The sequence below is a fragment of the Podarcis vaucheri genome, assembly GCF_965113315.1.
Source record: "Podarcis vaucheri genome assembly, chromosome: 13".
In the NCBI taxonomy this organism is placed as follows: domain Eukaryota; kingdom Metazoa; phylum Chordata; class Lepidosauria; order Squamata; family Lacertidae; genus Podarcis; species Podarcis vaucheri.
Window position 1 is genome coordinate 12107681 of NC_138751.1, and position 62104 is coordinate 12169784.

At 41.4% G+C, this 62104-nt stretch overlaps 1 protein-coding gene and 1 pseudogene across 2 annotated transcripts in view; both read left to right on the forward strand.

Annotated features, from left to right (window-relative positions):
- LOC309517426 (vomeronasal type-2 receptor 26-like) overlaps positions 1-2632 on the forward strand; it is a 10935-nt pseudogene extending 8303 nt beyond the window's left edge. The window contains exon 4 of the transcript in view: positions 1736-2632. The product of the transcript in view is annotated as a vomeronasal type-2 receptor 26-like (transcript). The remainder of the gene's footprint in view (positions 1-1735) is intronic.
- Positions 2633-49774: 47142 nt separating this feature from the next.
- Positions 49775-56224, forward strand: LOC309516914 (metabotropic glutamate receptor 4-like). Its single transcript, XM_082195873.1, has 4 exons — positions 49775-49868; positions 50448-50579; positions 51782-52009; positions 55991-56224. The coding sequence occupies exons 1-4, from the start codon at positions 49833-49835 to the stop codon at positions 56105-56107; spliced, it is 513 nt and encodes a 170-aa protein (XP_082051999.1). The 5' UTR covers positions 49775-49832; the 3' UTR covers positions 56108-56224.
- The last annotated feature ends 5880 nt before the right edge of the window (positions 56225-62104 follow it).

Here is a 62104-nt window from a genome sequence, read left to right on the forward strand (position 1 = left end):
CTGGGTTCATGGACCCTAATGACCAACCATAGCAGCTTCATGTGGATAGTAAAATAGCGCTGGAGACAAAATGGTGCCCTGTTCTATTTTGTGCAAGAGTGAAGAGGTCAAAAGATGATCTCCAAATGCTATTCTATGCCCAAATGGCAATTAGTCTACTGGAAGGAAGTGCTACCAACTCCTAGTTCACAGAGAGGATCTAGGAAGGCACTAAGGTCAATGGTACTGAAGGGCACTGAGAGGTCCAGGAGAATCAATAGGGTCACACTCCCCCTGTTTTCCTCACTGTAGATGCCATCCATAGGGATAGCTAAGGTTCATTCATTTACAAAAGCAGGCCTGAATCTGGTGCACATAATATTGTAAGGTTGCCTCCAGTTACATCCAGCAGCATAACTCTCCCCAAAAATTCTACTTTACTCCCCACAGAGCTGCAATTCCTAGCATCCTTAAGAAACTATAGTCTCCAGGATCCTATAGAGTGAGTGTGATTTATATATGTTTAAAATGTATGGTGTACACAGCAACAATGTCATCAACATTACTGTGTGCTGAAGGATCATCTGATGTAAGAGGAATTCTCTGAACATTTTTAATGCTAAACTTTCTTTCTTTCTTTCTTTCTTTCTTTCTTTCTTTCTTTCTTTCTTTCTTTCTTTCTTTCTTAGGTACCACCTCTTTCAGTATGCAATGATGAATGCCGACCTGGTAATGGCAAGAAAAAAAAGGAGGGGGAGAAATTTTGCTGCTATGATTGTGCTCCGTGTCCAGATGGGATGTTCTCAAATGAGAAGGGTAGGAGATGTCATGCTAGGAGATGTCATGCTAAGGAGATATACCAAACTATACCACTGACTGCAGTAAACTCTGACCAGTTCTTCTGCAAGCTTCTTTTAATTAGCTTTGTACATTTTATGAAATGATAGCAATAATATTTGTTCCTCCTGCTTATATAGATATGAACACTTATTTCCTGTTAAAATAAAGTAAGGTGAAGCTTGCTAGAATAACAAATGACACAAGTTAACATAACCAAGTTCCCATGTAACTTTGATGCCATAAGACATAGAATGTCCTTCCATTGTCCTTGCATCACAGATAACTGAGAAAATATGTTAAGGTAGGAATTTGTACTCATGCCCCAAAATGAAGTTGCAACACTCGGAAAACTGTGTGATTTTGAATCAGCAATAACTTTGGAAACTTTTCTGGGGAAATCCAATGGCTTAAAATGAAAGTAACAGAAACTGTTTCCAATTGTGTAGGTGACCTGTAAAATTGAAGAAGGGGAGTTTTTGCTTCAGCCCTCTCTAGGAAATCTCCCCTTGTTTAGAAAATGTGACACCTACACACACCCCATGCCACATTTGTTCTGCTCAGGGTAAAATCTTAAGAATACATTTTATGTATCTAACATTTTCTTCAATGCTTAAAGCAGCACCTTAGATCCTAGAAACAGATGTCATGGTGTAGACGAATGAAGGCAGGCCTTCCTCTCTGTATTCAGAAAACAGAATATTTAGGGCTCATGAAAGAGTATCATTTTCTAAAGTTAGGCAATTTAACGTAGGTAAATTGAAACGTAGGTAAATTGAAAATATGATGGATGGCATTTTTTCAAGCATCTTGGTCAGAAAATGTTTACCTTTCCCCTTGTGAAATATACTTAGTTTTGGTAGATGCCTGGTGAGGCAGTTCTTAACACTTAGTGTTTTTTATTCATTTCTTTTCTTAGACAAAGAAACTTGTCTCGGATGTCCAGAAGATCAATATCCAAACAAAGCCAAGGATCAATGCATTCTCAAGATTCCAAATTTCCTAGCATATGATGACATTTTGACAATCATTTCAACTTCCTTTGCACTTCTCTTGTCTCTGATGACACTTCTAGTGCTTAGCATCTTCATCAAGCACCAGGACACTGCCATAGTCAAAGCCAATAATAGAAGCCTCACCTACATTCTCCTCATCTGTCTCCTCTTATCTTTCCTCTGCTCCCTACTGTTCATTGGAATGCCTAATGAGGCAACATGTCTTCTCCGACAAACTTCTTTTGGCATCATCTTCTCTGTGGCCCTCTCTAGCATCTTGGCCAAAACCATATCTGTGGTCTTGGCATTCATGGCCACCAAACCAGGATCCAGGATGAGGAAATGGTTGGGACAAAAATTGGCTTATTCCATAGTTCTCGTCTCCTCCACCATTCAGCATCTGCACTCTCTGGCTGACAACCTCTCCACCATCCCCAGATTTGGACATGCACTCAATGGCAGAAGAAATAGTGTTTTTGTGTAACAAAGGGTCAGCTACTATGTTCTATTGTGTCTTGGGCTATATGGGCTTCCTGGCCATTGTCAGTTTTACTGTGGCCTTCCTAGCCAGAAAGTTGCCAGACACTTTTAATGAAGCCAAATTCATCACGTTCAGCATGCTGGTCTTTTGCAGTGTTTGGTTGACTTTTGTTCCAACTTACCTGAGCACAAGAGGAAAATACATGGTGGCCGTGGAGATCTTCTCTATCTTAGCTTCAAGTGCTGGGTTACTTTGTTGCATCTTTTCCCCCAAATGCTACATCATTCTTCTGAGACCTGACCTGAACAACAGAGAGCAATTGATACGAAAAAAGTTATAACTGATAGAATAGTTTGTAACTTTCTTTATGTTCTTTTCCTAGATATGCAGATGAACTTGTTCTAGATGAATCAAATTGCTTTTTTTAATTTTATTGGATTGTAGAATCATTGCCTGTTTGTTTTAGATGCTGTTCTGGCACCTCCACTCTGAAACACTACAGGGATGCCAGTAACCAGTGCAGAAAATGTAGCATTATATGCTATCAGATTCGAGAAGTTCAAGCTTTGAGAAGTGCAGCAAAGTTAGAGGTTCTTGCACAAATTTTCATCACAAAGAATTTGTTCATGGGATCTGTGGGGACTTTGTGGTTATGGAATTCCCATAATGGTGTTGGACTATTAATAAATATTCTGAAAGTATAAAATTATTATTATTTATCACATTTATATATCACCCTTTATCCAAAGATCACAGGGCAGTTTGCAATATACAACACAACACTTAAGATAATAACAAACAAAATAATAACCCCCATGCCCAGGGGCAACCTTGAAGTTCCCTTCCAACTCTTTGATGTAACAAATTTTCAGCAGGCAAGAACATTGCAGACGTTATTATTTCCCCTGCAATTATCTAAACCAGTATAATCAATTCAATTGACCAAAGCTCCAGTGGCTTCACAGAAGGGGAAAACATTCAGTTGGAAAGTCTGAAATGATTATAAGTTCCCCAGTGTTCCATAGGCAGCTAAGATTAGGGAATAGAGAGAGTTAGGGCTGTGTCATTTTGACCAGATTCTCACTTTCAGTGTAGAGCTCATCTTTCAAATTTATGTAGTTTAATTGGCATTCAAGGTATGGTTTTGTGATATTGTTGAGGTTAAGGTTAAGGTGGATAGGAGTCCCTTTGAGTAGTGTGTTGGCAGAGTCAGCTGCTAATAAACTCATCTTGTTCAAATGAGGTCAATAGTTCTAATGCTATGGTAAACTGAGGGAGGTGGGAGATTTCATGTGTGGACAGAACGTTACTATTAGGATGGTGATTTTTCTCCTTCTGCTTCCAAACATGGTGTGCAAAGTGCATAGAATTAGCTGCAGCAGAAAGAAACCTGTACGTGTTCCACATGACTGGTATGAGCCAGGTGATCTTCTCATTGGTGGGATGACAACTCTTATGCATTACGTTTTCTCTAAAGTTTTATTCACGGAGCAACCTTCCCAAGAACTGATTCAGGACCCTTTGTAAGGAATTGTTTCCTTCTATAAAACTGTGGTGTGTGCATGTGTTATTGGTTTTTTATGTTTGTACAGTTGACTGCATGTTTCTTTGAATTCAGGTTTCCTTGATTTCTTTGAAAAAGGTCCCATTGTCTGCCTACTCTCTAAGTGGAGATTCACTGATTTGAATGTAAATAATTATGTCCAAACTTCTCTATACACTTTGCAGATTCAGCTGTCCGAACAGCCATCACTTGCCCCCTTCCTTCCTTCCTTCCTTCCTTCCTTCCTTCCTTCCTTCCTTCCTTCCTCACTTGTTTGCTCTTTGCTGGTCGACAGCAGCCATTTTGAGGCAGAAACCATGCAGAGAGGGAGAGAGATCAGCCGAATGAGAGAGCAGGAGAGATCTGACAAATCATAAATCTGGAGAAATCAGACACATCAGTTATTTCTTTGTCTCTTTTTTGTTGGTTTACTGCAGTCATTTCAGGAAGAAATGTGTGCATATTTGGGGGGAGGGGGTTCAGACAAATCCCAGATTAGAAATGTTCCCATAGAAATAAAGTTCATGCTTTCATTCCTAAATTGATTACTAGCTAGAAACACCAAATATGTCAAGTTAAATGCACAAGGTGGAGGTCAGTGCACATACCATTCAGAACATATGACCTGTCTGTGTCTGCCTATAGGGAACAGCAGTGAGGAAGTATTCCAGGACATGCTTTTCATGTAAAGGGTTGTAGTTTAAATTATTGGCATCCACTGGCAGGGCTGACAAAGACTCCCAATCTGCAACATGAAAGTAATCAGTGTAGAAAATGCTGAGCTAGAGGGACTTAGTAGAAGGCAGTTCCCTGCATTAAGTTCTATGTCCACTCAAAATTGGGTTTCAATTTTTTTAAAAGGAAGGTTCTGAAGGTACACAAACATGTGTGAAACTGGTGCATTTTTAGTAGCAGTGATTCCAAACTCATTATCACACTTTTGTGGCACAGTTAATGTTCGTTGCTGAAACTGTACAGCGTTAAAGGGGGGAAAATGGATGAAATATTACAAACAAATGCAATGAAATACAAGGAAATATTCCATCCCATCTATATAGATAATTCCACAATTGGTGTACTCTGAGATACTAAAACTCTGATCTGGTTGAAGGAAGCTCCAAATACAAAATTATATAATTCTAACAATCATAGCACAGTTGTTTTCTTGCCAACGGAATTTTAGCTAACGACTAACTTTGTTGCCTGTGTCCTCTCTTTACACTTGGGCAATTTCAGCTCTCATATCTAGATGAAAACAGGTTAAAATGATTTTGTTTAATTTTCCAATGAAAGTCCCTTCGTTTGCAGCATGACGACAAGGTTCTACCAGCACATCCTAGCACTGATGTTTGCTGTGGCAGAGATCAATGAGAATCCCAAGGTATTGCCTAACGTCACTCTGGGGTTCCACATCTATGACAGCTATACTGATTCAAGGATGACCTACCACAACACCCAAAACCTGCTGTCTAACTCACATAACTTTGTACCCAACTACAAATGTGGTATCCAGGAAAATGTAATAGGAGTCATTGGGGGACTAAGCTCTGAGACCTCCTCAGCAATGGCAGACATCTTAGGTCTTTACAGGATTCCACAGGTAGGGTTTGAATATCAAAACAAAGGGAATTTATCCCTTTCGTTTAGGAATTTTGTGACACAAAAAAGTGAAGTCTTTATTTTCCTATTATTATCTTGTCACCTAACATAATGAAGTAGGTAGTTGATTGCTAAGTTGGCTCAGTTGGTGGAGCATGAGGCTGTTAATTTGACTGTCATTGGTTCTAGCCGCATGTTGGGCAAAATATTCCTGCATTGCAAGGGTTTAGATTAGATGATTTGCTATTGTGCATCTTTGTCCGGTTAGATCAGGGCTTGTCAGCCTGGTCCCTACCGCCCACTAGTGAGCGTTTCAGGATTCTAGGTGGGCGATAGGGGCTTCTACGGCACAAGCTGAATCCTCCTTCCCTTGAGCACTGGTGGGCAGTAAGGAAATTTTACCATCAAGAAAGATGCATTAGTGGGCAGTAGGTATAAAAAGGTTGACTACCCTTGGGTTAGATAATTAATGAGTCAAATTTGATGCCTTTCTGTTTCATGCTCCTGTTCTTACAGGGGGATTTCATTTTGGAAAGATGGTTACCAGATCCAAATAAGGTCTTCTTGGTGAGTGATGTTAGATTTTTAGGTGGGCAAATTTACATCTGGCTCCAGTCAACCAAACTCAGCAGCATCTCTGGGTATGCATGTGTGGATGGATGGATGGATGGTTGGCTTAGATGAAGGTTATGCCTGGTCAGTTTCCCATTAGTAAGGTAGAGACACTGAGCTTCTCCCCCACACTGAAATGGCACACTTTTATTTGTTTGTTTGTTTTAGATATCATACGGTTCATTTCAAGAAGAAGTGCATGATCAAATCAAGTTCCCTTCCTTTTATCGTATGGTTCCCAATGAAGCCCTTCAGTATCAAGGAACTGTTGAGTTACTTCTGTACTTTGGATGGAAATGGGTAGGGCTGATGGCTATAGATGATGAAGGCGGAGGACATTTTTTGCAGACCATAGAGCCAATGCTTTTGCAGAATAAAATCTGTTCGGCATTCATAAGACGAATTCGTGAAAATTTGTATAACTTCCTGGATGAACGAAAGTTTGGTGCTGATACAAGGAGTCTTTTGCCAGCTTTTGCACTGAGCAAAGCTAATGCAGTTATTATATATGGAGAAACGTCTTCTATTTTATGGTTGCCATTTTCTATAGAAGCAACTAGAATAATTCAAGAAATGCATCCTGAATATCAGGAGACGGTATCTACAGCAAAAGTGTGGATTACAACAGCCCAAATTGACTTCACATTATCTAGCATTCAAAAGATAGCTGGCATTGATTTACAAGAGCTTCATGGTGCTATATCCTTTGCAATTCACTACAGTGACCCAGAAGGTTTCCAAGAGTTTCTTCGGAATGTACGTCCTTCTTGGACAAATAAAGATGGTTTCATCAAGGATTTCTGGGAGCAAGCATTCAGCTGTAAATTTCCAAACGCCATGGAGCCAACAGACATCACAAACCCATGTACAGGAGAGGAGATGCTGGACAGCCTTCCTGCTCCTTATTTTGCAATGAGTATGACGGGGCACAGTTATGCTATCTATAATGCTGTCTATGCTCTGGCACATGCCTTACACTTCAGGTACTCATCTAGAGGCAACTACAGAATAACTGATGCCAGGGGGTGGCCATGTCCTTGGAATGGGGAACCATGGAAGGTAATATTCTCTTTCATAAAGTGGTCAGTTTACATGCAGTTACTGCTCCAGTGTCTCCCCTTCTGGGATGCCATTGGGAGCCAATAACCACATCTACACGAAAGCAGCAGATAGGATTAGGGCTGCCATACAATTTTAAGGTGCTGTGGTTTTTATTTTTTGAAATATGGCAACTGTAAGATAGGTGGTGGAAGGATACTCAGTGACAGGTAGGGAAATGAAGCACCCCACCCTACCCCACCCCAGTTAAGGTTAAGACAATGGTAGAAGAAAGGGAAGCTTCCAGGTGAGAGGTACTATATTGTAAGCCACTTTAACATTTTGCAAAAACCAAGAACAGGATCATATCATTATGCTTGGTGACACTCTCAAACCAGTATGTAATTTACATGATTTCTCTGAATCCCTTTTTTATAGTTAGTGTTATGTTGGCCTCTCCCCAGTCCTCAAGCATGGAGAAGTTACGTATTTTGATTATCAGATTAATGTCATGGACTGGCTATGTGCAGAGGAGTGGTGGAAGGGGTCAGCTGGGGAATCCCCAAGGGAACAGCCAATGGAAAAAGGCTCAGAGCCAGGGGTGGGTGGTGGGTGGTGGGATGGGTGGCCAGAGGGAGAAAAGGGATCAGACTGGGAAGATGAGGTATTGGAAGCTGTAGAGGTAACAGGGTTTAGTGAGCAGGGAGAGGCTGGGGGCAGGAAAAAGTCCATAAACAGAAACAGAAGCAGAGGCTGGAGAGGATGCAAATAATTCACTTTCTCTGCTTTCTTCTTTTAGCACACATTTGACTCTCTTGTCATCCAAGAGTCCAAGCACCTCCTTAGCCAAAGTCTTGCTACTCAACTATTTAAATAATGTTTTACTGTTGCTCTTTATGTTTTTAGGAATGGACAAAATGAAATCCTTTTTAGCTTATCTTATTGTCTGCTTGCATTTATTTAGCCCAAGCTTGTGTACTTTCCCCACTCCTTATTTCAACAAGAATTCAGTTTTCTAGGGGAAGCCTTCTTGCCTCCAGCAACTGTAATAGTCTTAGCTATCCTCCCTAAATATATTGGGAAGCACCTTCAAATCCTGAATTTCCACTGATTTGATTATTTGTCACTCTCTTCCTGTATCTGCTACCAAAAGCTGACTGCACTTCGTTGTGATTTTGCCAGCACAAAATAAATGTAATTATAATATTACAACCCTTTATAGATTTTACAACTCATTCTTTCTCTCTCTAGCTCCACTCATACCTTCAGAGGATGTCATTCAACAACAGTGCTGGAGATGAAATTGCATTTAACAAACATGGGGAATTAGTAGGTGGATTTGATATTAGAAACTTGGTGACTTTCCCAAATGAATCCTACATCAGGGTCAAAGTGGGAAGGCTGGATCCTCAGGCACTTCCTGGGAAACAACTCACCATTGATGAGGACAGAATCAAATGGCATTGGAACTTGTCTCAGGTGGGGAAATAGCCACACTACCTCTCAAATAGCAACATTCATGATCAAGCAATAAAATGGCTGGTCAATAATACTATGAAGAACATCAAATATGCTTTACCAAAACCCAGTAAACTTGTAACACTCCCACTATAAATGTATAAAGTTTCCCCCTCTTGTTACAGCTTCACCAGCCATGAAATGAGGTTGTAAAAGTGATGTGAGAATTCTTGACTGTAGTACCAGTGAAACACTGCCTCTTGGTCTCTTGTAAAAGTGGCATTTATAGGAAGTTTCATCCTGATTCAAACCCAGGCATCTTCATCTATTGTTACACCTAGGTTGTATTCCCATTCCTGGCACATTCTATCTGCATTTAACATCTTACACTCAATCAGACAGTAGATAAAATGAAGTGGGACTCTTCACGTATCAAGCAGACTGGATACAATGATGTTTAATATTTTCTATTACATTCATTTTCAACATAACTATACTATACAGCCGATAGATGTTAGAAGCTCTTCTTACTGGCTTTAAGGCTTTCTTTTACAGCATCTTCAAATCTGGAAGAATTAGCTTGAAAAGGTTTTGTCCGTATGTTTAATCAATAAATACCAATATACTTTCTAGGTGAGCTATCTATGAACATCAAAAGGATTTGTTATATTTTTCCTTTAGTTATTCCACACCTGTATTGATTTTGTATCTGTATAAATGAGTCATCATAACTATGGAAACCTTTGGCTCTTCAGTTGGAAAACTTTGGCTGATAGGAATGCTAATTCAACAAAATATGGAGAGTCATAGGGTCTCCAGCCTACTTAATGGTATTAGATCAGATGTATAAATAGGTCAATTATTTGGTGGACTCATTATAGAAATTCTAATCTTTAGTTGTAAGATGCTTGACATAATCAGTATTTCATTCACTGAATCTTGCACCTGTGCTCATATGGCTATGTTATTCCACATCATTTACACTCCAGTTTACTGGTGATTCTTACTTATTTAAGATCCATTTCCCAGGCATTTTCTTAATAATAACCTTTCCCTTTGGATAGGTGCCACCCATTTCAGTATGTAATGACAACTGCCATCCTGGTTACCAGAAGTTTAAAAAGGAGGGGGAGAAATTTTGCTGTTATGATTGTGTTCCATGTCCAGATGGGATGTTTTCAAATGAGATTGGTAGGATTTACTGTTTTGCAAGTTAGCTGTTATGATTCTAATTAATAATTTTATTTGTACTCTGCCCATCAGAACAGGTTGGATTATTAACTTTGGGTCCCTCCCCCACATTCAAATCATGGTATAATATATGGTTCTTATTGTTTATATAGTTAAGTTTTATGGAAAGACCTTGATAATATTATTAAAACTTATAATATGATTAGAAAGACAGGTAAAATATTTCAGCGTAACAAAATTCCGAAGTAACTCTGATATAATAATGGCATAATTCATTGTCTGAATATGCAGAACATCCCATTAAAACTATTTTTGGTTAGTGTGAAAAAAATGCTTTTAAAACAGAAGAAGAAGAAGAAGAAGAAGAAGAAGAGTTTGGATTTGATATCCCACCTTTCACTCCCTTTAAGGAGTCTCAAAGCGGCTAACATTCTCCTTTCCCTTCCTCCCCCACAACAAACACTCTGTGAGGTGAGTGGGGCTGAGAGACTTCAGAGAAGTGTGACTGGCCCAAGGTCACCCAGCAGCTGCATGTGGAGGAGCGGAGACGCGAACCCGGTTCCCCAGATTACGAGACTACCGCTCTTAACCACTACACCACACTGGCCCCCAGAAGACCTGTTATGAAGCATCTCAAGAATGTCTTGAGAGCCCTCAAGAATTCTCCCCTCTCATTAACCTGGTGGATTTGGGTTTCCTTAGAGGTCCTTCTCATAGTGCTCCAAAACCACCATACTTTCAAACAATATAGTTTCTGGCACACCATGGCACAGACCTCCAGAAAAGCAACTCCTAAATCAGTACCAATTCCTTCTCCTGCCCTCCCCTTTCTCCAGAGGTTTGTTAGCAGTTCTACATCTTTCACTGTTCCACACATTGGTTATGAATCTTACCAGAAATGATTCACCCAATAGCTTTTCCCTTTTTGTTATTCTCTTTTGGTCCAACCACATCATCTCTCCTTATCCCTGCTTTTGCCATCCCATTCCAGCATGAATGAATGAAACTTGATTTGTGTCAGCCATCGGCCATAGCAACAAAAGAACATTGGTACACAGAACAAAATAAAAAGTCAGTTATATAAAACACAGGTTAGGGTCCTGAGTCAGCAATCAAATAGTGGACATTATTCTGATATTTTATAAGTTCTTGAATGGCATCATATTTCTGGTATAAATGCACCACTGCTTGTCCATATATCACAATATACCCAAGAATCAAGGCAGTGTGCAATAAAATAGCTTGAAACAAAGGGAAACAAATCAATCAGGATAAAGCAAACATGGTCTGTTCTTTAAGAACAAACTATATGGGCAGGGGATAAAAAGTTTCAACATATCATTATTTTGGCTTCTCATATATTGTATATCTTTTGCAATAATTCTTTCTTTTCACTGCACAACAGTTGTGCATTAGCAGAAATTAATTAACCTGGATTAAATGTAAGTTGCGGTCTGTTTTTTAAGAACAAAGCTATTTCGGCAGCAGAAAGTCTAACCAAATTATCATTATTTTGCCTTCCAAGATATTGAATAACTTCTGCAATGATTCTCTCTTTTCACTGCATAGCAGTTGTTATTATAATAGGGGGGAAAGGGGGTCAAGACTCTGGGTTTGACCTTTGGCATTTCTTTTTGGAAGCACATTGTTACAAAGGCTTTGTAATGCTTCCATGGTGAATATTTGTTAGGGGGACTCTTGAAAAAACAGCTCTTAATCTTGAGAATAATGTTCATTGAATTAAATTTCATTTCCCTCCCAGACATGGAAACTTGTGTCACTTGTCCAAATCATCAATATCCAAACAAAGGTCGGGATCAATGCATTCCTAAGATTCCAAACTTCCTGGCTTTAGACGACACTTTGGGCATTGTTTTAATTTCCTTTGCGGTTTTGTTGTCTCTGACCACAATTTTGGTGCTTGTCATCTTCATTAAATGCTGGGACACTGCCATAGTCAAAGCCAACAACAGAGGCCTCACCAACGTTCTCCTCATCTCCCTCCTCTTGTGCTTCCTCTGTTCCTTACTGTTCATTGGAAGGCCTAATGAGGTAACATGTCTTATCCGACAAACTGCTTTTGGTACCATTTTCTCTATCGCCCTCTCTAGCATCCTGGCAAAAACCATCTCTGTGGTTTTAGCATTCATGGCTACTAAACCGGGATCCAGGATGAGGAAATTGATTGGTAAACGCTTGGCTTATTCCGTAGTCATCTCCTCCTCCAGTACTCAAGTAGGGATTTGTATTCTGTGGTTGGGAACCTTTCCACCATTCCCAGATGTGGACACACCCTCAGGGACTGAAGAAATTGTATTGCTATGTAATGAAGGCTCAAGCATCATGTTTTATTGTGTCTTGGGCTACATGGGCTTCCTAGCCATTGTCAGCTTCACTGTAGCTTTCCTAGCCAGGAAGTTACCTGACAGTTTTAATGAAGCCAAGTTCATCACTTTCAGCATGTTGGTCTTTTGCAGTGTTTGGCTCTCTTTTGTTCCAACTTACCTGAGCACAAGAGGAAAATACATGGTGGCTGTGGAGATTTTCTCCATCTTGGCTTCCAGTGCAGGGTTATTAGGGTTTATCTTTTTCCCTAAATGCTACATCATTGTTTTGAGGCCTGAGCTGAACAACAAAGAACAGCTAACGCAGAGAAATAAATGAATAATAAATTTGTTTTTTATTTCCTTGCACAGCAAAACATAAAATCGCTACAGGAAAACTGGTACTATGTGAAATAATGAAAGTATTACAGCATTTATTATTATTGTGTGGTGATTTTGAGATCAATTTTTTTTAATTTTAATGTAAGTTCTATTTCTTTGCGGAAGCCAGCCTGAAGCTCTTTCCTTTTTAAGTAAAATTAGAGGCTAGTCTGGCATATTCACGTTTATCTTAATATAGCTATTTGGTTTTTAAATGGAATCTTTGTATAATTTAATACTTCATTGCTTGAGTATAAAGAGAGGGCTCAATGCAACAATGCTTTTGTTGTATTGTATCCATAGACTTGTATATATGAAATGAGATCAAGTCAGTTTTCAGTTTTGGGTACAAATCTTTTTTTATAATGTGTCAGAAAATGTACATTCTGTTTATACTTATGAAGAATGGGTAGATCCCAACTCAGCCCTGAGTTTCACTCTTTTTTCATGCTTTTATGAAGGGAAGTACAGCCATACCCCATGTTACGGCCGCTTCAGGTTACGTGTTTTCAGGTTGTGGACTGCACGAAACCTGGAAGTACCAAAACAAGTTATTTCTGGATTTCGCTGCTCACGCATGTGCAGAAGTGCCAAATCACACTGGCACCTGTGCAGAAGCGGTGCTTCAGGATGCGAACACTGCAGGTGGTGGACGTGCCTTCGTCATGGATTATGTCTGCAAGCTGAGGTTCCACTGTAATGGGCCATTAAGAAAGTCAAAGGGAGGGGACTCTGTGCCAGACGGCAAATGGGAGGGACCCCTTTCTCAACTCAAAATTAGTTTGGAAGACAAAGGAGTGTTTTAAAGTGGAGCTTTAGAGCTGAGTTGAGAATGGAAGTTTGTGCATGATGAGACCTAGGGGGAAAGTTGCTTCTTGGTGAAGGCAGCAGTCTTTAAAACAAATGAAGCTGGAGAGAGGATCAGAGGCATGGATTAGGTCAGTTTGAATCTAAGGTTGCAGCTATGTGAGAAGCAAGACCTTCATGGGATGATTATGCTGTGATCCCCTCCATCATAGGCTCAGGTTGAACATACAGTGGTACCTTGGGTTAAGTACTTAATTCGTTCCGGAGGTCCGTTCTTAACCTGAAACTGTTCTTAACCTGAAGCACCATTTTAGCTAATGGGGCTTCCTGCTGCTGCCGCACCACCAGAGCCCAATTTCTGTTCTCATCCTGAAGCAAAGTTCTTAACCTGAGGTAATATTTCTGGGTTAGCGGAGTCTGTAACCTGAAGCGTATGTAACCCGAGGTACCACTGTATATGTGTGTAAATAAACCATATACAGTGGACCCTCGGGTTACATTACCTTCGTGTAATGTAACTTTTGGGTTGTGAATGCTCTATTGTGCCGTGCACGTGTGCAGAAGTCATGCCTCTTCTTATGAAATTTTTGGGGTGCGCATGGACCCCCGGAATGAATTAAATCCGTATCTGGAGGGTCCACTTTATCAGAAAGATACCACCATCTCCACTGTGCCTCATTTTCCAACCCCCCCCCAAAAAATACCCACGAGTCTTCAAAAAGCATGCCTGGAACTCCCTAGAATCTAGCACCACTCAGAGATTGGGGTGGCTTGCCTAGTGCCTAGTGCATGGTTTTTAGTGCATGACATATTTAGAAATCTGCTTCTTCCTAAAATCAAGCCCTCTTCCATCTTACACACAGGCCCTTTCCAAGTTCCACTACTATTTGAATATATATAGCAGTTAGGTAATAAGTTGATATTGCGTAGAGAACTCTCATGTTCAATGCTAAAAATCAAGGGCACCTGAACTATTATTTATATGCCACCCATCTGCATGGGTTGTCCCAGCTACTCTGGGTGGCTAACATTTCTTTGTAACTATTTCAAGACAATTTGCAGTAAAGTTTTAAATTATTCCTTATGATTGAGAGCATTAATTTCTTCTCTGCATATGGCTCAATTAAGGGATTTCATTGCAGCAACTCTAAGAGGTTATGGTCTCTAATAGGTTATGGATCTAACATTTAGCACATCAAGATGAGGTGAAATATATAAAGTTGCCTGCTTGAAACCCTACCATTTTTATTTTGGGGGTTGAATACAGACACTGCTATGGTGTTTTGTTTTGTTTTTCCTTGTGTGCCAAACACAATGAATAGAAGGTCCTTCCATGTCTTCTATATTACAAATCCAGCCAATATTACATCAAAACTATCTGAGATCTTAATTATGCTGAAACTTGTTGTTCTAGAAATAGATTTCCTAAAAATATTAGCAACAACAAAATCAAAACATTGTGATCAATATAAAGAGTGAGAACAATACATAATGCAACATTATTTTAAAAAATAATCAAGAGGACAAAGCTCTAAAGACATCAAAATTTCAAAATAGCACATTACATTGATATATTTTAATATAACATGTTCTTCATATTTGGATTAAGAAAAATGCTATATGCTACCGTTATTAATGTACTTTATTCTCTTTTTTTAAAATAAATTTTTATTGGGTTTTCACATTTTACATTGACATCACAAACACACAAAGACAAAGACAAACATGCATAATTTCAAATCCTTACTTCCTTAACCACATTCTCTGACTTCCCTGCGCCACCCCTTCATACATCCTAATTCCAATAGTTGGCACAGCAAGTTCTTACTTTCATCTTCAAAATATTATTATAGTCCTTTTTTAACTTAGTTCTTCTTAATTAACCAATTTTAACTTATACGTCAATTATAATCTTAACATCCTTTTCTAAGGTCGACCTGAGTTCCCTTCCACAAATTTCCCAATTTTAAGTATTAAAAGTATTAATGTACTTTATTCTCTCTCCCCTTCTCAACATCTTGATCAGTCATTAAGTCAGCAGAGTTAAGTTTAGATCCCTAGTTCCTCCTTAAATTTCAGGTTTTTGAGATGAACATTTCTCTTTCTGTGAATTTTTGACTCTCCTGGTCAGAATACCCTTGAATATGAATGAAATAATATAAAATAAATAGGTTTGAAAACACCACAAGCAAAATTGCTGAAATAATTTAGTTCTTCCCAGTTGATAGTATCACACCTCTTTTATGATCCTGCATAGGATTCCAAGAGTCAGGTAGGTAGCTGTGCAGTAGAAATATTTTTTTTTAAAAAAGTCCAGTAGCACCTTAGAGACCAACTAAGTTTGTTCTTGGTATGAGCTTTTGTGTGGATGCAGTTGAACGAAACCACAGTGCTCTGTAATTTATCACTTTCTTCGTATTAGTTGTTCTCTAGTGTTCAACTCAGGCCTCATAAGAATAATGTAACATTTGGGGGAAAAGATGCAATTCAGCAGTCCAGCACTGGAGGTCAAGATGGAGAAGATCTCAACAGCTACCATGTATTTTCCTCTTGTGCTCAAATAAGTTGGAACAAAGGTCAGCCAAACACTGCAAAAGACCAACATGCTGAAGGTGATGAACTTGGCTTCATTGAAAGTGTCGGGCAACTTCCTGGCTAGAAAGGCCACACTGAAGCAGACAATGGCCAGGAAACCCATGTAACTCAAAACACAATAAAACATGATGGTTGATCCTTCGTTACAGAGCACAACTATTTCATCAGTCAATGAGCTCATGTCCAAATCTGGAAATGGAGAAGAAGTTGCAAGCCATAAAACACAGATGCCCAATTGAATATTGGAGCAAAAGAGGACAATGGAATAAGACAATCCTTTCCCTAACCATTTTCTCATCCTGGATCCTGGTTTGGTGGCCATGAATGCTAAAACCACAGAAATTGTTTTGGCCAATATGCAAGAGAGGGACACAGTGAAGAGGATGCCAAAAGCCGTTTGTCGGAGAAGGCAGGTCACCTTATTAGGTTTTCCAATGAACATGAAGGAACAGAGGAAGCAGAAGAGGAGGGAGATGAGGAGAATGTAGGTGAGGCTTCTGTCGTTGGCTTTGACTATGGCTGTATCCTGGTGCTTAATGAAGATGCCCAGCACCAGAACTGTGATCAGAGAGGGAATTAGTGCCAAAAAAGTTAAAACAATGCCCAAAGTGTCATCAAAAGCTAGGAAGTTTTGTGTCTTAAGAATGCATTGATCCTTCCCTTTGCTTGGATATTGATCTCCTGGACAGGTGACACAAGTTTCCAAGCCTGAAAAACAACAAGAAGAAGGTAGGACTATTTAAAAGCATGAAAAATGGTTGTAACAAAGTGGAACCATATAAACCTTTGAATTGGTCTGATAGTATTATTTCAAACAGTGATGACAGAGATCAAACCTTGAATTTTCTATAAGAATATGTGGGTTGTAGTGGATTTGATATCCCGCTTTATCACTACCCTAAGGAGTCTCAAAGCAGCTAACATTCTCCTTTCCCTTCCTCCCCCACAATAAGCACTCTGTGAGGTGAGTGGGGCTGAGAGACTTCAGAGAAGTGTGACTAGCCCAAGGTCACCCAGCAGCTGCATGTGGAGGAGCGGGGAAGCGAACCCGGTTCCCCAGATTACGAGTCCACTGCTCTTAACCACTACAACACACTTAAACCCCTTTGCAGTGTGTGATAATTTCAACTGTAACCATATTTAGTGAAGAAAGAGATACAGTATATAAAATGGATGCAACTTCTTCTCTTCCCCTCCTCTTGCCGTGTTCTGAAAGGAGAGACTGCCACCTCTTTCCTCTCCTGATCTCACCATTTCTCTAACTTTCAAGTTCAACTTTGATTTTTCCTAAATATGCAGCTCTGCATTTATTCCACATGTATGATCCGTACAAAGAACTTTGTTTTTAAAAAGAAAGGGAATGTGGCCTACCCTCCTCATTTGAGAACATCCCGTCAGGACATGGAGCACAGTTGTAGCAGCAAAACTTCTCTCCCTCCTTCTTTTTCTTCCCGTATCCAGGTTGGCACATTTCGTTACACAAGCAAAGGGGTGGCACCTATCAAAAAGTATAGAAACTTTTTCTAAATGAAGAAAAGACTTGAGGAATTCATCTGCATCCGACTGGTAAACAGCGATCTAGAGTCCAAGATTCTAAAATACTGTTCATCTAGATATGGCTGCTAACCTGTAAATCATGGAAAGCATCAGTTTGAGCAGGCTTCCTCAACCTCGGCCCTCCCGATGTTTTGAGACTACAATTCCCATCACCCCAGACCACTGGTCCTGCTAGCTAGGGCTCATGGAAGTTGTAGGCCAAAAACATCTGGAGGGCCGAGGTTGAGGAAGCCTGAGTTTGTGGCTGCACTCAGTGTTTGCTTGCTCAGATCATTGCTGGATTCTGAGCAATAAGAGCTCTTCAGCAGGCCTTGGAAGAAGCCAAAGAGTGTTTAGGGCCTAGCAAGTGGCTGAAGATCATTGGGGAGCACAATTTTTCTTAGCCTTTGAAGTGGCTGAAGAACTCATCTGGCATGTAGACCATCTAGGTGCAGGGCTAGTGGCAGGAGTGGGTTTTCTGCATTTCCTTCCCTTCCAGTCACTGTGGTGCCATTGGAAAATCACTTTTAAGTGCTGAGCTGGTCACAAACAGCACTTTTAAGTGCCATCCTTCAGTGGGGACATTTTGTTTTGTCTTCTTATTTATTTATTTTTAAATTTCCTGTTATTTTAAAATACTACTTTTCACTTCTAGTCAATTGCAAATTTATTTATGTGTTAAATGAAGTGAAGTAATGATTCCTTTCTTTTCCTTACTTCCCTCTTTATTGGATGTTGTGATTTGGGAGATGGTGCAGTTATTTTCTCACCTGAGTGAAGCCTTTGTGCCATTTGATTTTTTCCTCCTTAATGGTGAGCTCTTTGCCAGGAGGAGCCTGTGGATCCAACTTCCCCACTTTGACCCTGACGTAGGACATATTTGGGAATGTGACCAGGTTCATAATATCAAAGCCAGCTTCTATTTCTCCATGTTCATTAAAAGTAATTTCTTCTCCAGCACTGTTGTTGAATGAAATTATACGAAGGGATGAGTGGAGCTAGATGGAAAGAGAGAGAGAATAAAGCAAACTAAAAAGTACTAAGATTCTTCAATAGCTTGTATTTAAATGATTTTTCTCCAGGGAAGAACCATTGCAATTTACAATGGACAGCACCTGTCATTTGGTAGCTTACACGTGAAGAGAGTGGCCCATCGTGGTGAAAACACAAAGGTTCTGCAAAAAGGCCTCCCAAATTGATCAGGGAGGGGGTGGGATTAAAGCTGTTGTTTATTATCAGTCTTTGGCAAGTAAGGGAAGGAATTTGAGAACATGTACAAGGCCAGTGGGTTTTCATATTCTGCAGAGATTTATTGGTCAAGGGCACACTGGCAAGCGCATATGAAATCACAATGCAGGTCATGACACCTGTTAGTGAGGAAACATTACCACTAAGAGTTCCACAATCACATTTTAATTTTGTCAGTCATAAGTATTGCAGAGTACGCTTAGGTCACTTCCAGACTGTCAGTATTTTGTGGAAGCGATTAATGTCCATACTGCAAGCCACACTGGCCTGGGGATACTGGGGCAAGATGCCACTGAGGTAGGAAGTGCTTATCAGAACTCTGCATATTCTCTTTCAATTACATGACTGGGGTTTGCTTTTCTGGCTTCTCTCTCCCCCCCCCCCCTTTGCTCTTTTTCTCTTTTTAAAATTCATCCTATCGAAGGGAACATTGTTTTATACGTTCGGGCAACCCCAGGAATTTGCAACCTAGAACATTGTGAAGCTAGCGTCGTAAATTAGTTTTAACGAAGTCTAACAGCCTTGCAGCCACCACCCTGGTTTCCTGTTAACTATATCTCCACATTTTAAAAACTTCTTTTGAAGACTTTTAACCTTCAAAACCTTTTAATCTCTTAAAATCCTTTTTAATTCCTTTGACCCCCTATATTTTAAACAAAATGAAAGAGAGGAAAAATTGCTGTTGCTGAAGAGACTATGTTGAAATAACGCCCTGTTTGCATTTGCTTTTTAGCCTCCTCTCTATTACCTTCCTGCCCACAAAGTAGCTGTAGATCAATCTGGACTGGATGAGACTGTGGGCTACCAGAGGAACTTTTAAGTGTATAGTTGCAGAGCTGCAAACCCATGCGCCATGGGAATATGAAGAATATAGGGTGGATTATGGGCCCAATTCAAGATGCTCATGTTGGTGTTTAAAGCTCCAAATGACTCAGACCTCAAATACCTAAAAGCAGACCCCTTGACCTCCTCAATGTTTGTTGGACGCATCACAGGATCAGTGGCCAGCTCCTCCAGTGTGCTTGGCCTCCCCCTGGTGATATTAAAATCATAGAATCATAGAATCATAGAGTTGGAAGAGACCACAAGGGCCATCGAGTCCAACCCCCTGCCAAGCAGGAAACACCATCAGAGCACTCTTGACATATGGTTGTCAAGCCTCTGCTTAAAGACCTCCAAAAAAAGAGACTCCACCACACTCCTTGGCAGCAAATTCCACTGTCGAACAGCTCTTACTGTCAGGAAGTTCTTCCTAATGTTTAGGTGGAATCTTCTTTCTTGTAGTTTGGCTCCATTGCTCCGTGTCCGCTTCTCTGGAGCAGCAGAAAACAACCTTTCTCCCTCCTCTATGTGACATCCTTTTATATATTTGAACATGGCTATCATATCACCCCTTAACCTCCTCTTCTCCAGGCTAAACATGCCCAGCTCCCTTAGCCGTTCCTCATAATGCCTGTGCCTGCTGCAGGTTGGGGTCCCTCAGTCTTGGGGGCAATCTGAAGCCTCTGCCTGAAAGACAGCCTACTTTGTAAAAACCCTCTTAGATGTTGTGATTGGTGAACACTGCCTTCTTGGTTGTTCCTCCACCCTCAGAAGCTCAGGGGTGGTGGCTGAGAGAGGACATTCTCTGAGGCCGTCCCTCTTTATGCTCACATTTAACCCTTAAAATGTGTATTTTATGTATATGTAATTTCAAGTTTTCTTTACTCTGTTTTTAATTTTTTTTATTTTAAAATTAAAGATGTTTTTAGATTGCTGTCATCTGTACTGGATCTTAGGGTCAAGGGCAGCTATTAAATTCTAGAAGAAGAATAGTAATATTTAACCAGGAATATATGTAAACACCACACTGGGAAATCAGGAGGAATACTAATGGCCGTATCATCTTGCTGAAAACACATCAAAAGAAATGTCACTCAAGATATGGCATGGACAAATCTGCCAATTTCAGTTATCTAGGTTTCGTATTTTTATAATCTTTAATTGAGTACATCACAGTTCTGCAATACTCTGATATTTAAAAAATAAAAAATAGTGTAAAGTTCTCCTAACAATATTTTATATGCAATTTTGTGGAAGGCAGCAATTTTTGCAAGCATTTTCTCTTAACAAAATGATTTTTTTGGTTTTTAAAAAATCTTTATACTAATATACACATTTTAATGCAATCTTCCTACTAATGCATAGATATTAAATATTGTTGGGTTGGAAAACAGCAACCCAAAATTTGGAGGAAATCAGATTTTAAAGCAGAAAGGGATTTCAAATGAAAAAACTATTTGGATTTGCATATTCAAATTTGGATGAATTCTCAATCAAGTGGTCATCTAGAAGTAACAGTATAGAGTAAAGGCTTCAGTGAAAAGACTACATTTCCTAACAGCAAACATTACCTTCCAGGGCTCCAGATGATGAAGAGAGAATCTACCCACAGTCTCCTTTGTTCTCATGTTCATTCTAGCTGAGTATGTGATGTGCAAGGCATGTGCTAGAGCATGGACAGAATTATAGATACTGTAGCTGTGGCCAGTCATGCTCATTTCAAAAAACGATGAGGGAAGGCTCATCAGCATCTCATGCCCACTACATGGCTTATCAGCAAGAAACACAGTGTGGTTTGAAAGAGAGCAACTGAATGCTTGTTCCCAGAAATCATTGATAAAACCATCTTCACTTGCCCATGAAGGATTTATGATGGAAAGAAAATTTTTGAAGTTTTGCAACTCTGTTGTGTGAATTGTGAAGGAGATAGCACCATGGAATTTTTGTATATCAGGATCAAGCGCCCTGTGCAAGGTATGCAATGTGAAATCAATTTGGGCTGTCGTAATCCACACCTTTGTTGTGGATAATCTTTGTTTGTATTGAGGAAATATTCGTTGAATTATTTTGGTTGCTGCTAAACTGTTCTTCACCCATTCAAGGGCTTGATTTTCTCCATATACAATAACAGCATTGGCTTTGTTCTTCAGGAAAGATGGTTCAACTATTCGTACGTCAGCAAGCATTTTCAGCATGTCATCAGAGAAATGCACATTTTTTACGCTTCTTTCTGTGAATGCTGAACAGATTCCGTTCTGGAAAAGCATTGGTTCTATAGTTTGCAAAAAATATTCTCCACCCTCATCATCTGTTGCAATAAGACCTACCCATGTCCATTTGAAATACACAAGTAACTGGATAATTCCTTTATACTCGAGACTGTCATTGGGAACCATGCGGTAAAAGTTAGAGAATTTGAATTGATCATTGGCTGATAATTCAAATGAGCCATAGGAAATCTAAAAGACAATGGCAGACATTTTAGAGTGGCTATAGGGGATGACTGTGATCAGAATTCACAAGTAACTGGATAATTCCTTTATACTGGAGACAGTCATTGTGAACAATGCAGTAAAAGGAAGAGAATTTGTCTTTCCCTCCAATAAATATCAAGACAATTAACCATGTTACTATAAAATGAACTGAAAAAAAATTAGAAACAATGCAAAACACACACAACAACAACAATAAAGAGTGATTTCAATCAATACGAATAAACAGCCATGTCAGAGACCTATTTTTTCATTTTTAGTATCTTGCAACAAAAATGCATTCATTTCTCCCTCAGATTTCCAATACTGGGTACCTGTCATATCACAACAGAAAACAGAAATAGTCGCACTGTAAGCCCTGCTCCTATTTGAAGTTAAGTGGGTTTCTGACAATATATTTTGGAGCCAGCCTCTATCTTAATAGGAGCTGGTGAGAACTGCATTTGTGAAGAGTGCTGTTGTGTGCAGAGTCTGTTTGCAGATTTCTCAATGGCATCTAGTTGCCCACGGTGAGAATAGACGTCTGGATGAGATTGGTCTTTGTCCTGAACTAGTAAGGGTCATTGTATGTTGATATTGGGTATTTAAGGCAACCATTCTCAAGCAATCTTGTCCCAAGGTGTATGGGGCCTTATATTTTAGTTCCAGAATTTTAAATCTGGCCCAGTAGGAGATTGGTATCACAGACATATGTCTAACAGACATAGAATCATAAGCATGTGTTCGCTATCACTTTTTTGTACTAGTTACAGTCTCCAGACAAAATAAAAGTGCATTGTAGTAATTCACCATTGAGGATAGGAATGTATTAACACATTTCCTGATACAGAAAGGTTCCTGCTGTCTTACTAGCTGAAGTTAGATGCATCCATATACATTTGTTTAATAAAGAATGAAAGAAACATCATTATTTGTTCACAATTTAATACTGTTACATGTTCTCATTTTACTATTCATTTCCTTATACTACTCTATCTCCATAGTGTTCTTACTACGACAATATTCCCTTCCTCTGAGACGCACATGAAGAATCATACATTAAATTTCCCTGTGGATATTCATTTCTATCATTGTTGGAGAAATTCTCCTACACATAGAGCAAGCCCAAAACTTACATGGGTGTACCTTAAGGGGTTCATGCCTGAAGCCCAAATTGCGTATAGCCAAAAAAAAGTTCAATGGGTGCATGTGAAATATGTGTAAATTGCCAGCTGGCTGTATATCCAATACACACTGTTGGGACCAAGCCCCACCCAAACCCATACAGCACTCAATGCCAATGCAGCTATTGTGTCCCACCATCCCACCCCAATACTGCTCAATATTCCTGAATCATCAGATTCTTCTTGGAAAGAGAATAGAAGTGTGCCTTATAAGGGAGATTTTGGGGAAACCCATTGCTCCCCAGATCCTACCTGTGGAATCTTGTAAAGCTTCAAGATGTTTGCCATGCATAAAGAAGTATCAGAGCTGAGCCCCCCAATCACTCCTATTACATTTTCCTGGATGCCACATTTGTAGTTGGGGATGAAATGATGTGATTTAAAAAGCAGATCTAGAACGGTCCGATACGTCAACCTTGAATGGGAGTAGCTGTCATAGATGCGGAACCCAAGAGTGATATTGGGCAAGATCTTGGGATCATCGTTGATCTCATCAATCGCAAACACCAAGGCCAGGATGTGCTGGTAGAACTTGGTCACCACGCTGCAAATATATATATATATATATATATTAAAAAATGATATTTATTGCTTTTAAACCTTACAAAAAGAAGGAAAGAAAAGAAAAAAGAAAAGAAGAAAAAAAGCAAAAGAGAAAGCAATATAATACGATATATATATAAACAATACAGTAACACATTATACAAAACAAAAGCAAAAACAATTCAAAAAACACACACCATACCATCTCAATATCCTCTCTTTTATTCCCTTGTTTCATCGACCTCCTCTCACCTCCCTTTTTGTATTCCATTTCTATTAATTGTTTCAGCAAATCCTTTCCATCTTTCTCTATTTTCTGTCATGTAATTATCTTAATATATTTTAACCTTATTTTCCATTAATACTATAATACTTATTTATACTTAATTCCTTAAAATATTTCTACTAAAGCTGTATAATTCCCTTCCAACATTTTTCTAACACTCATTAATTTTGCATTATTTCCATATATAGATTTTAAACTTTTTCCAACATTCTTCCACCGTCTCTTCTCCCTGGTCTCGGGTTCTGCCAGTCATTTCCGTCAATTCCATATAGCCCATCAACCTGGTGATCTTCTGTCCGAGGCTCTTAACTCTTTTCCATGTCCCTTGCAAATAAAGTGACTTGATATTTCATGAGAGAATTAAAGAGGACATCTGATTATTTTATATCAGTCTTTGACTGCTTAGATAAGGAAGAAGCACAATCAGGAAACTCAATTCTAATTGAAAGGAGGATAGTGTGTTGCAGCTACCTTTTGCTGGATTGTGATTTGAGATTGTTGGCAGTGTGTATGGGCTTCTGGGCTGCCCAGATGACAATGAAAGCAATGTGTTTCAATCTTGCTTTCCAGAGCTTGGCTCCCATCTTATGGCTTTGCTATTTTTTTTTAATGCCTCCTGCATTGTACTCTCCCATCCACCCCAGTTTCATGTTCAGGGCAACCCATTGGGTGCAGGCTAAGAAATATGGTGGTTGATCTCTGAATAGAGATTTGAACTCAGATCTCACAAGTCATGGTCTTCCATGCTAATTGATATACTTTGCTGGCTCTTGATTAACTGTTTAATTGACACACCAACGTTGCTCAGAAATTATCTTACAAAAAAATTATGCTAAATTGATATTCTACTCAGTGTACCTATTGACTTTTAGAAAATGTAAAGATGAAGGATTTAACCAATTTATAAAGTCAATAATACTGCACAGTAGTAGAAACAGGGAGGTTTATCCAGCAGGATGGAAACCCAAAACAGAAAAATACCTTAGACAGAGCAAAAGTTACCTCAGCCATGCTCGGCGGCTTCCAACAAATAAAAACATAATTTGTTTGGACAGAGAAAATGTATAAGTCAAACCCAAGAACCTTTTTGAAGAGCTAGTGTGCTTCTGACATGTAGAGAAGGATGAGAATCTGCAGGTAAGACTGTGGGTGATGTGAAGTACCGTATTTTTTGCTCTATAAGACTCATTTTTTCCCTCCTAAAAAGTAAGGGGAAATGTGTGTGCGTCTTATGGAGTGAATGCAGGCTGCGCAGCTATCCCAGAAGCCAGAACAGCAAGAGGGGTTGCTGCTTTCACTGCGCAGTGATTCCTCTTGCTGTTCTGGCTTCTGAGATTCAGTATATTTTTTTTCTTGTTTTCCTTCTCCAAAAACTAGGTGCATCTTGTGGTCTGGTGCGTCTTATAGAGCGAAAAATACGGTGTATCAAGAAGGGTTTTATGTCTACAAACTGTCTTAACAAAGTGACTCTCCTGACTAAAAACCCCCCTCTACATTTCCAAACTTAAAAGTGTTACTGCTACTTTGCCCAAGTATTCTTCAATTCATCTTACAAACATACAGAATTGCTATCACTAAATTTAAGAACGTTGTGCAGAGATAGAATTTCTTACAAGGGGAGTTTAATCAACTCCTGAGAAGGATGCATGTTGAATAAAAAGTTGGGAAATACATAATCGATATGAGATACTATCCCACCGAGGGCAAGATCACCAGGGTCATGCCATGCATGCGGAACATGTACAGAATCAGTTGTGGAGCACTTAACACAGTCCACATTGCAAACCATGTTTGGGAGCAGCAGCAACATGTTGATGAGAAAGCTCCCTCTACTTCTAGTCTCCATGGTACATCTTTTTCACATCCCAATTGCATGAAGCCTGATTGGATGAAACGTGGTGTCAGAAGTGGCTCTCAGGCTGTTCGATATGTTCCTCTCTGAGGTATGCATGGTGCCATCTGGCCTGGCTGATTTCTCAGGCATTTGTGAACTGTATATTCTGCTGGGAAGCACCTGTGCATTTGAACTATATGGCTTTGGAGGCAGCTGATGCTGTCTCCTGAAGGAAATAATCCTCTGCTTTGTCTTTGACCACAACAGCATTACAAAAGCATTCATTGAATGGGAACAGAGAGCTACCCTTTGATGTTTGATAATGAAAGAGCAAAACTCGTCAAAAGGACAGAGCCCACCTCTCTTCCCTCCCTAATCTTAGATGACTAAAGAACACTGGGGTACATATTATTTCAGACTTGCTTCTTGATCCCCCCTGCTCCCAACAGCCTCCTGAAGGTGAATTGATAACAGTTATTCTGATAATTATAGGGAAGGCAAACATTTCTACAATTATATCCTTTGAACAGCCTCTGAAAAAGCTTCTGAAAATTAATTGCTGCCCAAACCATGTTTCTTCACTAATTATGTTTTTTCCGTTTCTGCTGAAATAAGTTTGAACAAAGGAGAGTCAAACAATGCAAAAGACAAGTATGCCCAAGTTGATATACTTGGTGTCATTAAAAAGCTCTGGCAACTTCCTCGTTGGGAAGGCCACAGTGAAGCTAAAATATAACCCTAAAATAGAACAAAACATAGTGAATGACCCTTCATTATATTACAGTACAACTTATTAAGTCACTGAGTACGTGGCCAGACCTGGGAGTGGAATGAGAGTTTGCCCTAATTTAAATTTTATAGCAGAAAGGAAGAATGGAATAAGCAGTTTTCCCTTGAAGGTTTAATGAATTGAGTTGAAAGTGGCATCTCATAGCCTTTAGTGTAATTCGCCCACTCCTGTGGAATACTCTTGCAATAGTGATTCAGAGGGGACCAAACTTTAAAATGTTTGTTAAATACTTTTCTCTGTTGCTAGGTTTATGCAGACAGTTAAGAAAATATATGTTGTTTCATAATTTGTTTTATTTTTGTGTTGTTCTTGAATTTTATTAGAATTGTTCTAAACCACATTTTTTTAAATTAAAATGTGGTAGACAAAACATTTAATAAATAAATAAACATATAAAAATATTGGGATGTTCAATGCAAGTCTCACAAAATATCAAATTATTGCCCATAGGGAATTGTCAGTTTCCGCTCATTCATTTAATTAATTATTATATGTAAGCAAATGGGATTGGTACATATCACATATTCAATTAATCTTTGAAGACAAGATTCTTAACCGATCCTCTAAAATTAATAAATCCTTACATGAACCTCAAAGATCACACCCAAAATTTACTTAAGTGCACTGGACAACCCTTAACATCATTGGGCGTTTTCCAGAGTCCATTTTTCTGTTCTCCCTTCAGCACTATTACAGGGCAAATGTCACGACATCTAAGCGGAACAGAGATTATGCCCATGCAACTCTGTTAAGATTGAATCTATTGGGCATGTTCTATATTGTTCGCTGTATCGTGATACCCGAAGAGAGCTAATCCAACCACTACTAAGGAAATTAAAAACCAGGCTACATTATGAGGAAAAGATCAATTCAATATCTGCCTCATCTACATAAAAATGTGTAAGATTTTTCTTTCTTCAGCAGCACTCTGTGTCCATCATCTGAGGCCCTTCTTCATCTGAGGAGAGCCAGTGTGGTGTAGTGGTTAAGAGCGGTAGTCTCACAATCTGGGGGACCGGGTTCGAGTCTCCGCTCCTCCACATGCAGCTGCTGGTTGACCTTGGGCCAGTCACACTTCTGTGAAGTCTCTCAGCCCCACTCACCTCACAGAGTGTTTGTTGTGGGGGAGGAAGGGAAAGGAGAATGTTAGCCGCTTTGAGACTCCTTAAAGGGAGTGAAAGGCGGGATATCAAATCCAAACTCCTCCTCTTCTTCTTCTTCTTCTTCTTCTTCTTCTTCTTCTTCTTTTTCTTCTTCTTCATGTGCTTCCTTCATGTGAAGTCCTCCAAATCCCCACAACATTTTTTAGTGGCTTTCGAATCATAGCCCCATATTTCAACTCCATATAGAGCATTTGAGTAAGCACTTTGCTACCAAATACCTTGAAGGCAGGTTCAAACAGCTGCCCTCTCTGATTTTAATAGAACTTCAACATTCACCCAGGTACGTAAATAAGTAAGTTTGTTCTATAGCTTGCTGATCCAAGCGGCAACTATACTAGGATTGGCATATTTCAAAAAGATAAAATCCAGACACAAAAGTTGTAGCGCTTTTTTGGGCAAAGTTTTTGGGGAGGCCAAGATTGTTGAGCTTTTTAAAAAATCTACAAAGGGTTGCCATAAATCTGGTAAAGATAAAGGCAAAGGACCCCTGGATAGTTAAGCAACTATGGGGTGCGGCACTCATCTCATTTTCAGGCCGAGGAAGCTGGTGTTTGTCCACAGACAGCTTTCCAGGTCATGTGGCCAGCATTTCTAAACTGCTTCTTGAGCAATGGAACACCATGACAGAAGCTGAATAAATGAAACTTTATTTGCATCAGCTATCGTTCACAGCAACAAAAGAACATTGGGATGTACACAGGAAAAAAAGTCACTTATATAAAACACAGTTTAAGGTCCTGAATCAGCAATCAAATAGTGGACCTTATTCTGATTGCCCCAGCAATGACGGAAGATGTTTACCTTCCCACCACAGTGGTACCTATTTATCTACTTGCACTGGTATGCTTTCAAACTGCTAGGTTAGCAGGAGCTGGGAGAGAGCAACAGGAACTCACCCTGCCACGGGAATTTGAATGGCTGACCTTCTGATCGGCAAGCCCAAGAGGCTCAGTGGTTTAGACCACAGCACCACCCACGTCCTAGGATTCTGTATGCCAAAAATCCCAATCTTGGTCTTAGAGTAATTTATAGATAGGCTTTCCTGTTTACAGTATGTGATAAACACCTCCAAGAGACCTAATTGGAAATGAGGGAGGAGCAATAAATCATCAGCATATATCGATATTGAGGTCTTTTTGCTCCTAATTACATGAGAAGGGGAGTTTGCATTGCCTAAATATGACACAAAATCATTAATATAAAAGTTAAAAAGAGTGGGAACCAGAATGCAATCTTTAAGGCATTTTAAAAGCATCATTAATACAACCATTTAAACCTAATCCAAGCCTTATTTCTTTGTTGCAGTATAGTTCTTGGATCAATAGCAGATGTCTGCAGTCAATGTTGGCAATTTGAAATTTCTCCCACAGTCTATTTCAACTAAAACAAAGAGCATGCTTTTCACAGAGCAAAACATTAAATTGGTGCAATTTATTCTTACATAGGATGCAACAAAATATTCTCTCATTTATATCTTTTTTCGTATCAGATGTCCTTTATTGTTCAACTCAGGCCTCACCACAATAATGTAGCATTTTGGGAAAAATATACAACTCAGTAACCCAGCACTGGAAGTCAAGATGGAGAAGATCTCCACAGCTACCATGTATTTCCCTCGTGTGCTCAAGTAAGTTGGAATAAAGGAGAGCCAAACACTGCAAAACACCAACATACTGAAGGTGATGAATTTGGCTTCATTAAAACTGTCAGGTAATTTTCTGGCTAGGAAGGCTACAGTGAAGCTGACAATAGCCAGGAAACCCATGTAGCTTAAGACACAGCAGAACATGGTGACTGACCCTTCATTACATAAGAGTACAATTTGATCAAGCATTGTGTGTGAATCTAAATCTGGAAATGGAGGGGAAGTTGCCAACCAAAGAGCACAAATCCCTACTTGAATATGGGAGCAGGATAGAATTATGGAAAAAGCCAATTGTTTCCCTATCCATTTCCGCATCCTAGATCCTGGTTTGGTGGCCATGAATGCTAAAACCACAGATACCGTTTTGGCCAAGATGCTGGAGATGGACACACAGAATATTATACCAAAAGCAGTTTGTCGGAGAAGGCAAGTCACCTCATTAGGCTTTCCAATGAACATCAAGGTGCAGAGAAAACAGAAGAGGAGGGAGATGAGGAGAATGTAGGTAAGGCTTCTGTTGTTAGCTTTGACTATGGCTGTGTCCCGGTGCTTAATGAAGATTCCCAGCACCAGGACTGTGATCAGAGATAACAAAAGTGCAAAGAAAGTTGAAAGAATGGCTAAAGTGTCATCAAATGCCAGGAAGTTTGGAATCTTAGGAATGCATTGATCCTGGCCTTTGTTTGGATATTGGTCTTCTGGACAACTGACACAAGTTTCTTCATCTGAAAAGGAATGTAAGGCATTGTTCATTGTTCAAGCTTTAGAACTGCCTTCCAGAAGCCCACCTTGTGTTTTTGCCCATGACATGTTTAAAATTCTTCTGCCCAAAGTGCATCAAACAGAAATGTCATGTATCACATCTGGATTGAAATTTGGTTTTCTCCTGATGTTCAAAAAAGTTTTTCTTAAAATAAGAATTTATGTTCAGTGAAATGAGACTACCATTCTGGCTGTATTTCAAAATCTTAGGAGTCAACAAAGGTGTCAGTCATTTTGACCTCTGTCCAAATCAAAGCTGCTGATAGCTTTGTGTTATTTCAGTCTGCCATCTCCTGGTCTTTTTTTTCTGGGGCATTATATAATTCATGGCCATCCAGTCTGACTTTCAGAGCTCTAATATTGCAGTTATCTGGGAACTTGGCACTAGGCCAGGGGTCTGCAACCCGCGGCTCCGGAGCCGCATGTGGCTCTTTTACACCTTTGCTGTGGCTCCGGGGCAGATACTAGCAAGGGGAGGAGACACATTGTGCACCCCGACACTCCCCACTGTGGCAGGCGCTGTACTGGCTGTGACGTCACATGGGGGCGGTGTGTGCGTTAGTCACGCACCGTCCCAACGTCACCTTCCCGCCCGCTGTCAGATCGGAGGGCAGCGGCGCGCATGCTTTAAATGTCGCAATGGTTTTGCGGCTCCCAGTTGTTGTTTTTTCTTCGGAAACGGGTCCAAGTGGCTCCTTTTGTCTTAAAGGTTGCAGACCCCTGCACTAGGCATTACTCATTCTTCTAAAAACATTGTCCTTAAAATAATTTAAAGCAATTATAAGTAAACAACAGCCAATGGAAAGGTATCTATATAAAAATGAGGACTATGTTTAATTTGATAATTATAAAAAAACACACAAAACATCTTGTGAATGTTAAAAAATATGCACAAAGTAAAAGGCAATAGCATTATAAAAGGGCTCTTCACTTTTTACTTCAACAAATACAGATACACTGGTATCTCTGGTTACAAACTTAATTCGTTCCGGTGGTCCACTCTTAACATGAAACCGCTCTTAACCTGAGGTGCGCTTTGCTAATGGGGCCTCTTGCTGCCGCTGTGCCGACTTCCGCTCACTACCAGTTCACTACCAGGAGCATCTACTTCTGGGTTAGTGGAGCTCGTTACCCGAAGTGTTCATAAGGGGGATGGTACGCAACCCGAGGTTCCACTGTAGTTTGGTGTATTATAACATTGCATGTCTTACCCTTCTCGTTTGAGACCATCCCATCTGGACATGGAGTGCAAGAATAGCAGCAAAATTTCTTACCCTCCTCTCTCTTCTTCCCATAACCATGACGACACTTGTCATTACATACTGATAGGGGTGGCACCTGCCCAAATATATAGGGATGGTTTAGGGTTAAATAGGGTTTGTGGAATTAATCTTTCATTATCTTATATCAGATTATCTACCAGCAAACAGGAGGGCAAGTGATGCAGAAGGTAAAATCTGTAAGTACAGTGGGACACATTAAGTGGCAGGAATCTCTGCTCTACTAAGATTCCTGCATTGCAGGGTCTTGGACTAGATGACCTCAGGATCCCTTCCAACTCTGCAATTTTATGATCCTATGATTATATGAAATGATCTTAATTAATAGCCAACTGGAACAGAGGGGTTTTCAAAGCTTTTCTGAAGGGCAGCACAGGTGAAATGCACATTCCTTAGAATGTAGTTCCATAAAGTAGGGGCCATCATTGATAAGGTCCTTTCTCTAGTGACTGATTATTTAGCTAATTTCAATGGTAGGCCAGAAAACAGAACCTCCAGATCTGAATTCAAAACATAGACCTGCACACGTAGATAAAGGCTGTCCTTAAAATGATGCTTTCTCTTCAATGACATTCTCATTCTCCACCTATTATTAAAACCACTTGTGTTATTTGTCATCACAATATGGTATTCCAATAAATTTCAGCTGTATTTATTTATTTTGTAATGCATTCATTCATTCCTCCCCCCTTATATCCCTTGTGCTCCCATTTTGCGTTTTCTTGATTTTTATTGCCCTTCCACTTTGAGGGGTGATCACCAGCACTGACGCACACAGTTAATTCCCTACCTGAGTCAAGTCTCTGTGCCATTCAATTCTGTCATTATCAATGGTGAGGTCTTTCCCGAGAGGCTCAAGCCTCCCTACTTTAACTCTGATGTAAGATTTATTTTGGAATGTGACCAAATTTGTAATATCAAATCCGGATGCTAATTCTCCATGTTCGTCCAGTGTAATTGCATCTCCAACACTGTTGTTGAATGAGATTCTCTGCAGGAATGAGTGGAGCTAGGTTGAAAGAGAAGGACAATGAGAAGGTCAGTGTCTGTCAAGGAAGGGAAGGAGTTTAAGAAAATGAAGAAAACAAGAGCTTGATACTAATGTTTTGTAGAGACTTTGTCACGTAAGGAATATCTGTTAGTCACATAATGGATACTGGGTACAAGCAATTAAATGAGAAAACATTACCTGCCAGGGCTCCACATTTTGAGGAGACAATATGTCGCTGGCCTCCATTCTACTGTGCTTTGATCTGGTTGATTTCATGATATTTAAGGCATGTGCCAAAGCGTACACAGCATTATAGATGCTGTAGCTGTGGCCAGTCATGCTCATTTCAAAATAAGTTGCAGGAAGGCTCTCCAGCATCTCCTCTCCAGTACATCTGCCATGGATTAATGCAGACATAATGGAGTTTGACCATGAACAACCAAATGCTTTTCCCCAGAAATATTTGATAAAGCCATCTTCATCAGACCAAAAAGGATTTACATTCTGAAGAAATTCTTGGAAGTCTTGAATTTCCTTTGAATGAATTGTGAAGGAGATGGCACCATGGAACATTTGTCTATCCATATTAGTAATTGTCTGATAGCTATATAATGTGAAATCAATTTGGGCTGTTGTAATCCACACTTTTGCTGTAGAAAGCATCTTCTTATTTTGAGGAAACAGTATTTGACTTACCTTGATTCCCCCTATAATCCCTCCCAACCATGTAATAGTTCCACTTTCTCCATATATAACAATTGCATTGGCGTTGCTCAGCATGAAAGTCGGAAAAATACCCTTTATGTAAGTAAACATTTCTTCTATGTTATCAGAGAAGTGCACATGTGTTTGAGCTCTTTCTATGAATGCTGAACATATTCCATTCTGCAAAAGCATAGGCTCCATGGTCTGCAAGAATTGTTCCCCACCTTCATTATCTATCACATACAGCCCGACCCATTTCCATTTGAAGTGTAGAAGTAACTGGACAATTCCCCTGTACTGGAGGGCTTCACTGGGGACCATGCGGTAAAAGGAATGGAACTTGTTTGGATCATTCATTGCTGGTTCAAATGAGCCATATGAAACCTTTAAGAATAACAGCAACAGATATATTAGGGTCAGAACAGGAGCTAATTATTGGATAAAATGGCAGATGGGATTGCCAAATTTCCCAACCCTCTGGATACCTGCCCCTTTCTTGCCCCACTTAAAAATAAATAAATTTGCCAAGCATGTAAAGCTGAATGCACACAAGTTAAATATGCATAAATTGTGGGTCTGCTGTACTGCTTAACACCCCCAGCCCCATTTTGGTAAGCATCATGGTACAACCTTAAAGTATAGATCCCAAAGTGACTTTCACACACTCCAATTGAAGACTAACAAATGTATGCTGGCTGAAGTTTTCATGTACTACAGTCTACTTCATAAGATACATGAAATGTTTTTTTAAATGCCATATGTATCTGAGAGAGAGTTGGAAGCAGGAATTGTAACAGGCTGGTCAAAAGATTGTTTCCATCAACGACTGCACTAAGCACCTGGTAAACTCTTTGATAAAAAGAATAATATTAATGAGCACCCAACATTTATAAAACTGTTATAATTTATAATGCCTGTTTTTGGAAGTTAGGCTCTTTAAGTTCAACATGACTCACCCTCAAGAAAACGTGTATGTGACTGCAGCTGTTTTGTATTGGTTCATGGAGCATGGCCTTGTCTTTGAGATGGGATGGGACTTGCAATATTCAGTGATTGCCCACTACATGCAATCATGGGTGTACAGTGGTACCTCGGGTTAAAAACTGAATTCGTTCTGGAGGTCCCTTCTTAACCTGAAGCCAATGGGGCCTCCTGCTGCCGCCGCACTGCCAGAGCATGATTTCTGTTCACATCCTGAAGTAAAGTTTTTAACCTGAGGTACTATTTCTGGGTTAATGGAGTCTGTAACCTGAAGCATCTGTAACCTGAGGTACCACTGTATGTGTGTGTGTGTAGAGGGGCAGAGACAGTGGGGGATGGCAGTGGATGGCAGATAAGGCAGTCTCTTTAACCTAAAGAGAGAATTTCTCTAATAGACTGACTGAGTGAAAAATCAGTAATTATACAAGTGGGGGTCTTGAGGGTTTGTGGTTCTGGGATTTTTGTGAAGCTGCTGTTGTAATTGACAAAAGCTGATAACCCATCTCCTTCTATCACATTTGAAGCAATTCGCCTCTAAATGAATTAAACAAAATTCTTTTACACCCCCACCCATTTCATGCACATTATTTGATAGACTCAAAGGCAATTCCACATATTTCAGTCAATTTTACTTTTTGCCATTATGCTTTATGATTCATGGAAACACTGCTGGAAAGAATGGGAAAAGGAATTGTGGGGGTGATGAGAGGAAAGCCTGATAGTAACAATCTTCAGATCCTACCTGTGGAATCTTGTAAAGACTCAAGATGTCTGCCATGCATGAAGAGGTGTCAGAACTAAGTCCCCCAATTACTCCTATTACATTTTCCTGAATGCCACATTTGTAGTTAGGGAAAAACTGACGTGATTTAAAGAGTAGGTCCAGAGTGGTGCGGTAAGTCTTCCTTGAATCAGTATAGCTGTCATAGATGTGGAAGCCAAGGGTGACATTGGGCAAGATCCACGGATTCTCATTGATCTCATCAATGGCAAAAACCAGAGCAAGGATGTGCTGGTAGAACTTGGTCACCATGCTGCAAATAAAGTGACTTACTATTTCATGGCAGAATCATACAGTGAACAGTACTGGTCCTTTCTAGACCAGAGAGATTCAGCAGTCTATTAAGGAGAAGGCACAGCCAGCAAGGTTAGTCATTAGCTAAACCCTTTAGGAAAGAAAATGCACTGTGAGAACCTTTCACTGTATTGTTCCTTTAGACTTGCACACCAGGTAAGGGCTTACCCATACTTACTTTTTGCCTGGCTCTTTCCAGGCATACATCCACATGTTCTCCATGTCCAATAATTCTTTTTTTCCTTTTGCCCCAAAGCTTCCCCCATAAACACCCACATTTTAGTGCTAAATTGGAGAAAAGGTTGATTCAGGGTATGCTCTGGAGCAAAATACCATATTTTTCGCCCTATAGGACACACTTTTCCCCCTCCAAAAATTAAGGGAAAATCGGTGTGCATCCTATGGGGTGAATACAGGCTTTCGCTGAAGCGTGGAGAGCGAGAGGGGTCGGTGTGCACCGGCTTTAGGCTTTAGGCAGCTATCAGGCTTTAGGCAGCTATCAGCTAGCCTGGGGAGCCCTGCAGGAGTTCCCGCGGGGCTCCCCATGCTGCGGATAGCAGCCTGCCACCCAGCGCATGGGGTGCCCTGAAGCAGAGCGCCCCGCGTGCTGGGCAAACATCCGCAGTGTGGGGAGCCCTGCAGGAGTTCCCCACAGGGCTCCCCACGCTGCGGATAGCAGCCTGCCGCTTGGCGTGCGGGATGCCCTGAAGCAGAGCATCCCGTGTGCCAGGCAAACATCCGCAGCATGGGGAGCCCCGCGGGAGTTCCCGTGGGGCTCCTCACGCTGTGGATAGCAGCCTGCCGCCCGGCGCGTGAAATGCCTTGAAGCAGAGCGCCCCGCACGCCGGGCAGACATCGGCCAGCCCCACAAGCTCGGGGGACAGCGGGGAGGCACAGCACCGCCTTCCTGCTGTTCCCCGACCTGGTTTTTTGGGGGGAAATAAAGGAAATTTTTTTCCCTTTATTCCTCCCCCCAAAATAAATTAGGTGCGTCCTATGGGATGGAGCGTCCTATGGGATGAAAAATACGGTAGTATGATGATGACGATGATGACGACTAATGGCACTCGGACATGGAGCTTTAAAGCAGGCATAGGCAAACTTGACCCTCCAGATGTTTTAGGACTACAACTCCCATCATCCCTAGCTAACAGGACCAGTTATCAAGGATGATGGGAGTTGTAGTCCCAAAACATCTGGAGGGGCAAATTTGCCTATGCCTGCTTTAAAGTATGGACCATGCCTAGAAAGAGTGGAGGAAGGGTAAATGTTTGGATCTGACTTCATCTCTCATATTTTTAAATGTGTCGGAACACATACATTATGGAGACACGGATGCAGAATTGATGAAATATTTTCTGGAACTGCATTTCAGTTTTGGTGTTTTTGTCCAGTTTGTTCTTCATTACTTAAACAGTTTCAGTTATGCATAACAACTGTTGCTGAAATACTTTGATAATTTTTGGATGCAATTTATTGTCTCATCAATTGGTAGAGCATAGTTTAAAAAGGAACAACAACACACACAGAATAAATTGGCACAATTCTATTATCGATACGAATTGTCCATAATTTGATCTGCTCTAGAATGCTTTAATCTAAGCATTTCTGTTCCATAGTACAACCCTTAAAGTGGAGATCACAACAAATAGTATCTGGGAAAATGTGCCATTTTCACGTAGACTGCAGGAGTAGGGAATGTGTTCCCTTAAGGGTAATCTTTGGGTGGACTGGGGTATGGAGGGCCAGAATCAAAATAATGCAGGATGCACCATTTCCTTCTGCCATCCTGTTTCCTCTCTCTACCACTCGCTTCTGTCCATCCATGCCTCCCTGCCACTGCTTTCACCCACCTCCCTTTCTCCTATTTTTATGGTCAAGGGTAGAGCCAGCCCAATACATTTTGGCACCTGAGGCAAGCCAGGAAAGAAGGCGGGAGTGAAGATCTACATTGGGAACAAGTGTGGGTAGAGACCAGCAGCACTTCCTATTCACCAAGAGGCTGTTTTGGTGGCAGCTTCAAGGGGGGGATTGTGAAAGAGGTGGCAAATGCAGCCTCCAAGGAACATATCCCATCTGTCTCTACCACTGTGGCAGCAGCAGCAGAACCAGGCGATGCATCCCTTGGATGGCAGATCTGCCGACCCTATGGACCCTGCCACCTGAGGTGAACACCTCACCTTGCCTCATGGGACGAAGGCCAGTGGTACAGCATCCAATTTGCATGCAGAAGGTCCCAGATTCAACCCTTGGCATTTCCAAGTTGGGATGGGAGTGGCCTTTGTCTGAAACCCCGGAGAGCCACTACCACTCATTGTATGCAGTGCAGGAAAATACTGGGATAGATGGACCATTAGTCTGCCTCAGTATAAGACAATGTCATATGTTCCTCCTCCTTGTCATGTGCATGAAATTTGGCTGAGTGCTAAATGGGTCCACCCCTGAATTAGAGAACTATATAGGATGAATATGTTTGGATGGGTGAAAATATGGGCAGACACAGCACCTATGCTATAGCCAGGTAGAGAGCTATTCAATCATAGGACATTAATATTTCCAAATATCCAATTGCCAGTCGGACCACAGCCCAATTGCAATTGACTGAGCACATCATTTTCTCATGTTTTCATATTTCTTTACTTTCATTATTTCCCCCCAAATTAAAGTAGTACTTAGTGTTTCATACAAATATTTTTTTTAAAAAAACTAAAAGGGAAAAAAAGTGTTTGCTTACACTGGGTACTTGATAAGGGCGTGAGAAGGGTGTTGGTTGAAGAAAATGTTGGAGAGCACCGGGTTTGAGATGTGAGACAGGATCCCACCAATGAGGAGATCAGCCGAATGGTGCCACTCATGTGGAACATCTTCAGGATTATTTCTGGTGCACTTAATGGTGTGCACATAGCACACCATGTTTGGAAGTCGAAGTATCAGAAGCACTAACATCCTGATGGCAAACTTCTCTCCACACAAGGAGACTCCTGGTTGAAAGATAGCTTGGGTGGCAGCAGAATCTGGGAATGTACTTCTCAAATGGACACGTTTCCACATTATCATTAAACTCAACTGTTTAAAAGTGTATATTGAATTCTAATTGAAAACTGAATCTTGAATTTTCCTCTACACAGAGAGAGGGCAGAATGACAAAAATGACAAAGACCTACCTCTCCCCCCCCCCAACTTAGCTGTTAATGGAACAAGGGCTTTACTTATAACCATTTCAGATTTGCTTTTGGTATTTTGTTTTCTTATTCTATTTTGGAAATCTACTGGAGCTTTGAGCAGCTGAATTGATTATAGTGATTTTGATAATTATGTTCTTGTTTAGTCGTGTCCAACTCTTCGTGACCCCATGGACCAGAACACGCCAGGCACTTCTGTCTTCCACTATAATTGATAATTATAAAGGGGAAAATAACTTTTGTTATGTTTTTGGATGCCATTATAAATCAGTAGCAAAATTGCTGAAGCAAACATATTTGCTAGATCATAGAATCAACCATTTGGTAGCTACCTAAAAGGTCATCAACACCATCTTCCCTGAAGATATGCAAAATGCACTGCTACAAAATGCACTGCTACAAAAGCTGGGTATCTGTCTTCTGCTTAAAAAAACTTGTAATGAAGGGGTGTCTACTACCACCAAAGGCCATCTGTCCATTATCAGATCAAATTTTCAGGAAGAACTGCTTTCTGATGTAGTAGGACTCTCAAATTTGATCCATTCTACTGCTGCACAATGGCAGAAGTAAGTGCAGGGAAATTTAGGATGGCCAACAATGACTCCAATTTAATAATAAATGAGGAAATGGGAAAATGCTTTGGATAGAAGTGTCAACAGTACAATTCATTTTCCCTCCTCTTATGTTCAATATCAGCAACACAACATTTTAGTGACGAACATACTGTAACATCTTTCCACACTATAATTTGTTGTTTCCAATTAAAATGAATAATTTTCTTATACACCACATCTTTAGAAAGATAATAGCATTTTTCTTCTAATCCCATTTTCAGTGCTAGAGGCTTCTATGTACTTCAGCCCATACAACACCTCATGTTCTGTATTTCTTACTGTATCTGGGGAACAGTGAGAAGATCTCAACACCATGCCAGGAACTAGAGAGCATGGGGAAATTTCTTTATTTCTTTATTAAATTAAGTGTATATTTCAATTTCAGAATAAATGTCAAAGTGGTTTACAGGTATTTATTATGATATAATAAAAAGCACACAAAAAATGAAAAAACATTACCAGCCGACTATTTCAGAACAAACTCCCCCAAAGGGCCATACAATGCAATGCACACATCTCAAGAAACTAATGCAGTAAAGAAATGGTTTATGATTGTTCCAGAATTTTGAGACTCATGAGCTATCACCCTTCTCAGCTTGGAAGGTGATAACCCCACAAGATATTGTAATGTATTGACTGGCACATGGTGGTGTGGGGGGAGAGGTTTCTTCATATAGATGTTAAATAACATGTGTAGACCACTGTAGAAGACCATGGGAGAAATGTCCTGATTCTGGGCAGTAGCGTCTTGATGCTAATCTCTGAAAATGGCCCAATATATAGGAGCAGAGCCTTTGCAATATGTTGTTCTCAGTCCCAATTTCATAGTGCTGACTGAGAGGAATAACATGGCCAATTGTATCAAAAGTCCTTGAGGCGTCAAGGAGTGGGAGCAGGTTACACACAAAACCATCGTCATCAGGACCCACCCAGCCACTCTCTGCAGCAAGATTTAATAAGACTAGATGAGCAAGAATCAAGAGGGCAGTTAGCTAGGGATGGGCCAATCCATCAATGCTGGGGGGGGGGGTTTCAGGGTCTTATTTTCCTAAACTTGTGTTCATCTTTCCATTTCTCCATCTGTGGGTGGTTTGGGGTTTTTTTTGTTGGTGCAAAAACTCAGTCACATTTTAGTGCACATTTTGCCTAAATGCACCATTTTAAACTGTTCTCTGTATTGTATTGCTTGGTCACATGTCCAAGCTGAACTGGCTTAGGATCCAATCTAAGTCTCAGACTTCTGGGGAGGAAAGATGACCATCTAGTCATTGATTGCTGACACTCCTTTTCTAGGTTTCTCCAATTATAACAACCAAAACAACTTTAGACAGTGTCAAGGGATGGTTAGCTGCTTGTGCTTAAAATTGTGCCCCTTCAGAGTTTGTGCGACCCCACAAACCTCTGTGTGTGACAGAGCTCCTCAGACATGTCTGCTCTAGTCACTAGTAGAGTCTGACAGTGGCTGTCTGCGGAAGCGCTTCCAGCAAAGAAGTTCCTTAACGGAAACACGTCTCCTGGACTCACGACGTGGCAGCTTCCGGCGCAGCATGGGTCTCCCTGCAGTTGCTTCTGACACCTCCCCGCTATTTTCGCTCGAAGTGTCTCTCACCCCTTTCTCTCCCCTGCTGCTTCCTGCCTGGGCTGCTGCGTCTCTCTCAGCATTACTGAGATCCTCCTCCAGAGACCCCGCGCTCCCCCTGCTGGTCCCTGCTTTGGCTGTTGACTCTCTCCCAGTCTCTGGGAGCCTTACCACTTCCCTTTCCTCCGATGTCAGTTCCCTGACATCCACCTCCCCTCCAGGGCCCCCCTCTCCCCCGCCCCTACTTTCTCCTCTGGGCGGTGAGGAGCTGAAACCCCTAAAAGAATCCTCTTCATCTTCAGACGTCTCGAACAATTCCCTCCATCGGTCTTCGTTCCGACTCGCTGAATCCTCCTCCACCTCGGAATCAGCGAACCCCTCCAACTCTTCTTCGTCGTCGGTGGTGGCGAAGTATTCCCTCCGGAACCTCGCCACTGGCTGGGGTTTTCTAGGGAATCTCTGATAAAAAGTTTCAATCAAAACCTCGTCATCTACCTCCTCTGCCCTGACCCAGGTGTTTTCCGACTCCGGCTCCCCTTCCCACATTACCAAATACTCTACTTGCTCTCCCCTCCACCTGGAATCGAGAATCTCCGCTACATGGTAGCTGTGTTCTTTTTCTTCCATAGCTGGTCCCCTATTGACCCTCCCCTCTCTGTCCCCTATATACGGTGACAGCAATGATCTGTGGAACACTGGGTGCAACTTCATGTGGTTCGGTAACCGGAGTCTGAAAGCCACTGGGTTGACCTGTTGCGTGACTTCAAATGGGCCCAGTCTTTTGGGTCTTAACTTCTTACAACCTCCTTTAAATGGTAACCCTTGGGTGGACAGCCACACCTGGTCCCCCACCCTAATGCTTTCCCCTTCCCTTCTGGTTTTGTCTGCCTGCCTCTTATATTCCTCCTTCGCCCTGTTTAAATTAAGTTGGAGCTGGCGATGGATCGCTTCCATTTCTTCAACGAACTGTTCTGCGGCAGGAACGCTCCAGTTCTCCCCCTCCCCCCCTGGGAAGGCTCGGGGATGACACCCGTGATTGGCCAAAAAAGGGCTCATCCCCGTGGACACGTTCTCTGCATTGTTATAGGCAAATTCTGCCAACGCCAGCTTCTCCACCCAATCATTCTCTCTGTCATTCACATAACACCTCAAATATTGCTGGAGGACACCATTAGCTCTTTCCGCCTGCCCATTGGTTTCTGGATGACGGGCAGTGGAAAAATTTACCTCTACATGCAATAAGCTCATGAGCTTCCTCCAGAACCTGGAAGTAAATTGTTTCCCTCGGTCCGAAACCACCCTCAAGGGGGCACCATGCAACCTAAACACATTTTCCACAAACAATTTAGCGGTTTCTTCTGCTGTGACCGCATGTGAGCAGGCTATAAAGTGGGCCATCTTGGTTAACAGGTCTACCACAACCATAATGGCTGTCTTCCCTTTGGACCTGGGCAGATCAGTCATGAAATCTATTGCCACTGCCTCCCATGGTCTTTCCGGCGTGGGTAGTGGTTCTAATAAACCTGCCGGTGCCCGCCTCTCCCCCTTGGCTCGTTGACATCGGTCACACCCTCTCACATATTCACGCACATCTTCCCTGACCTTGGGCCACCAGAATTCCCTGGTAACCAGCCACATGGTTTTGTGTTGCCCAAAATGCCCTGCTGTGGGGCTATCGTGCAGTTGCTTGAGTACCTTTTCCCTCAATTCCCCTTCAGGTATGTATAACGCTCCCTTGTAGTACAACGCCCCGTTTCTCTCCTCAAAACCCCCGGGTTTGTCTCCCTCCCTCCTGAGACCCCTGAGTTTGTCCTGGGCGTATTCATCCTGCACCGTTCCCTCTACCAGTTCCCTTTGCCCCACCAAAGCCGCCCCACACACCCAGCGGTCCTCGGGAATAACATGGGTCTCTTCGGGTGCACCCTCTCCCTCCAAATATTCAGGTTTGCGTGAGAGAGCGTCCGCCCTAACGTTCTCCGGGCCTGGTACGTAACAAATCTCAAAGTTAAATTTGGAGAACTCCTGGGCCCATCTCAACTGCCTTTGGTTGAGCACTCGCGCAGTTCTCCAATACTCTAGATTCTTATGGTCCGTGCACACTTGCACCTTCTGTTGTGCACCAATTAGTAGATGCCTCCATCTCCGGAAGGCCTCATAAATCGCAAGAAGTTCCCGGTCGTGCACCGTGTAGTTTCTCTCAGATTTGTTCAGCTTTCGCGAAAAGAAGGCACACGGTCGCCACTCTGACCCCTCCTTCCCCGGCTGCAGAAGAAGCACCGCCCCTATGGCTCTGTCCGAAGCGTCTGTTTCGACCCTCAGCTTTTTTTGTAAATCCACATGTAGAAGTTGTTCGTCAGAGGCGAAGGCCCTTTTCAGTTCCTCAAACGCTCGCTCCGCCTCCCCCGTCCAAACAAACTTCTTTTTGCTGCTGAGACAGTCCGTGATGGGCGCCGTCAGGTGGGCGAAGTTTCGGATGAACTTACGATAAAAGTTTCCAAACCCTAGGAACCTCTGCACATCCTTCTTGGTCTTGGGTGTTTTCCATTCCAGCACCGCTTGAACCTTGCCGGGGTCCATGGCCAACCCCTTGTCTGACAAGCGGTACCCCAGGAATTCCACCTCCTTGGTATGAAACTGACACTTTTCCAGTTTCACCCACAGTCTGTTGGCTTGCAGCCTGCTCAACACTTCTCTGACGTCTCTCACATGTTGCTCCTCATTCTCCGAATACACCAACACGTCATCTAAGAAGGCCACGCAATTCTTGTAGAGCAAAGGCCCCAGTACATGGTTCATAAAGGCTTGAAAACACGCGGAGCCTGTTTGTAATCCAAAAGGCATAACGAGGTATTCAAATGCCCCCAAAGGGGTGAACATGGTGGTCTTCCATTCATCCCCTTTCCTTATACGTATCAGGTTGTACGCCCCCCTTAGGTCCAGCTTTGTAAAAATCTTTCCTTTTCGCACCCTGGTCAAAATATCATCAATCCTGGGCATAGGAAAAGCCGCCGGCTCTGTCACTGCATTTAGGGCCCGAAAGTCACATACCAGCCTCGGCTTGTCCGTGTTTTTTTTATCCACAAAAAACACTGGGCTACCCCCCGCTGCCTTGGACTCTCTGATGAAGCCTCTCTTCAGGTTCTTGTCAATGAACGCTCGCAACTCCTGCATCTCCCTGTCTGACATGGCATACAACTTGCCTACAGGAAGCTGTGCTCCAGGGAGTAAATTGATCTGGCAATCAAAGGGCCTATGCGGGGGTAGTTGGTCCGCTTCCTTCTCGCTGAACACGTCGCTGAGATCAGCATACTGTGGTGGCACCTTCCCCTTCTCCATCACTTCCGTCCCTGCTAGGGTGGCTTGGGCCCCTGCTGACCCCTTTTCCGCCCTGCAGTGTTCTAAGCAGTGTGCGGAACCGAAGGAAACCACTCTTTGATGCCAGCCCACCAGCGGATCATGTAGGGCTAGCCAGCTCATTCCCAAAATAATGGGAGCGCCTCCCAAGGTGGCCACATTAAACGCTATCAGTTCTGTGTGCCTTGCCACCCTCATTATCATTGGGACGGTCTGCAAGCTGACGCCTCCTCCCAACAGTTCCCTGCCATCAATCGTGGTCACCTGCAGGGGGTTGCTTAAAGGGATAGTCTGTATCTGGTGTTCAGCAGCAAACTCCTTGCTCATGAAATTGCAGGAGCTGCCTGAGTCCAACAGCGCCTTTATTTTTAGGGGGTGTCCATTTTGCAGCTCTAGCGACACTTCAATCACTAGAGCAGGTCGAGGAGCTTCTGGCACTGGCACTTGGGGAAGGGGCACTTTCACTGCTCTTTGGCCTGGCTGCAGTGCCCTGCTGGCAACCAGGCGTTGGCTTTTACCTGCTCCGTTTCTCCCTGCTCTTCCCCCTCAACAGCTCCCACCATCCCTTGCCATTCCTTCCTCTGGGGGCAGACTCTGGCAAAGTGGCCTGGCTGTTGGCAGAGATAGCATTTCCGGGCTCCCTTTCCCTCCTTCTTCGCCCCCTCACTGGGCTTTGAAACTGCGCGCGCGCGGGCTGTTCCGATTTCCATCGGCTCTGCCGGCGGGAAAGCTGGCTCAGGAATGTCTGGAATGCGTAACTCCTTCCAACGTTCCCCTCTCCCTTCCCGCCTCTCCAAGGCTCTTGCCTCCTGGCGCGCTCCAATGGTCAGCGCAGATTTGGTCAGCTGATCCATAGACCCCGCCCTGGGGCTCCTGGCCAGCTCGTCTTTCACAGCTGAAGAAAGACCTTCTTCAAATAGCATCTGAATGGGTGCCGCCGATAAATCCCACCCCAATCTGTGAATCAGCATGGTAAATTCAGTCCAGTACTCACGGACAGATCTGCTTCCCTGCTTGCAAGCCATTAGCTGTCTGCGTACCAACCCTTCCTCAATATCGCTGGAAAACATGATATCCATTGCACGAAAGAATTTCATAGTGTCCTTTAGGATATCGTTGTGCGTTGCCATCAGGGGTCGAACCCAGTCCCGCGCCCCCTTCTCAAGATGCCCAATTACGAACGCAACTCGCGATTCCTCATCAGGGAACTCATCAAACTGCACATTCAGAGCATATTGCATCTCAGTCCTAAAGGCATGGTAATCCTTGGGGTCCCCCCCAAACTTCTGCACCAATCCTGGTACCTTTCTGGGGAACTGAGTGGTTCTCCCCTTTTTGTCAGCATCCTGAGCCCTTCTCTCCTCGAGCCTCGCCGTCTGCAGCGCAAGTTGGACCTCCAGAGCTTGATACCTTTCTTCCAAGCTTGGACCAGCTCCAACCCCTGCGTCTCCGGTTCCGACTGGGTTGCTCATGATGCTTTCTCCTGCACAGGCAGCGTACAGAGACTGTCAGACTGCTGTCAAGGGATGGTTAGCTGCTTGTGCTTAAAATTGTGCCCCTTCAGAGTTTGTGCGACCCCACAAACCTCTGTGTGTGACAGAGCTCCTCAGACATGTCTGCTCTAGTCACTAGTAGAGTCTGACAGTGGCTGTCTGCGGAAGCGCTTCCAGCAAAGAAGTTCCTTAACGGAAACACGTCTCCTGGACTCACGACGTGGCAGCTTCCGGCGCAGCATGGGTCTCCCTGCAGTTGCTTCTGACACCTCCCCGCTATTTTCGCTCGAAGTGTCTCTCACCCCTTTCTCTCCCCTGCTGCTTCCTGCCTGGGCTGCTGCGTCTCTCTCAGCATTACTGAGATCCTCCTCCAGAGACCCCGCGCTCCCCCTGCTGGTCCCTGCTTTGGCTGTTGACTCTCTCCCAGTCTCTGGGAGCCTTACCACTTCCCTTTCCTCCGATGTCAGTTCCCTGACAGACAGCTTAGTCGGGGAGGCAGAATGTACCATATCTTGTCTGTTTGGCCCAAAACCAGACGTAGGTGCTAAAGTTCTGTTCAAAGAAAGTGGATTCCAAGGGAATTTGCTGGGTTACAGCAAAAAGCCTTCAATACTGGGCTGAAGTTGCACAGAATACTCAGGAGAACAGAGCTGAGTCATATCTGGCTTGACCAGCTTCTCCAGTGAAATTTCAATGATACATAACAGGTTGGTCCATTCATACATAATCAAATCATGGGTCAGCATGGTTTTGTCATGGATAACAGGAGAACCAATGGATGGTTGGGGACTGTGGTAGAGAGTCCATTAATACAAGGTATAAGTGCAAGCTTGATAGAGTGCATGTAGTTATCTGTCTGCTATGCCTACCTCTTTCCTCAGTTACTAAGATAGGTCATCCAACAGCCACCTTCTCCAATATCCTTCTTCCAAGACACACCCTGCCAGAAGAGTTCAACACACCATCTATCATCCTGCCAGGCCACAAAGGCATCCATCCTCAATGGTCAGATCACATACAGCCCATGATAAATATGCCCACCCTCCAGCTGAGGAAGACATATATTCTACTGGCATTCCATTCCACCTGTTGCCTGAGGCATAAATAACCAGTTTTCTACACATTTCTCACATCCAGGGGTTACAAAATGCTGTGGGACACCTCAGTCTCTCTCACATGCTTAACTTTGCAGGAGTGATGTATGAACATGACTCAATGTGTTCTAACATCCATTCAGATTTTCTTCTGTTACTTTCTGTTACGCTGCAATTGGTTTGTTTGGGCTTCTGTTTTGTTACATATATTGAAACATGTAACTCAACCACCAACAGATATTTACAAATATGTTATCTTCCCTGTATGCTTCCTTTCAGAGTTCATGCATTTCTAGGTGGGTCACCTTTTGTGACAAAAACAACACAGTATCAGGGAAGGCTTCTCTGGGCATATGTGTGTCCACCAGTACCCCATTGGTGACCCATGGCTTAGAAGGTAAAGAATCCTCCAGCATTCTAGATCAGAATAGGGTTGGATTCTACTCATTACTAAGAATTTATTGAGAACATTATCCAGGTTTTGGTGGCTATGGGTTTCCCATATGGGTGGCTATGGGTCTCTTGGACCAGATGAACTCTGCGTTGCCTTCCAACTCTAAGATGTAAAAAAAAGAGATTTCCTTCAACAGTGTTGAAGCAAACATATTTTCAGCAGGATAAAACACTGCACAATTTATTACCTTCCTTGTATTATCAAAATCATTATAATTAGTTCAAGTGACCAAAGCCCCAGTGGCTTCACAGAAGGTAGTAGGAAGAAAAAAATAACTTGAAAGTCTGAATTGATTATAAGCACCCCAGTGTTCCATAGACAGCTAAGATTAAGAACTAGGGAGAGGCAGGACTGTGATTTGATCTGTTTCCCTCTTTCGTTGTAGTGTTGAAATTTCAAATTGTATCTTTATTGTCATTCAATGTATGCTTTTGTGATATTGTTGCAGTTAAGGATAAGGGGTGGTAGATGTCCCTTTGAGTAGAGTGTTGGCAAAGCCAGCTGCCACTCAAACCATCTTGCTCAGATCAGGTCAATAGCAGTAATAATATGGTAAACTGAGAGACGTGGGAGATTTCATGTGTGGATGGAAGCTTGCCATCAGGATGGTGATTTTTCTCCTTTTGCTTCCAAACATGGTGTGCAAAGTGCATAGTATTAGCTGCAATAGAAAGAAACCTTTGCATGTTCCAAATGAGTGGTATAAGCCAGGTGATCTCCTCATTGGTGGGATGACATCTTTTATCCATTACATTTTCCCTGAAATGTCATTCGAAGAGCAACCATCCCCAGTACTGATTGAAGACCCTTTGTAAGAAATTCTTTCCTTCTATAAAACTACACTGTGTGTGTGTGTGTGTGTGTGTGTGTGTGGTGTTTTATGTTTCTATAGTTGACTGCCTCTATGAATTCATGTTTCCTTGCTTTCTTTGAAAAAGACGACCCACAGTTCCCATTATCTGCCTGCGCTCTGTGTAAATTCACTGATTCGAATGTAAAGAATTATGTCCAAACTTCTCTATACACTCTGCAGATTCAGATATCTGAACAGCCAGCATTTGCCCCCTTCCTTCCTTCCTTCCTTCCTTCCTTCCTTCCTTCCTTCCTTCCTTCCTTCTTTCCCTCCTTCCTTCCTCTTTGCTGGCTGACGGCAGCCTTTTTCAGGTAGAAAACCATGCAAGAAGGGAGGGAGCAAGATCAGATGAATGACAGAGCGGGAGAGTGCATAGCATTAGCTGCACCAGAAAGAAGCCTGTATGTGTTGCACATGAGTGGTATGAGCCAGGTAATCTCATTGGTGGGATGACATATTTTATCTGTTACATTTTACCTGAAGTTTTATTCATGAAGCAACCTTGCCCAGAACTGATTATCTCACCTATGTAAGGAACGGTTTCCCTCTATGAAAGTGTGTTGTATATGTGTGTTGGGGTGTGAGTGTTTCAATGATTCTTTACATTTATATTATTGGTGACATGTTTCTTTGATTTTAAAGACTATATTGCCATTTGAACCATTGGAAACATCAACATATTGTAATTCAATTTGAGCAGAAATTCAAAATCTTAAGCATTCTATCATAGTATGCAGGAAAGATATACTTTGCATTGAAAATGACAGCCCTTAAGTCCCTTGATTTATTTCATAATTATATTCACTTTTAAAAATAACCAAATGCCAACAGCTACTGGAAAAAGAATCTGCTATGGGACCAAAAGAAAATCTCATAAAAGCATTCTAGAAGGGAATGGGTTTTCACTTATTCCTTTTTAGAAAGAGAATCTAAGAACCAAAGCAGCAAAACAAAAAGAAGAAAATTTATTCTTCTTTTTCATGCTTTCTTTACTAAATGGTCTTCTGGAAAGAAGCCACCAAGATATGTGAAGAAAAATGCAGTTTCTTCTCAAACTGCTGCTCAATAGCAGATTCCCACTTGCACATTGGAATTTTCCACTTCTCTCATCTGCAACCTCCCCTCAAAACATGCTCCCAGAAGGCTAGAGGACTCCCCTTGACCCCAGGGAAGACTTCAAAGGCATACAGAAAGAGGAGAGGAAGGAGAAGTTTCATTGCATAAGTGGACCTCCACACGAATATTGTTGGATAAATCTACATTGATTTTATTTTGTACTATATGTCCAAGATTGCTGAAAATGGTATATAGTATAGAAACGAATTCATTAAAGTGAGGTTTGTTTGTTTTGGGGGCCAACTATGTTACAAAACAGCTTAATAAAGGGATCAGCACTGTCTGTCTATAGGGAACAGCTTGGCACTTGTACGTAGTGCTGACAAAGACCCCACTCTGAAACATTACCAGTTACCAGTGTAGAAAATGCTGAGGTAGATGGGCTGGGCTCAAAATTGGCTTTGAAACTTTAAAAAGGAAGGTGCCAAAGCTGAACAGATAGGTATGAAGATGATGAAGTTTTAGGATGTTTTGGAAAGTGCCAATGATTCCAAACAATGAATCACAGTTCTGTGGCGCTGTTGATGTTCATGGCATAGTTCTTGCCAACCAACTTACTGAATGACTTTGCTGGTTGTGCTCCTTCTTTATAGTTCGACAGCTGCATATCTCAAATCTAGAAGAAATCGGTACTAAAATAATTATGTGCACTGTTTAATTATCCAGTTAATTTATTTGCAGCATGGTGACAAAGCTCTACCAGCATATCCTAGCCTTGGTTTTTGCTGTTGAAGAGATCAATGAGAATCCCAATATTTTGCCCAATGTCACACTCGGGTTCCACATCTATGACAGCTATTGTGACTCAAAGATGACCTACTGCAACACTCAGGCTCTGATCTTTAACTCTCATAACTTTGTACCCAACTATAAATGTGGCATCCAGGAAAATGTAATAGGAGTCATCGGGGGACTAAGCTATGAGACCTCCTCAAACATGGCAGACATCTTAGGTCTTTACAAGATTCCACAGGTAGGATTTGAGTATCCAAACAATGGGAATTTCTCCTTTCCATGTAGGAATTTGATTATTCATGTGCAATAATTTGACTGGTCGTTTTTCCTTCAGAATTTTGGTGGGGCCTCCTTCTTGAGAAAATAATGCCTTTTCAAACCAAAACCTCAGGTTACGTCAGATGCTATCCCTATTGTATTTCTTTGGTGTTACATTAGGTGGTAGTAATATACTTATGAATTCCACTGCATACTTTTGGTGTTACTGTCAGGCTACTGGATGAGTTACTAACTTCCTCACACCCAGATCTTTTTCATGAGTGACCTTAGGTTTTCAGAGGGGAAAGAGTGCCTCAATTGTTGATTGTTTAAAGTCATCGGCACCACTAGGATATTAATTCTTTCCATCAGTGGCTTAGCGAAAACTACTTTGTAGACAAATTAGGAGGTCAGCCAGACAAATTAGAACACAGATCATAGGTTCCCGTCACTAACCTTGAGATATTAGACAGTATGTGACAAGGTTTTAAACAATATGATGGATGCCTCTTTCCATGCTGAAATGCCCTCTTCTTCCTTTTTTCTTCTTCCTTTTTAGATTTCATATGGTTCATTTCAACCAGAATTGAATGATCAGTTGAGGTTCCCTTCTTTTTATCGCATGGTCCCCAATGAAGCCCTTCAGTATCAAGGGATTGTTGAGTTACTTGTGTATTTCAGATGGAAATGGGTAGGTCTGATGGCTATTGATGATGAAGCCGGAGAACATTTTTTGCAGACCATAGAGCCAATGCTTCTGCAGAATAAAATCTGTTCAGCATTCATACGTCGAATTGGTACCAATATGCATACCTATTTTATTGAACGTAAAGTAGTCTCGGAAACACAAGGGCTTTTCCCAGCTTTTGCGGTAAGCAAAGCTGATACAGTTATTATATATGGAGAAACTTCTTCTATTTCATGGTTACCATATGCTATAGAAGGAACTAGAATACTTCAAGTAATGCATCCTGAATATCAGCAGAAGGTATCTGCAGCAAAAGTGTGGATTACAACAGCCCAAATTGAATTCACATTCTCTAAGCTTCACAATTTGTTTTATGCTGAAATGCGAGAGCTTCATGGTGCTCTGTCCTTTGCAATTCACTCAAATGATCTGCCAGGCTTCCAAGAATTTCTTCAGAATGTGCGTCCTTCCTGGGCAAATGAAGATGGTTTTATCCGTACTTTCTGGGAGCAAGCATTCAAGTGTAGATTTCCAAATGCTATGGAGCAAATAGATGACACATACACATGTACAGGAGAGGAGATGCTGGAGAGCCTTCCTGCCCCTTATTTTGCAATGAGCATGACTGGCCACAGCTACAGTATCTACACCGCTGCATATGCTCTGGCACATGCCTTACATATCGGGTACTCATCCAGAGCCAACAACAGAACAATTGAGACCAGTGGCCGACCATCTCCTCAGACTGTTGAACCCTGGAAGGTAAAGTTTCCTGTGGCAGACTGTTCAGTTTGCATGCAACACTGAATTCTCACCTATTACTACTGATGCCTTTGTATATGGCATATTGGCATTAAAATGAGCAAATTTTGGAATTTGTCACCTCAAGAGTTAATGCACTTAGTGAATACAAGTATGCATACAATGTAGATTTATTTGTTCAAAGAATGTCTAGAATGTATTTGAAGAAAATAGACTCTCTGGGGCAGCACATTCAAAACCTTAATTTCCACTAATTCGGCGATTTGCCACTCTCTTCCCATATCTGCTACTGAAAGTTGAATAAACCTTCATTGTGAATTTCCCCACTCCCAACCAAGAAAGTGAATTCAAATCTATCTAGGAAAGTTACCCGAACCACCTTAATGATACTATTACAACACTTTATAGTTTTTTTTATTAGAACTCTCCCTTTCTCTCTCTAGCTCCACTCATTCCTTCAGAGGATGTCATTCAACAACAGTGCTGGAGATGAAATTACGTTTAACAAACATGGGGAATTAGTAGGTGGATTTGACATTAGAAACTTGGTGACTTTCCCAAATAGATCCTACATCAGGGTCAAAGTGGGGAAGATGGATCCTCTGGCTCCTCCAGGCAAAGAGTTTTCCATTTATGAGGACAGAATCAAATGGCACTGGAACTTGACTCCGGTAGGGAAAGAGCCACACTGCCTCTCAAGTATCAATATTCATGATCATACAATAAAATGAGACGTCTATAGGTGTACACTGGCAGAGAAAGGGGTGCGGTGGGTGCGGTCCACCCTGGGTGTCATCCATGAGAGGGGTGGCATTGCCCCCCTGGGATGTGCCCCCGTGCATGGCTAGCCCTGCCCCCACACGTACAGCCGCTCCAGGTGCTGGAGCTCCTAGCTCCGCCACTGCAGATGTAACAAAGAAAAAGGCAGAATTGATTAATATATTGCATACATTTGAAATTCACTGGGAAACTGTATTGAGTTGACAAATAGATAAAAGTGTGTTAAAGAAACTGAGGAATGCAGCAGTGCCACCTTGCATTGAAGAGGGGGCCTGATGTTGCATGCATGCAAGACTTGTGTGTGACGCCACACACGCGGCATGCAACAAGTGCTTGTGACATGGCATAGTTGGGAGCAGGCTGCGCCAAGCACGCTGTGCCACACAGTTGGAAGAAGACCAGGTGCTGTGCACCCCACACTGAATCCAGAGCACCCCACTCTGTGCTGTTGCGAGCCTGTTGGCCAACACCAAATTAGCCAAAGCCATTAGGGTTTCAGCTAGTGACTCAGATACCTTAGAGTCAAGGCTAGCTAGGCTTCTATCCTCTTGATCCCCCTTACTTGAAGTCTCACAACCAGGCTTCTAGGTCAGTCTTCACCACTTGCAGCTGTTGATCTAGCAAACCCATTGAGAGGACTTCATTTCAGCAAACTGCTGCTCCATCTGCTGCTAGCTTTGCTGCTTTATCTGTTCCAGATGTGTTCCCGTTCCTCCCTCCATTTAGAATCAGGACTCTTTGCTCACAGGCTCTTCTCCAGAAACACAAATCTAGATTCTAACACCAGTGTTGCATGCCACCCCAATGTCTGAGCATTGTGAGATTCCAGGGGTTCCAGGGGTGGTGTTTCTTTTGGAAATGCGGCACAGCAGAGACTATGGTGTTTTTAAGAGATATGGTTTACTTACACATATATACAACCTGAACCTTCAGTGAAATCAAACATTGCTCTGAAATATTTCTCTGGCTCTCTCAAGTCTGCTGCTTTACTTCTAGGTCAAATCATTCCTCCAAACTCTGTACTCTAAACTCTGGCTTTATCTACTGAGGCAGAAAACCCCACCCATTTGCCACCTTGCGCCAAGCCCCTTAATTCCTCTTAATGGTTCATCATCCAGGCTATCACCACACCAGGAGGCTGGCCTGGCAACTCCAAGAATTAGAAACCTTGATTAAATTCTAACACTTGTTGGATCCAGGGAATAGAGGGGTCTGGCACCCACCTTAACACCCCAAACTCATAACAATATCAACAATTTCTAACGTCTTCAAAATAATATATGGAACAGAGACAATTGCCTTTTAATACAGAAATTAAAATTTCTGTTATTACATTCATTTTTAATATAACCAGTCAAGACAGCCAAGAAAAGTTTTAAGTTTTTCTTATTGATTGCAAGGTTTTCTTTTACAGTCCTTTCAAATGTGAAATAATTATTTTGAAAGCAAATACTGATAAACTTTAAATTGTGAGTTAACAATCAACATTCAAATAGCTTGCTACATCCTGCTTTAGCTATTCCATTAAATTATTTCCCATCTGTATTATTTTTATTAATGTTATATCCTGAAACATTTATATGGAAGGGAGAAATTCTAACTATGGAAAGCCAGTGTAATTTACACTTTCTTAAGTTTAGAAACTTCTGGTTCAAGTCATTCTGTTTCAGGCATGAAAACCTTTCATACTTTAGATGTTGCTGAACTACAACTCCTATCATCCCTGGCCATCAGTCGTAACTGCTGAGGCTGTTAGGAGTTGCAGTTCAGCAACCTCTGGTGGGTAAAAAGTTTTTCCACACCTGTTCTAGGTAGTGACATTATATCAGATGTTTTACAATTTGTACTATTTGCTGGGATAAGTGTAGGTACAATGGGGATGCGGGTGGCGCTGTGGTCTAAACCACTGAGCCTCTAGGGCTTGCCAATTCAAATCCCAGTGATGGGGTGAGCTCCCATTGCTCTGTCCCAGCTTCTGCCAACCTAGCAGTTCGAAAGTACGCCAGTGCAAGTAGATAAATACCATACTTTTCTGTGTATAAGACTATTGTTTTTTACTCTAAAATAATGCTCAAAATCTGGGCTCGTCTTATACACAAATAGTCTCTCCCCCCATTTTTTTAATCAGAGTTCCCAAAAATAAGGGGCATTTTATACATGGGGGCATCTTATAGATGGAAAAATATGGTACGTGCCGCTGTGGTGGGAAGGGAAACAGTGTTTCTGTGCGCTCTGGCTTCCATTACGATGTCCCGTTGTGCCAGAAGTGGTTTAGTCATGCTGGCCACATGACCCGGAAAGCTGTCTGTGGACAAATGCTGGCTCCCTCGGCCTGAAAGTGAGATGAGCGCCACAACCCCTTTGACTGGACTTAACCATCCCGGGGTCCTTAAACTTTAGCTTACCTAGGTACTACAATATTCCAATCATCATCTGAGTCCTTTATTTGTGTGCCCAATACATAGAGGTCTGGAGGGTAACAACATGAGAACAGGTGTTTACTGTGGTGGCTCCCGATTTGTAGAATTCAGTCCCCAGGGAGGCTCGCCTGACACCATTTTTATATATATTTGGGTGCCAAATAAAAACATTCCTCTTCAACCAAGCTTTTGGCTATTAATGATCCATGGCCTTTTAAAGTGTGTGCATAGGAGTATCCAATAAAATTAATAATATATATAATATAATATAATATAATATAATATAATATAATATAATATAATATAATATAATATAATATAATATAATATAATATAATATAATATAATATAATATAATATAATATAATATAATATAATATAATAATAATCTTCTTTAGTGTTCAAGATGCTTGATCTAGTAGGTATTTCATCCAGTGATTCTGGCACCTGTTCTCTTGAGCATATTTTATTCCACGTCATTTGCACTTTCGTTTATTGGTGCTTTTTACTGATATAAGTTCAATTTCCTGAACATTTTCTTAATAATAAATTTCCCTTTGGATAGGTACCACCTCTTTCAGTATGTAATGACAACTGCCATCCTGGCTACCATAAGAAAAAAAAAGAGGGGGAGAAATCTTGCTGTTATGATTGTGCTCCATGTCCAGATGGGATGTTTTCAAATGAGATTGGTAGGACTTGTCATATAAATATATATCAAAGAATACATTCCTCCCCCCCAAAGTAAGCTGGGGGTTATCTTCAAATAATGGTATAATCAGTCCTCCCCCCCCCCAAAAAAAAATGTTTAGGGGTACTTTCATTTTCCTACACATAGTGAAATACTGCCCCTCAAGGAGGCCAAACTTAGATTCACAAAATATTTAGGGGTATGTGTACCCCTGCATCCCCCCAGAAAAAAAGCACTGGGTATAATATATAGCCTTTGTTATTTACCTACAAAAGTTTTATGCATAGTTCTTGTTAAACATCTTGAGTAAAAAATACGCAGAAACCCAGGTGAAACATTTTAGCACCAGCAAATTCCCAGGTAACTCTGATGTGATGATTGCAAGATCTGTTGGCTGCAAAATGTAAAAGAACGTTTCATTAGTACTATTTGTTTTGGGGGTTTTTTTTGTTATTATGAAAAAGTTGTGGAAAAACACTTTTAAATACAAAGGACCCTTTTTAGGCATCTGTTGTGAGCTTCTCTAAGGAAGTCCTCAAAGCCCCCAAAGTTCCACACCCCCAATTTGGATTCATCTGGTGGATCTCTATCTCCTTAGAAATGTAGAGACCTAGAGGTATTTCACATAGAGATCCCAAGCAGGTTCTCTTTAGAAAGCATAGTCTCAATTATTTGCATCAATGTTAGGTGGGCTTCTGCTAAGACAGCTATGATGAGAACAATTTCCCATGCATTTAAATTGCTGTTCCTTTTCTCTCTAGACATGGAAACTTGTGTCCCTTGTCCAGATGACCAATATCCAAACAAAGGAAAGGATCAATGCATTCCTAAGATTCCAAACTTCCTGGCTACTGATGACACTTTGGCTATTGTTCTAAATTTCTCTGCCGTTTTGTTAGCACTGATTACAGTGCTGGTGTTTGGCATCTTCATCAAATACCAGGACACTGCCATAGTCAAGGCCAACAACAGAAGCCTCACCTACATTCTCCTCATCTCCCTCCTCTTCTGTTTCCTCTGCTCCTTGATGTTCCTCGGAAGGCCTAATGTGGTAAACTGCCTTCTCCGACAAACTGCTTTTGGTATAATTTTCTCTGTCGCCCTCTCTAGCATCTTGGCCAAAACCATATCTGTGGTTTTGGCATTCATGGCTACCAAACCAGGATCCAGGATGAGGACATGGTTGGGACAAAGGCTGACATATTCCATTATCCTTTCCTGCTCCAAAATTCAAATAGGGATCTGTACACTGTGGCTGGCAACCTCTGCACCGTTCCCAGATGTGGACACATACTCAATGACTGAAGAAATTATATTGCTATGTAATGAAGGCTCAAGCATCATGTTTTATTGTGTCCTGGGCTACTTGGGCTTCCTGGCCTTTCTCAGCTTCACTGTAGCTTTCCTAGCCAGGAAGTTACCTGACAGTTTTAATGAAGCCAGGTTCATCACTTTCAGTATGTTGGTCTTTTGCAGTGTTTGGCTCTCCTTTGTTCCTACATACCTGAGCACAAGTGGAAAATACATGGTGGCTGTGGAGATCTTCTCCATCTTGGCTTCCAGTGCTGGGCTACTGTGTTGCATATTTTTCCCTAAATGCTACATCATTTTACTGAAGCCTGAGTTGAACAACAAAGATCAACTGATCCGAAGAAAGCTATAAATAATAGAAGGGTTTATGCTTCCAATTTTTTTCTTGGTATTCTACACATAATCATCAGAGATGTGTAAATAAGTAGGGACTAATTACAACAGTTTTTGTTCTGTGGTTTTGCATAGTGATTTTAAAACGAAAGAAAGAAAACCCATGAAAATAGATGCAGTTATCACTAAGGGGCTAAAATGTTAGCAAGATATGCAATTCAGTGCAAGTAAGATATATGAACTCTTTGTTCCTTGATTGGCCAATAAGTTGAGAACAGGAATAGAAAAGATGTATATTACTGTGGCAGAGTCTTTCAGAAAATTACAGTTGATGTTAGAGCTCTGGTATAAATAGAATAAACTCCAGGAAGACTAGAAGCTGCAATGTTGTAACCATGAGATGAGTTGAAGTGTCTTTATTACTAACCAGTGGCTCAAGATTCGGCCAACACCAACATTAAGTTACAATATGTTCCTATTCACACAATGTGGATAGATAAGTGCTTGATGTTTCCTCAATATGGTATGATTTTTTTAAAAATCTGCTTAATTTTATTGATTGGTTTTACGGATAGTAGTGCCCTGTTGTGACCTGCCCTTTGATTGTTTTGTGATGAAAGTTAATAAATTAGTAAATAAATTGGGAACACATATCAACTGTGTTCAATTGAATGTGTTTCTTTCTGTCTCTTTCAATTGGTTTTTTATTTACCCCTTCCCAAAAACCTCACGGCCTTACTCAGTGCAGGGAATTGGCTGGGCTACTAAGTAAGTGACAGTGGTTAAAGGCTGTTAGCAGAGGGAGAGCCAGAGAATAAAGACATCAGATTGGAGCTCCATTACCAGGTGTTGTGGTCATAGATGACAGTTTACTGACTATAATAGATTCTGAAGCATTCTTCAAATCCCATCATACTTCTTACTTTTAGTAATAAATTAAAATAGCAGTAATAACACTAATAATGCTATTTGAAATTATCTATTCTACAAGAAGAGAATTTCTGTTTGAAACCTATGCCACATTTGGTGGGACCTGTGTTAAGCTTCCCAAGCTTCATTTAATTGTTCATTTATGGCATTCAAAAGAATTGTGGACCTGCCCCACACTGCAACAGGCAAGTTGTGACAAAACAATAACCCCCATCCCCAGGGGGAACCTTGAAGTTCCCTTCCAACTCTGTGATGCAACAAATATGTTTCATTCAAAGAAACCATATTTTCAACAGGCAAGAACTTTGCAGAAGTTATTATTTCCCCTGCAATTATCTAAATTAGTATAATCAATTCAATTGACCAAAGCTCCAGTGGCTTCACAGAAGACAGAAGCAGAAAACATTCAATTGGAACATCTGAAATGATTATAAGTTCCCCAGTGTTCCATAGACACCTAGGATTAGGGAATAGAGAGAGTTAGGGCTCTGTCATTTTGACCAGTTTCCCTCTTACTTTGTAGAGCTCACATTTCAAATTGATGTAGTTTAATTGGCATTCAAGATATGCTTTTGTGATATTGTTGAGGTTAAGGTTAAGGTGGATAGGAGTCCCTTTGTGTAGTGTGTTGGCAGAGTCAGCTGCTAGGAAAGTCATCTTGCTCAAATGAGGTCAATAGCAGTAATGATATGGTGAACTGAGAGACGTGGGAGATTTCATGTGTGGACGGAAGGTTACTATTAGGATGGTGATTTTTCTCCTTCTGCTTCCAAACATGGTGTGCAAAGTGCATAGTATTAGCTGCAGCAGAAAGAAACCTGTACGTGTTCCACATGAGTGGTATGAGCCAGGCGATATTCTCATTGGTGGGATGACATCTCTTATGCATTACGCCATCTCTGGATTGTCATTCGAAGAGCAACCTTCCCCATTACTGATTGAAGAACCTTTGTAAGGAATTGTTTCCTTCTATAAAACTGCTCTCTCTCTCTCTCTCTCTCTCTCTCTCTCTCTCTCTGTTGTTTTATGTTTCTATAGTTGACTGTCTCTTTGAATTCCTGTTTCCTTTGAGAAAGACTGCACACAGTGCCTGTGCTCTGTGTAAATTCACTAATTCAAATGTAAAGAATTATGTCCAAACTTCTCTATACACTCTGCAGATTCAGATATCTGAACAGCCAGCACTTGCCGCTTTCTTACTTCCTTGCTTCCTTGCTCTTTGCTGGTTGACATCAGCCGTTTTCAGGGAGAAAATCATGCAGGGAGGGAGGGAGCAAGATCAGATGAATGACAGAGCAGGAGATATCAGACAAATCACTTCTTTCTTTGTCTCTCTTTTGTTGGTTGACTGCAGTCTTTTCAGGAGGAAACCATGGGGACATGGGGTCAGATAAATCCAAGGTTATAAATGTTCCCATAGGAATAAATTTCACGCTTTCATTCCTAAATGGCTTTCTAGCTGGAAATACCAAGCTATGTAAAGATAAATGCATAGGGTGAAAATCAGTGCACATTCCCACTTGTGCAATGGAGCTTTCTCCTTCTCTCATTTGGATTACTCTCAAAATCTTTTCTAGAAGGTTGGAGAACCATTCAGAACAATTTTTGAAGTGACAGTCCATGAGTGGAGCTCCAATCTCACTGTGTTGGAAAACCCACATTGATTTCATTTCACACCGTATCTTTATTTGATATCTCCAACACTACATAAAGAATGTAAATTTTAATAATAGTAACAACAGCAACAACAAATGGAAATACTGGATCATAGATATGAATTAATTAAAGCATCCTTCAAAGAAGCAGGGTTTGTTTGGTTTTTTGAATGATTTATGCTATAAAGCGTGTTCTCACTAAAAGAGAGCACGTGTTGCGGATGGGGCCGAACAAAACTCCACTTGGTTGCCAGGCAGTATTAGATTCAAGGGGCCTGGAGCAGATTGGAGGATGGTGTTACTGGGGTAAATTTGATGTTGCCAATTTAGGGGTGGGATCAGTGGTTATTTAAGCAAGGTCCACAGCTTTCTCTTTCTCTTTCGCTGTGGACATCGGATCTCCCGCCCGCCCTCCCTTGATTTGGGCTTGCGCTTTGACCTTGCTCTGCCTGTCATGGGGTCGTTCGCCTTGGTGCGGGGGCCCAGTAGGAATTTTTCCAATCGGCTGATTAGTGCGTGCCTTTTGGGTTTTGCCTACTGCTTAGCAAATCGTCACAACTTGTAAGGTTGGCGGTTAGGCATTGGTTAAATTGGTTGGTGGAGGGGTATGGATTGGCTGTGCCTGCCCCTCCAATGCTGCTGCAGACGGGTATTCCGTTAAAGGAATTCTGAAGCTTACCATCCCCTTCGTCCAAACCCTTGGAGCAGGGTGCGGGCCGCGTAAGCTTCAAGGAACATGCGCGGAGTAGCTGAGGGCCTGTGTCGCAGCTCCAGCTGACTCTGTCCCTTGTTCCTCCGGGACTGACTAGGGAGTCAGTGCTGTCCCCCAAGGTGGGGGGTGACAGATAGTCATAACCAATGCCTAAGCAACCACTCTCAATTTGTATGAAAATAAAGTTGTGGCCAAAAGTATGCCAAAAACCTTAAACAAAAATTATGTGTGATGTGTGAGTTATTGGGGTAGGGGTTTTGGGGGACCTCAGCACGCAAAACAACTTACTAAAGAAATCAGTACTACAAACCATTAGACACAATTGTTCTGTCTGTGTCTGCATACTGGGAACAGCTATAAGGAAGTGTTCCAGGACATGCTTTTCATGGAAAGGGTCACAGTTTAAATTATTAGCATCTACTGGTAGGGCTGACAGACTCACACACTACAACATGAAAGTAAACAATATAAAAAATGGTGAGCTAGATGGACTCAAAACTGGGTTTCAAATTTTTAAAAGGAAGGTGCTGAAGGTACACAGACAAGTATGAAATTGATGCACTTTTAGGAGATTTCAGAAATTACCAGTGATTCCAAACACAGTATCATACTTCTGTGACCCAGCTGGTGCCCATTGCTGAAATTGTCTAGAGTTAAAAAAGAATGGATGTAATATTACATATGTACAGTGAAATTCAAGGAAATATTTCCTATCCTCTATGTAGATTGTTCTACCGTCTATATATTCTGAGTTACAATAACTCTGATCTGGTTGAATGGAACTCCAAAAACAGAATTATATCATGCACAAGTCTAATAACCATAACATAGCTGTTTTCTTGCCAACAGGATTTAGCTAATGACTAACTTTCCTGGCTGTGCCCTCTCTTTATAGCTGGGCACTTTTAGCTCTTGGATCTAGTTGAAAACAGTGTTAAAATATTTTACTTTAATTTTCCAATGAAATTGCAAGTCCCTTCATTTGCAGTGTGGTGACAAAGTTCTACCAGCATATCCTAGCCTTGGTGTTCGCTGTTGAAGAGATCAATGAGAATCCCAATATCTTGCTCAATGTGACTCTGGGGTTCCACATCCATGAGAGCTACTGGGACCAAAAGATGACCTACCGCAACACTCAGGATCTGATCTTTAACTCACATAACTTTGTGCCCAACTACAAATGTGGTATCCAGGAAAATGTAATAGGAGTCATCGGAGGACTGGACGCTGAGACCTCCTCAACAATGGCAGATATCTTAGGTCTTTACAAGATTCCACAGGTAGAATTTGATTATCCAAACAATGGGAATTTCCAATTTTCATGTAGGAATTTGGTGACGCAAAAAGTGAAGTCTGTATTTTTTCTTGTTATTATCCTGTCATCTGGCACAATGAAGTGGGTGGCCTATACAGAACATAGTAATATTCTATCTATCTGTCATCTATCATCTGTATCTATCTGTCTATCATCTATCTATCTATCATCTATCATCTATCATCTATCATCTATCATCTATCATCTATCATCTATCATCTATCTATCATCTATCTATCTATCTATCTATCTATCTATCTATCTATCTATCTATCATCTATCTATCTATCTATCATCTATCATCTATCTTTCTATCATCTATTGATCTATCTAATTGTACGTGGAGAATGACAGCTCCTGGCTGTGACTTTGTGGGGTATATATGTAAGCGTTGGCTGTCAGGGCTTTCCAGTGACATGAATGATTTCGCAGTCTGGTTCTCTTTCCTGCAGAATTTTGGTTGGGTTTCTTTTTGGAGAGAATGCATTTTTAAAACGAAACTTTAGGCAAAGTCAGATGAAAGCCATACTGCATTTCTTTGGTGTTATATTTGGTAATAATTTGTTGTTGGGGAGTAGATTCATGCTTCAGTTCTGGAGAGAACAACTGGGGATGTAAG

Coding starts and splice junctions, on each gene's coding strand:
- LOC309516914 (XM_082195873.1), top strand. CDS start 49,833: ATGGCAGACATCTTAGGTCTTTACAAGATTCCACAG. Junction 49,869..50,447: donor GTCTTTACAAGATTCCACAG/GTAGGATTTGAG, acceptor CTTCCTTTTTAG/ATTTCATATGGTTCATTTCA. Junction 52,010..55,990: donor GGCACTGGAACTTGACTCCG/GTAGGGAAAGAG, acceptor TTTTCTCTCTAG/ACATGGAAACTTGTGTCCCT.